Source organism: Nuphar pumila, chromosome 15 (assembly GCF_984573655.1).
Source record: "Nuphar pumila chromosome 15, dmNupPumi1.hap1.1, whole genome shotgun sequence".
In the NCBI taxonomy this organism is placed as follows: domain Eukaryota; kingdom Viridiplantae; phylum Streptophyta; class Magnoliopsida; order Nymphaeales; family Nymphaeaceae; genus Nuphar; species Nuphar pumila.
The window spans coordinates 1,200,272-1,272,360 of record NC_143263.1 but is presented as its reverse complement, the minus strand read 5'-3'; the positions used below and the strand labels follow the sequence as shown (position 1 = coordinate 1,272,360).

At 37.9% G+C, this 72,089-nt stretch overlaps 3 protein-coding genes across 3 annotated transcripts; 1 reads left to right on the top strand and 2 right to left on the bottom strand.

Moving 5' to 3' along the window:
• Window positions 1-6,579: 6,579 nt before the first annotated feature.
• Window positions 6,580-7,144, bottom strand: LOC149814060 (uncharacterized). Its single transcript, XM_089989869.1, has 2 exons — window positions 6,948-7,144; window positions 6,580-6,706 (listed from the first exon to the last, which is right to left on the bottom strand). The coding sequence occupies exons 1-2, from the start codon at window positions 7,142-7,144 to the stop codon at window positions 6,580-6,582; spliced, it is 324 nt and encodes a 107-aa protein (XP_089845995.1).
• A 12,899-nt stretch (window positions 7,145-20,043) lies between these two features.
• On the top strand, window positions 20,044-23,436 carry LOC149814059 (UDP-sulfoquinovose synthase, chloroplastic-like). The gene is made up of 3 exons (XM_089989135.1): window positions 20,044-20,058; window positions 21,404-22,457; window positions 22,836-23,436. Exons 2-3 carry the CDS (start codon window positions 21,429-21,431, stop codon window positions 23,247-23,249), a joined length of 1,443 nt encoding a protein of 480 aa, XP_089845261.1. The 5' UTR covers window positions 20,044-20,058; window positions 21,404-21,428; the 3' UTR covers window positions 23,250-23,436.
• Window positions 23,437-24,828: 1,392 nt separating this feature from the next.
• On the bottom strand, window positions 24,829-62,232 carry LOC149814058 (uncharacterized). Its single transcript, XM_089989134.1, has 7 exons — window positions 62,099-62,232; window positions 61,027-61,175; window positions 27,101-27,158; window positions 25,499-25,570; window positions 25,334-25,429; window positions 25,157-25,246; window positions 24,829-25,076 (listed from the first exon to the last, which is right to left on the bottom strand). The coding sequence occupies exons 2-7, from the start codon at window positions 61,173-61,175 to the stop codon at window positions 25,020-25,022; spliced, it is 522 nt and encodes a 173-aa protein (XP_089845260.1). The 5' UTR covers window positions 62,099-62,232; the 3' UTR covers window positions 24,829-25,019.
• Window positions 62,233-72,089: the final 9,857 nt, after the last annotated feature.

Genomic DNA, 72,089 nt, shown 5'->3' with positions numbered 1-72,089 from the left:
AAGCTAAAAATAAGTTAGCGCAAATATATAGGTTTTTTTGGATTTATCCGACAATATCGGGAGATTATCGAATCTTATCCAGATATAAACCCAATTCATACCTTCCTGATATAAACATGAGAAATAAATGATGTTAATGCATGAAAATCCAAAAATAAAAGTTTGAAATTCAAAATTGAGGTAAAAATGGTCAAAATGCCCTTGATAACAAGACTATGACCTTGAAATCAAGTTTTTCAGAAAGAGATTTTATAAAAATGAGAATTTTGAAATTCAAATGAATGCAAATAAGATTGAAATCAAATATAAGATGATATGATATGATTATATGATACTAGAACTTTAAAATTGCAAAAATATCTCTAAAATATCAAATTTTGTCTAAATCTCGCTCAAATTTTGCCTTTCTTTTGACAGTTTGACTAACACATTGTTTCTGCCGAAAACAACCTTTTGTCTTTTTAAATATTGCAGAAAAATTATTTTATGCTGGATACATTTTGAATCTAGGTGCCGATCCAAATTTATAGGTTCTAATTTATATGGATTGGTATGACTTAGTTTAGATTTACTTTTTATATAATCAAGTTTAATTAGAATATGATTCATTGGATCAGTTGTTTGGGCTAATATTGGATTTGATTAGTATTGAATTAAATGTTTGGATCTAGAGATAATTAGATCCAATAAAACAATATTGGATGGATATAGATATAGTTTAAATTTATTGTGTATAGATCCAGTTGAATTAGTTTTGGATTCAGACAAGTATATATGGGATATGGATCTAGATTTGATTCAAGGTTTATGATTGAATCCGAATGAGTGTTATGTCTGGATACATTATATGAATCTAGTCTAATCCAGTTTTGTGATTGAATCCGAATAAGTATTATATTTGGATATGAGATATAGATCCAATTTGATCCAGTTTTGTGATTGGATCGGAATGAGTGTTATACTCGGATATGGGATATAGATCCATTTTGATCTATTTTTATGATTGAATCCGAATGAGTGTTATACTCGGATATGGGCCCGAGTCCATGTACTAATCGGACCTAATTGCATCTGAGGTGTTTGGTATCCCAACCAAGTTGAGGTGTGACCTTGTGACACTAGGGGTGGCAAAATCTGACCCGACCCGCCAACCCGCTTCTTAGCCGGGTTAGGGTTTGGCTTAAACGGCTTTGTGTTGTAAACGGGCCGACCCGCCTAACCCGTTTATTAAACGGGTCGTGTTTGTGTTAGGGGTATGCCAACCCGCCAACCCGTTTAATAAACGGGTTAGGCGGGTGGGTCAACCCATTTACACGAACCCGCCGACCCGTTTATATACATATTAACTTATCTAACCCTAACTTCGACCCACCAACCCGTTTGACCCATTTAATAAACAGGTTAGGCGTGCGGGTCAACCCGTTTACACGAACCCGTCAACCCGCCGACCCATATATATATATATATATATATATATATATATATATATATATATATATATATATATATATATATATATATATATATATATATATATATAAACTTATCTAACCCTAACTCCGACCCCCAACCTGTTTAATAAACGGGTCACTGTGTCGTGTAATCGTGTCGTGTCGACCCGACCCGTTTATTAAACGGGTTAACCGTGTCATGTCGGGTTACCCGTTTAATAAATGGGTCATGTTCGTGTTTGCCACATCCGACCCGTTTAATAAACAGGTCGTGTTCGTGTTGAGGTATTCTGACCCGCCAACCCCCCCCCCCGACCCGATTGCCACCCCTATGTGACACTATATCACAAGTTCACAACGCAACCCTTCCTCTGTCGCCCCCCACCCCAAAGAGAACAATGTTACAAATCTCGAATCGATCAGAAGATTGGAAAATGCATGAGCTGGAACGATCGGATAAAAAACAATCAAACGGCACGGTTTTTCTTTGTTTTGCATAACTGAAAAAGAAAATACTAAAATGCTTGAAGTTTTGGATAACACCAAATAACATAAAATCCAATCCGTACTTTACCTGTGGAAATGATCCACCATATAGAGCCCTAGACAATTATGTACGAAAAATCATAGCCCAAATCTAAGACCCACATTTTGTCCTAAATGACTTTTACCATACGTGATGATCACAACTGTCCGATTTTCAAGAACAACGGTTCATATCACAGACTCAGGGATGATACGTGTCCACCTTGGAGTCATCACACGCATCAAGAGGGTCCCGCGTTACTTTCAAGCATCAATTGCCAGTGTTTGTTTATTGCAGATGAAAGGATAAATCAGTAATCTGGGTGAAAATTTTGCTCATTTTTCAGTGATCGCTAGTGAATTTTATATGAACATTAGATTGCACCTCACAAGAGTGACAAATACATCCAAAGCAAGCATACCGGTAAAAAAGGAAACCCACAAGTTGTAATAAGATTGAAATGGCAGATGATTGATTTTCAGCAAGGCTTATGGCTTGCTATAAGCAAATCTACTTAATAAACTCCCTTTATATGTAATCTTAAAAAAGGTTGTAACAAAAATCAAGCAATGAAATTCTTATTCCCTGCTGGCTAATACTGTTGATTCTGTAAACAATATGATGTCAGGACTGGGGGGCTCCTTGATGTGATGGATTTATGTAATCACTTTCCCAGTTAAGCAATCCAGAGCAACTGTAAATACATGAAAACATCATATCATCAATAGAAAGTCACTGATACTAAAATTATATAAAATATATCATGATAGCTTGATAATGGACACCATATTTTCCTAATTCTCGTTCATTCTATACAACATTTAGGGAGCAGGTTCATTTCTTTGATCTAGGTTATGTTTGGTTAGGAGCTGTAGAGATAGAGCCATCATTATCTTAAGAGCAAATTCTGTATTTGAGAGAGAGAGAGAGAGTTTTGAATACGCCAATAAGGTCTGATGATAATCTAACCACTCCAACATAAATCTCAAACAAATTAGCCAGCTAAAAATTCTCAATGTCGCAGCTATTTTCCTTGGGCAATACAATCAGTCCAAAACAAAGATCAAAATCCTTTTTCCCCTTTTTGAGAAACATGTAACATTGCTATTCATGAAAGGTCTTATGATAATCTAACCACTCAAGATAAATTTCAAACAAATTAGCCAGCTAAAAATTCTCAATGTCGCAGCTATTTTCCTTGGGCGTATTATACAAGCGGTGCAAAACAAAGATCAAAATCCTTTTTTCAACTTTTAAAGAAATAAATAACATTACTACTTGTGAAAGGTCTTATGATCATCTAACCGTTCCAAGATAAATCTCAAACAAATTAGGCAGCTAAAAATTCCCAAAGTCGCAGATATTTTCCTTGAGCAATACAACCTGTCCAAAACAAAGATCAAAATTCTTAAATTCACCTTTTGAAGAAATAAACGTTACTGTTTGTGAAAAGATTCATAGACAAATCCTACACATCTCACTAGATTCTATGACGCCTCGATCAAAAGAAAGAGTTTCACAATACTCTAGTCAAAACTTTTTGCCTCCCAATCATTTAAATAGGCATCAATTTTTCTTCCATGAAATAGTGAAGGACGCCAATCTCTTCCAGATACTTTTTCATCAATTTAATAATCCCATACATTTTAGGAATTAAAAAAAATAATATTTTCTTAAAGGTAAGTTACAACTTATGTGTATGTGTGCACGTATATGCGTATTTATATATACTGTAATGTGTTTCTTATATGCTTTGTGGATCAAGCTACAGATGTCATCTACATAGCTTGTTTAGTAAGAAACACGCTTTGAATCATGCATTGCAATGCCAAATAAGGCCTTTCAAGAGTTCAATAGCTACAACAAATTTTTGTGATAAAAAATTTAGGGATTTTATGCTTAATGACAATACAAAGTGTGTTGGCTGCTAAGCAACAATGTTGTAGGCATCTATGGGGTTAAATTGAACCACAATTACCAGAATAAGAAGGTGCAAAAGGCAATACATGAAGCATGTTTTAAGAAATGCTTGGATGCATGAAATGTGGTGTTTAGGAAGCCTAAGAAGGTAAGAAACAACAATAAAAATGAGTAGAATCAAAACATTGTGTGCTTTACTTAAGATGAATTAAGTAATTTTATAAAAAATATTCATTATGTACATAGATTTTATAATAAATAAATAAATTTGGGAAAAGAAAGTACAATGCTTTTCACATGAGAGACATTTGTAATATCAAGTTAGTTCTTTTTCATCTCGGGAGAAACACATTTTCCATTTCTCGGAAGCGAGATTCAGATGCACGCAGTTTCACACTTTGCAAGTCAGCAGCTAGGAAAACAAGTATTCAGGGTTTTAAGTAGCTTCTCATAATTATGGATCGAATAGAATTCACATATGACTTCCCACCAGAGAGTATGGTAGACACATTTTAAACATTTCTATAACATTCAACTAATTGAAATTACCAAAACACCCTTCAGAAGGCGGCAGTTTGAAACTTTTGTCATTACTTTTAGGGTTGAAAAAAGACATTGTAATTTTACAAATAAAATTATTATCTAAAAAGACATAGCCCACCCTAGAAAGCAACAACTTAAATTTGAAAAAAAAAATCACCTTAGTGTTTTAGTAATTTCATTTAGTTTACCTTCGCTAAGCAATTAAAATAAATTTAGGTTCAATATGCTCAAAGACGAAATAAGTAATAGCAACCGCAAAAGGTCAGCAAAGATATCTAGAAAGACATTTGAAAATGCCTATTAAATATGGATACACTCACTCATTTTCAAGCAGCGATGGGACCTTTTGGATTCTTTTTCTTTTTGCATGATAATGAATTTGGACCCTACAACAACGGAATATAAACATAAATTCATAGAGGATAACTTGATGGAGCACCATCAAAGACGAAATAAGATATTATTAGTTTAGCTGATATTTGTTGGTAAAAAATATAAAATAACCAATTCAACATGACAGGATAAAATTATCCTACTATCACTACAAAACAACCCGAAAGGCATGCCAAGAAACAATAGTATGTAATGCTTTATTTTAGGGCATGAACAGGTCCATGAGTTTAAGTTCCTCATTAACATGACAAGAAGTCCAAGATGTAATATGCCACATACACACATTCAGGATAGATTGGAGAAGTCATTGTTGTGATGAAATATGTATCGCTGATCCATGCTACTAACCTTTGCTCTTTTTCGTTTGAACTTAGCCTTATCTTTCGTATTAAACGACCAGTTTTTACGCATGTTATGCACAACTCTTCCTTCTACGCCATGTCCTCCTGAACTTTCAGCACCATCTGCTGCACCTTCGTTGGCAAGTCTCTTCTTTTCCCTTTTCTTTATCATCTCAAATTCCAATTCCTTCATGTGTAGACGCTCCTCTTCAGCTATTTTCACAAACTGGAGATGACATGCCGATGGTTGATCAAGGAACAAAGTATTATATTACTGGGACGCCTGGTATCTGCAAGATGAAAAAGCATGCATATTTAGCAAGCAAATCACCATGATTAAATGGTTTATTATAACATTACAAATGCAACTGGCATAAGAAAACCAGATATGTAAACTTGTCAGAATGCTCATAGTTCAATTGATGCAACAAATATGTCAACGCAGAAGAAGTACAAGATCCAAACAGCAGTAGGCAATATTCATTTCAATACTCCTCACAAAGGAGCAAAAAGCTGAAAAACAACAAAATTTGTTACCAGGCTGAGAAACATGAAACCAAATGACAGGTTTTGTAATATATGGAAAGCTGAAAGCTATAGAAAGCTTAATAGAGAAACCACTTCAGAGCATCATCCTCTCCTACCAACTACTTGATTTGATGATTAAGCATTTTAGGGAACATGAATCATATAATAGCATATAAGATGCAGATATGGTTATGCTCTTTCTGTGAGATTTATACACATTTCATAGAAGTTGGAGAACATATATGTTACATTGCATATCACCAGCCAATATTATTTTGCTCCTTATGTGCAATTTATTCACTTTTCACACACGTCTTCATAATCAAAAGCCTTAAAGATACACAAGATTGTAGAATCAACAAAAGATAAATGAATATCTCAAGAGAAGCTAGTGTTTCTCATCTGTTGATATTCTTTCTCTTGCGTTTATGAGGGATAACCTAGCCAATGGGGTTGAATCATGAGAATTATTGTGATACCAAACTACCAAAATTCTCAAGAAAGGTCACTGTTCTGCGATGTCTCAGGTGTTGTGATTCAAATTGTTAAGCCATTCCCTATTTCATTGCTTACGGGCTACATTCACACACTCACTAATAAAAAGATAGATGTGCAAAGGCAATGGAACAATCTCAGGCATGTATTATCAAGTGGCTCATTTCCAAATGCACACTCCCCACTTATTGCTAAAGATACTACTTTACAAAGGCCGACATAACAATATGCATCTATAGAACTCATTTGTTCAACCAGATACTAAAGAACCGCCATGGATATCTACAGATAGAGAACACTAAGTTGAGAGTACCCAACTGCAAAAGCCTAAAAAAATGGAAGGGGAATGCGATAAAGAGTAAGAGAGAAAGCAAACGCAAAATCAATCCTCTTGAAACTTCTTGCGAAGGTCGGCGTCTTGGCTAGCAACGAAGAAGTGGCCGGGGTTGTTGCCCTTGACGATCGCCTCGATGCAGTCGGAAGCAGAATTCCGCTTCTCGTGCTTGCATCTACAATCAGCATCAAACTTCTTAAACACAACAAGAGAAAGAGAAAGATGAAGAAGAAGATAACGGTGACGATGATGAGAGACTTGGTGATGGTGAGGCTGAGCGCGGTTTTCAGCAATTTGGAGAAGGGTTCCCCAAGCCCCTTAAGCTCTGAAAGCATGCACTTGAAGAGAAAGAAGAGGGGTTAAGATGGGAAGAAAGAAGAGGAGCAGCAGGAGGAGGAGAAGCAACAAATAGCAACCTGGTGACGAAGACCAAGGTTTGAGAGGAGAGGAGGGAGGGGGAGGAGAGGATGTCGATGGGAGGGCCGAGCTTGTGGAGGAGGAGGTGGTGGACGAAGGTGCCATCGCAGAGCACCTTCAAGGGCTCCCTGAAGCCGTAGCATGCCGAGTAGAACCACACCACCTTCCAGTTCCGCTTGTGCTTCTTCAATCGCATCTTGCCTCCTCTTTTTCTATCTTCTTCTCCAATTTTATATCGTCCTCTGCAACAAGCAGGAGCCTCCCTTCCCTGCCAAGTGAAGAGCCGAAGAAAAAAAGGCAATGAGTATGATTAAATATAGACAGTAAAGCATGATATTAAGCATGACATAACAAATAAGTAACATGAATTTAACTTATTGCATATCACAATTCTAACTCACAAAAACATAACTAGAATTAATATCTAATCAGATAAGTAAACACTGGTTTAAATACTTAATCACATGTTCAATTTTCTAATCACAAGTAAACAAGTTCAAGTATAAAGCTCCCAATGTTTTGTTCGATCACAATTCTAAGTCTCTAACTAGCATATGTGAACAATAGCAAGCTCAAATCAAACTCACAGATATACAAAATTTATTTCATGTTAATCCAAATAACCATATGCTAAAAGTAACTATTAACATGTTAAAGTGAAAACCTGATAATCTTTTATTCAACTGATGTACTCAAGATATTTTTATTTAATGTTTTTCTTGAATTATCTCGCAGGTACACGCAGACCAAGGCAACCGTAATAGAAGAGAACATTCGGGGGTTTATTATGCATTGGTGTTTTTTTTAACCCGAACGTTCTAACTGAAACTGTAATCCTAAGGGAGGTCAGTAACTGAGAGAACCTCCCAAAGGCCCAAATTAATAGGATGCATCCCTAACTTCTGCAGAAGAACGTAGAGTTACCGCTTAGGATAAATTGAGTAGTCCGAGTCCCCTAACTCTGAGAACTGAGGACCAACAAGTCATTGCCGCTCGAAGCAAAAAACACATGTTTTCGGAGTTATGTACCACCTACCCTCTCCAAGGTAAGCCTGAATCTGAGTGGGTTGCTTTTCTTATTAATTTATTGTAACACCCAAAAATTTTAACCCAAATTTGTGAGGATTTTTTTTATAACAGCGGAAACAGATAATACCATGAGGTTAAGCATTCCGGTATATTACAGTAGAGAGTATATTAAATCATTTATTTCATTCCAATATCGATGAAAATTAACATCAAAGTTTTAAATGACATGAGCAAATAAATTACAATGAACCCAAACGATCCCGAAAACAGTAAATTCAAAACCTTGATCGAAGCCTCAGCCCACAGCCGCTCATAAACTCTATTCTTCACCTGAAAAATAATAAATGATTGGAATTAGACTACAACTATTTAAGTAGAAAATACTGTAAAATTTTTTGCAGGTACATCAGGTGACAAGTATTTGATGTGGGTGTCATGTGTGATTTTCAGCATATTCAAAAGCAAGTAAACCAAACTATGCAACAACAGTAGCAGGCATATACATAAGCAAGTAAAGCAGACTATGCAACAGCAGTAACAAGCATATCATTTAACTAACAACTACATATTTCAGGATTTCATATCTCACATGTTATAATTCTAAAGCATGCAGCAAGTAAATAAATACATTCAAAAATAATTATTAAATTATGCACTACAAGTCTAACAATTTTACTCAGTATGGTACCTAAAAAGTTCTAATTAATGTTTGTCTTTATTTATCCCGTGGGTACACACGGGCCAAGGCAACCGTAACAGAAGAGAACATTCAGGGGTATATTATTCAAATATATTTTATTAACCTGAATATTCTAATTGAAATTGAAAATCCTAAGATAGCGGCTAGTGACCGATAAAATCTCCCAAAGGCCAAACCAAAACAAGATGCATCCCTAACTTCTGCAGAAGAACAAAAAGCTACCACATATGACACATTGGTAGTCCGGGTCGCCCAACTCTGAAGACTGGGGACCACCGAGCCATTTTCGCTCGAAACAATAAACACATGTCTCCAGAGTTTTGTATCTTCAGAGTTTTGTACCACCTACCCTCTCAAAGGTAAGCCCAAATCTGAGTGGGTTGATATTTTCATTTATTTAAATTACCCAAAGTACAAGGGCATTTCTCCAAAATTTATTTTCTACTACCATAGTAGTAGATCCCCAACCTTTGTGATCTTATAAAGGTATAGAAACCCTTTTTTTCTATTTAATTGCACAAACTCAGTCAAAGTGCTCTGGTACCTTTAAACTAGTCAAGCACAGATGCCCTGGTACCTTTAAACCAGTGAGGCTCACAAAATTTAAATTTAATTTTCTCACCGGTGTTATTGACATTGAATGCAAGCATATCAACCCAAGTACTCGCATTAAGTACTCAACCCATATTGCCCATTAGGCAAGATTTCCCAAACACCCACTCAGAGTGCTCCAGTGCCTTTAAACCGTCAAACATTGATGCCCTCGGTACCTTTAAATCAGTCAGACTCACATTACCTCCATGTATTTATATATGATTCAATTTTTCACATTATTTCCTCTTATGATTTCAAGGGCTAGTATGACCCAACACGTAGTGTCGTGCACTATCAACTCTTACCAAGAACAAGTAGAGTATTGATCAGTTAAGTTAAAGAGCACATAGGGTCGGTTCAGGATTTCATGATTTGCAACCATATATACCCTTTTCTCCAACACATTAACATTTAATGTTTCAGAATATGCGGTAATGTAGTCAGAGAATGACACTCAACCAAGTTAAATAGGCATATAGATCATGGGTATCTACATATCAAAAGCATTTCTATAACACAAGCTAGCAACATATGCATATGTATGAACCCAACACAGAGTACCATATGGTATTACATCAAACTCTATCACAACATTTCCAACTAGCCAATTTATTTCCAGCTAGCCAATTTCAAGAAAAATATAACCCACAGTACTTCACGGTCACTATCAGACGATGAGCCAAGGGATCGATCTGAAAATTTACCATACAGTACAGAGTTAAACGAACTGGTGCAACCTAATGCAAAACCCATAGTCAAGGTTGTTAGAATCAGGTGAAACCCCCCACTTGTCTAGGGGTCAGCTACAATGAAATCAATTCATATTGTTTCAAATAAATCAGTACAGTGAAGCAAATCATAATGGTGCAATAAAATCAGTATTGTGAAAGCAAATCATATTGTTGCACTAAAATCAATGTTGTGAATACAGTTAACAACATCGAATCAAAATATAAGGTATTAGAATATGATAAGGTATGCTAATCAGAATATAACAAGGTATGCTAATCATGTTATCTATTCAGCATATGACAAGGTATATAGTTGACGCGAACTGATCAGAACCCTATAAGACAAACCTAAGAGTGAAGCGACTGATTTGTACAACAATCTAGAAGTAAGGCAAATATGCTATTTGCTAAAGGATTCCACCGCACTGTACAAGAGCTATTGGTTGAAAACCCCTACACAAGCTAAATCACAATGCCAAGCAATATCACACTACTAAAGCAACCAGGATGAAATCATAGAACATATATCACAGGGAAAATCAGTAAACAACCATTCAACCTGCTAGGTTATACAACACGGTAAGAAAAAAATGAAATCTCAGAAGCGCATATATAACGTGGTTTATTTTGGAAGCACGACCCCCACAGATCAGGGCATATACCCTTATAAAAAATCTGAAACATTTAAGGAGCATGATTTGGGGAAATCCCCAAATATACTTCATTTCCCATGCTACTGAACATCCTTCTGTTCGAACATTCGAAACCCAACACTCACACACACCCCTTTAGCAGAAATCGAAAGCCCTTTTTGCATAAATCAAAAACCATTTTGCATAAATCAAAAACACTTTTTGCATAAATTGGAAACCCTTTTGCATAAATTGAAAACCCTTTTGCATAAACTGAAAACCCCTTTTATTATTCGAAACCCCTTTAGCGTAAATCAACCCCCCGCCCTTTCAGTATTCAAAACCCCCTTTTTCATAAATCGGAAACCCACCCTTTTTTTTATTCGAATTAGGGCCTCACCGTAACCCACATCAATGCTCGAACCAAACATTCCCAATTTGCATAAAATTGAAAAAAAAAACTAGGAAGAGGGTTCAACCCTCTTCGGGTTTTTTATTTTTTCGAGTAGAGAAGAGGAAAATCACCACTAGTGGTGGCTCGATCGTTCTGACCCTCTCTCTCTGTGCGTCGGACCAACCAATTTCTCGGTGGTTGGTGTGAGTTTTATGAAAATGCTTTTTTAAAACAATATTTTTATTCAAAATCAAGTGAAAGCTAAACACTAAAAATATAAAAACCGGCTCGCACAAGTAGTGGAGTCCAGGTCGATCACAGGAAGCTGAATATACTCATATTCAAACACACAACTATGCTACTCTTTATTGCCAAAATAAAATAAAAAATTAAATAAATAAATCACTAAAGAGTATTGCCCTGCGCAGAGGGCTTAACGAATAAAAGAATAGAAAGGCCTTATTACAACCCAATGAATTGAATAAATGAAATAAAATCCTAATCTCAAAGAAAAGGAAAAAAAAATAGTCTTCAGTGTCGAGGTCTTCTTGTTCCCTTGTAGGTTGAACACTTTTGTATGGTTTGATTAAGGGCCCTCTAAAAACTCCCTGAGGGCACTTTTGAGGGCTTGAGGGGACCTCAGAGGGTACTTTTAGGGCACGAAAAAGGCTCTACCGCACGTTCCAACCCTTCTCTGCAAAATACAAAGACAAAACACGCAGCAGACACAAGAAATCTAAAAGAAAATCAAAGAAGAATATGACAAAAAATCACAAAAATATGAAATTAAGGCATGAATTAACTATGAAATATGAACTAAATTTCCACATAATCTAATGGTAATTAAGAAAAGGCATGCCTACACTTATGCAAGCTATATGACTATTCTACAGTAAACTACAACATAAGATTTATAACTAATGACATAACTCAAGCTTCCAATAAAAGAAATGAACAACTACGACAATCAGCACTACTAAAATCGCTAAATATCTAATAGACTAAATGCAATAGCTTGTGCTTAATCACACGGAAATAAATGCAGCAACCTGTATATGATGACTACCTAATCTAGATATTAATATGAGAAAACAAAGCAACACCACTAATATATAACATCAACAAGAACAATTCAAATAACAACGGGATTAAAACGTCTAACACTGCAAAACCCTATCACTCAATATTACAAAGGACTATGCTGAACCAAAAAGAAATATGCTGAAAAGAAGACAGATAAAAGACTATACGCAACACAACAGAAAAATCAATTCAGAATGATGCAAGGCACTATTCGACTCTATCACGCTGCTAAAAAGAATAAACAAAACATTGTTAAATCAGCTATAACAGAATTATTGCAAAATAACACCAACCATGAAATAACACAAATGAATGAACTTGTATATTAAAACAGCTATTGACTAAAGAACTACTGAATGAAACTTAGAAAATGTGATTTGTTGGACCTATCTACTAACACGACTTCACGATTTACACTATTACCAAGAAAAAGACTAAAAATGAAAATACTACACCTATGAATTAATCCAATAATAGAGAGATTTCTAATAAACTATTGTAATCACTGGATTAATAATAGACTACATGAATGACATTAGATTACTCAAAAAAAAAAGAGAAAACAATACTTCCCTTTTTCTAATCGGTTAAGACGTCATTTCATGGAATAGATCTAAACTATCAAAAACCAACACAGAGGCATACTTCAGATTGAATTAAATCTAAACTAAACACCCTACAGGAATCCGGAAATAACTCTATTCTATTCAATAAAAATAGGAACAAAAAAACAGGAAAATGCTACTTATCAAGAACCGGCACACAAATTTTTTCCCTTTTTTTTTGTTTTCTGATTTTTTAGTTTTGTTTTTGTTTTCAAATACTCCCAGAAACATGCAATGCAGTAATGATTAAATGCAACTCACTTAAAGAACTGATAAAGTTCAATGTTATGCTATTTCTTGAAACTAACGATAAAAATAAGTTTTTAAAGCGATTTTAACATGAATCATGCATAAATAAAATGCGAATTATATGCATGATCAGTGGTCTCAGTGCCGAAAAAAGAAAAAAAAAAGAAAAAAGGAGAAGAGGAAGAGGGTTTGGTTCCCTCTTTCCTTTCTCTCTCTTCTGAGGGGCTCGAACAGAACTGAAAATGCCTAAAGGGGCGTCGGCTGAAGCCATTGAAACAGAAAAAAAGCAAGGAAAACGAAAACTGAAAAAAGAAAGAAAAAAAAGATGAGGCCCAGAATCGCTCATCATTTTCGATCGAAGGTCGAATTTGCCGCTGGAGGTGATGTTGGGTCACTGTTGGCCGGATTTTCTCCAGCCTTCAAACCTTCTCTGGTGGAGGCCTCATTTTCTGAGGTCATGCAGCGACTGTCGGTCACCTAGTCTGGTGCCCGGTAGCCAGGTGTCGTCAGGTGCGGTGTGTTGCTGCCAGACCGACGTTGGATTTCTGCCTGCAGCGGCAGACAAACAAACAAAATGAAAGAAAAAATAGAAAAAGGGAAGAAGGGGAATAGGTCCTTCACCTTGTCGGAGCTGGGGCATCGTCGGACAGGCCAAAGGAGGTGGTCGTTCCTTGCCAGAAAACTCGACGCCTCTTTAATATCGCTCCGGCTGTAGGTTCCCCTCTTTCTCAGAACAAAAAGAAAAGGAAAACGAAAAGGGGAACCCATTCGTTTTAACGCATAAGCCCTTTTACATAAAAAAAAATCAATTTAAAACTGAAATTTCCTGCAAATTCAGAAAAAGGGTCAGTCTTGGAAAAAAATAGTGTACCGACTTTTTTGAAATTACAGAAAAGTGGTTCATTTCTTTTGTATTAAAATAAAAAAAATCATATATTTATATATATATATATATATAGTTTGCTGGATAATTACAAAAAGGCCACTAATCTTTTTTGAAATTCCAAAAAGAGGGTTGTATCTTTCTATTTAACTTAGTAAGTTTTTTTTTTGTTTCTGTTTTCATTTTTGCTTAAAAAGGCTTTTGCCTTTTTTAAAATTACAGAAAAGAGTTTTATCTTTTTTGATAAACTCATAAATTTTATAAAGTGTAATGCTTTATTGAGTTTTTACAGAACAGAGCCTCTGAATTTTTTTTATATTAAAGAAAGAGAGTCAGAACTTTCTGTTTAACTCAGAAAGTTGCAGAAAACGGTTTCTATGATTTTTGTTTACACAGAATCTCTCATATTACTTTTTAAAAGTGTAGAAAAGTGGTTTTGAATTTCTGAAAACCACATGTTACTTTTTTTTGTCAAATAGTGCTTAAATTTGACAATTTTTATAAATTTCTTGCATACTTAAAGACCATATTGCATGCTAAACTAGTTTAGAAGGATTAAAACTAGTTATATTTATAAATATTAGTTGGAATAAACTTTATTAATTCTAATATTTGTTTATAATTAAGAATATGGTAAATCGAATAGTCATGGTTGAATTATCCAAAATCGAAAAACTCAATGGAATGGATTTTGGAATATGGAAAAGGAAGATGAAATATCTATTAACACATGACAATACCCTATACATATTGAACAATATAAAATCTTCACTAGCTGATAAATCGAGTGAAGAGAAGAAAGCTCATAATAAGTTTATCAAAGATGATTAACTTGCTCGAGCAACTCTTCTAACATTTATGTAAGATAACCTCATCTGAGTGTTTGAAGACTTTGACACTGCAAATAGAATGATGAAAGAAGTCAGAAAGAAGTATGATATGACTTAAGAAACCCACATTTAACTTCTTCTGAAGCAATACAACTCATGCAGAATGAAAGAGTCAGACAATGTGGTCGATCATGTGAATCGAATGATGGTAATGGCTAAGGACTTAGCCATAGCTGAAAATGATATTCTCGAGCGCATGCAAATATCTACCATACTAAACAATCTTCCTCCAACTTGGAAGATGGTGTCAATTGCCATGAGATTAAATCAAAAAAGTCTTACTCTAACTGAGCTCCCTCTGCAATTAACCCTTGATCAAGAGCACACGTCAAAAGACAAGAAGGGAGAGGTTATAAATACCCAAGAATCCTTTTCGACAACCTCTCACAAGTTCAAGCCTAAAGGCACATTCTTCAAGAAATTTAAGAATAAATTCAACAAAATGTGTCTAGTGCAAACCAAAAACTCCAAGACTACAACCAGGGGAGCATGTTTCTCTTGTAAAAAAGTTGTGCATTGCAAGAATAATTATTTAAATAGAACAAGAAAGAGAATCCAGGAAATAAAGTAAATGAAAAACGAGAAATAGTATGCATTGTGTCTTAATCATTGATCGCAGATAGTGATCTTCCATGGTGGTAGATTGATTCAAGGGCGACATGACATGTGTCTATGACAAAGGAAGGACTTGTGAAGATAAAGGAGTTGAAGCCTGGATATCATAAGGTGTATATGAAAAATAACACCTATAGTGATGTGGTCAGGATAGAGATCTACATACTTCAAGTAGAAGGGACCAGTCTTCTACTAACAAATGTACTTTATGTACCTTGCATAAGAAGAAATCTTTTAACAATGAGAGATTTTGTTAAAAAGGGCTTCAAAATGCGCTTCTAAGGTGACAAGGTCACTATTGAAAAAGATGAAAAAATGAAGCTTAGGGGGTCGCTATGATGTTGACCATGGTCTCTTCTATCTAAATGTAACTCCTTTTACAAATAATACAATGAATATTTCTAGTTATATTGATTGTACATTTAATGTCGATGCATATTTATGACATTTAAGGTTATGGCAAATAAATGTCAATAAAATGAAAAGAATAATTTGCATGAGATTGTTGCCTTCTCTTAAAAATATAGAATTTAAAAAATGTGAACCATGCATATCAGGTAAAATGACTAGAAAACCTTATCTTAAGGGAAGTAGGTCATGTGACTTAATAGTTTTGGTACACAGATATTTGTGGACCTTTAACAGTAGAAATACATGAAAGAAAATAATATTTCATCACATTTATAGATGACTACTCAAGATATAGATATATATACCTAATCTCTAAGAAATCTGAAACTCTAGAAAAGTTTAAGGCATATAAACATGAAGTTGAAAGATTACTAGGAAGAAAAATCCAAGTTATTAGATCTGGTAGAGGAGGTGAATATAACTCTAATGAGTTTAAGACCTTCTGCATGATAATAATATAACTTTTTATACAACTATACCTTATACACCATAATAGAATGATGTAGCAGAACAAAGGAATAGAACCTTAATAGATATGACAAGGTCTAGATTGACACATGCAAATCTTTTTAAAAAAATTTAAGAAAAAACAATTTGCACTGCCATGTATATCCTAAATAAGGTTCCTTCTAAGGTTGTAGAGCTCACACCCCATGAATTATAGACTAGTAGGAAGTCAGACCTGAGTCATTTGCGAAAGTGGGGGTCATATGCTCATGTGTTGATTTGTAGTTAAATGAGAGACAAGTTAGATAACAAAACTATCAAATGCATCTTCATGGTATACCTAAAAGGATCGAAGGGATATCGTCTATATAATCCTTAAAAGGGATTTATAGAGAGTAGAGAGGTAGAATTCTTGAAAAGTCAAGAAAGCAATTTTGATCCTTAAGATGATTGTGTCTTTCTTGATATTATAAATGATCCTGGGGTACCAAATCAAGAGTTAGAGCATAACCATTCAGTTATGAATAATGAGCAAAATTCATAACCAGTAATTGAATAAAAAAGAATAAGAACTCCTTCATCCTATCTAAATGATTAGTATACATTTCTGAGTAAGGAATTATGTTATTCTATGAATTTGGATGAAACTCTTGACAACTTGAGTTTTGAAGATGCAATTGCTTTTAATGAGTCTGAACTATGGAAGGAAGCAATGAAAGATGAGTTGAACTCCATTGAAAAAAATAAAGTTTAAAAACCAGCCACTTTGCCTAATGGATATAGGGAAATTGGTAGTAAGTGGGTTCTCAAGAAAAAACTCAAAGTAGATAAATCTATTGATAGATTCAAAGCAAGATTAGTAGCAAAAGACTATTCTCAAAAAGAAGGGATTGATTATGAAAAAACTCATAACTGGCATCTATTCGTATTATTTTGGCATTGGTAGCTTATTTTGATTTTGACCTATATCAAATAAATGTAAAAATGACCTTCTTAAATGGTTAACTAAATGAAATTATTTTCATGCAGCAACTAGAAGGTTTTGAAATTGAAGGTCAAGAGGATAAAAAGTTAAATAAATCCTTATATAGACTTAAGTAGTGGTATTTGACTTTTCATAATGCTATAACCAAACTAGGTTATGAGGCAAATAGTCTAGACCACTGTGTATATGCCAAGAATAGTGAAAGTAAGTTTATTGTGTTATCCCTCTATGTTGATAATATATTAATTGCAAGAAATGACATAGATATAATAAATATAACTAAATCATGATTAAGTTCTTAATTTGAAATGAAGGATATGGGTGAAGCTTCATTTATCCTTAGAATTAAGATTTAGAGAGATACAAAATCAAGATTGCTATGTCTAAGTCAAGAAAAATATCTTGATCATATTCTAAAGAAATTTAGAATGGAAAATACCAAGGCAAAGGGTACTCCTGTAGTAAAAGGCCAAAAGCTAAGTAAGAATTATTATCCAAAAAAATGGACAAGAAAAGTTGTATGTTCCCTATGCTCAGACAATTAGAAGCTTGATGTATGCAATACATTGCACTAGACCTGATTTAAGTTTTGTTGTAAGTTTAGTGAGTAGATATCAAAGTAATCCTGGGCTCTCTCACTGGGAAGCAGTGAAGAGAATTTTTTGATATTTAAAGGAAACTAAGGAACTCAAGCTATGCTATCAGTCAGATACTTTAAAGCTTGTAGGCTACTTAGATGCTGACTTTGCTGGTGATAGAGATGAAACAAAGTCCACATCTGATTATGTATTTATGTTAAGAGGTGGGGCAATTTGTGTGATACTATATACTCAGGAAGCTGAGTATATTGTATTTAACATGACAGCCATGTTTGGTGTATAGATAAATCATTTCCTAAATGAGTTAAAATTAGATATTCTAAAAGATCCAGTTCAACTTTATTGTGACAATAAAGCTGTTATAAGATTAATACAAATAGAAGTTGATAGCTCTAAAAGTATGCATATTGAAGTTAAATATCAATATATTCATGATATGCTTATGAAAAATGAAATAACAGTGGACTATATTCTTTCAAGTGCCATGGTAACAAATCCGCTAACCAAGGCAGTCAGTGAAGTTGTTTTCACTAGACATGTGAGTCAAATGAGACTCAAATATGTCTAAGTGGTGAGTGAGTAAAAATAGTCTACAACTTAGACGGCACCCGCTTACGCCTCCAACTAAAAATTCTTCAAGATAAAATCTATTAAGAGCAAGATTAAGGGCATTATCTCACTCTAATTACTATCTTAAACTATCTAAAACTCATCTTAATGAGTTAGAATATGATTAGGAACTTTACATTTAATAATAACCTAAGAATTCTAATACTATAACAAAATTCAAGATGCAAAGAGAAAAGAAGAGGGTTGAAGATACCAATTGAGACAAAACACTAAAGAAACTTGAAATGAAAGAAGTTACAACAATATTGAGGTCAACCCGCCTTCTCTAACTAGTGTGACAAATATCATGAGATTTATTCAAAACTCATGGAAATATTTATCATGTTTTAAACACAATATTTATGTTTTTATTGGCTATTTATTATTAAAAATTTATGCATTTTTATGCTTAAATATTTTTATTTGTTTTTTATAAAAAATATTTTGCCAAAAATGCAAGTTTTTCAAAAACAATCTATTTCTCGCAAGTTTTTTGTCATTGATAAATTGACATTTTTAACCTTTGTCACTATGTCTCTAAGCCCTAAACTAAAACAAAATAGAAATGGCATTCAACTTTTACCACTACAACAATATTACAAAGATGACAAGAAGATCCTTATGAATAAGAAGATATACATGAGGGGGCAGCACTTGAAAAAGTAATACTCTATTTTACATAACTCAAAAGTGTCAACCCTATCATATACCCCATCTTGGGATCTGTAAAAAATAAACAGCTATAAAAATGCTAAATTTTTTAATTGAAATTATCATATTTATTGTCCAAACAATGCAATCCAATGGTTGATTCTCATCAAATTAACCATGTTGAATCCAATCTATGGGGGTCAGATTTGATGAAAAACAACTTAATCAATGAAATGCAACAGCCTTGAGGATGGAAAGTTTTTTCGGCAAAACTTCTTTTGTTTTTTTTTAGGGTAAGTTTGGTTTTGTGAGGAACATATGACTCCAATTTGATTTGGAGCCATTGAATCAGAATCACAAGGGACTTCTTCTGACTCTAATTCTTATGCAAATGAGAAAATAACTCTCATGTCACACGTGCGGCAGCACTATCCTGTGCAAGTTCCTGCACGTGTGCACCTAAGAGCATGTAGGAATCGCCTAGTTTGATACCCTTTTATATTCCCACTTCCCAGCTACAAAAAGAATATCCTGAGCATTATTTCGCTTTATATTGAGTAAAAAAAATTACGCACAGAAAATGGCATCACCTTTCAGGGGGGGTTCAGAAAAAGTAGAGCGACTTATAAGGTTATTTAGAAGTCGTAATACCCAATAAGGGGCCCATGTGATATTTCTCACGCTAAACATAAACATACAACCAAACCGGATAACCAAAAATTATAAAGAAAAAAAGTAGAAAAATCGCTCTTCGTTTTCACGCCATTGCCGACCTTCCTTCCTCTCACTTTCTAGAGAGAGAGAGGGAGTTCTTTGCATTTCCCACGTCTTCTTAATTCCGTCGGAGTTGTGACTTTTTCCCCCACCTTATCCAAACGGTGTAGAGAAAAGTAAGCACATCCCATTCTCGCTCATCTTGCCCTTCTGCAACTCCTTAGCTTCAATTTTTGTTCCGTTTTCACAGTTTCAACAGTTCCGGGTTTTACTTTTATTGGGTTTGCTGGTTCATGGTTTTTCCTTCTTTTCTTACCTTTTCTGTACGTGCTTTTAGTCTTTCCAGAATGGTGTTTTCGCGTTGATGGCTTATTTGTTTTGGACGTTTGGTTCTCTTCTTTTTCTCCATTTGGTTCATGCTTTTTTTATTTGATTTCTGTTGGTTTCGTGAGAATTTCGTGGTTCGGAAAAATTTTCTTTGCGGTTATCTCTCTGATGATTTCTGTATCCGCTTTCTCCTTTTCTAATGTACTTGGTTGGGCCTTTTCGAAATTCTGGTGAATAATGCAAGAACGTGGTGATGCTGTTAGTTTGGTAAAGATGGTATTTGTTGATCCATTCATTTCGAGCCTTTTCCTTTCCTCTGTATGATTTTCTTTAATCTCCATAGGAACGTGGATTCCCCGCTTCTTCTGGTACTGGAAACCCAATGAGAAGCTAACCGTGTTTTTGTTTTCTAGCAAAACAGAGTGTTACTCATGATAGTGGTTCAGTTAATTTTCAGTCTATTATTTCACATGTCCACTGCTATGTATGTCATATATATATATATATTTATACGATATTTAATGGAGTTACCAATTCGTATATATTCGAGCGGAAAATTGTGAGTATCCATGTTTTATTCGCCATTATGTGGCATACATGTCATGTATATCATAAGTTTTTTGAGGATAGAATGCTAAATTGATCTTAACTTCGTACATTGTGTGCACCATTTTTCTCTTGCTACAGTAAATCAAACATTTTTCCTGTTCCTTTATTTGATCCAATTTGTTTTCTTGTCGGTTCTTATGTTTGATGAAATTCAAGTCTTGACTAACATTTAAATCTTGTATTACCAAACCACTGGCTCTGTTTGGGATCTGGCGTTTGAAGCAGGGACGGGATTTCCGATTTCCCCGCCTCGGCGCTGCTGCTTGTTTTCCTGTAGTTGGGAGTTGAGGGGAGATCAGAGCGGAATTGGGCTGCTCCGCTCGTTGTTTTTGGCGGAGTTCAAAAACATCCTTCCGAGGATGTTGTTGTGAACTCCGCTCCCATCTCCCTCTCAACTCCGGCTCCCAAACGCAGCCTTAATGATTTACCTTTCGGTTATAGTGGCATACTGGCACTAAATTTTAGTGGATAACTCTATCATGTAATTGGGTAACACTAGCATGGCCTTTATATCTGAGTAATTTTCTGAAACACTGAAGATCTCCACCATCAAAGGTTTCTTTCTTATTTATCTCTTTGTTGTTTTTTACTGTAATTATGCTTCTTGTTGTGCTGCTATGACATTATTTTTGTTTTTGCTTCTGTCATCAATTTTTTAAGCTTTCTGAATCAAGTAGGGAAAAATGTTTGCTTTTCAGGTATTGCGGCTCTATCTTGCTTAGAATGGCTCACTTACTGCCTACCTCTTGTACCATAAAGACTCCACTTAGCAACAAATCTTTTAGGAATTTGCATTATGCTTCCCTCTCATTCCCAGGTTCTCAATGCCTATCAAAGAACTTCATAAGACAGAGTAGAAGAAATCCAGTAATCCTCTGGAAGTCTACCGTATCTGCAACTTTGACTCCTGTAAAAGAATCCGAACCCCAAAATAAACCTCCCCAATTCTCTGAGAACACTTCTAGACGGCCCAAGCATGCCATGGTCATTGGGGGTGATGGTTATTGTGGTTGGGCTACTGCCCTCCACCTCTCCAACAAAGGTTATGAAGTTGCTATTGTCGACAATCTTGTGCGTCGCCTTTTTGACCACCAACTTGGTATCTCATCCCTCACACCCATTTCCTCCATCCAGGACCGCCTACATCGCTGGAAGCAGTTAACTGGGAAAACCATCTCTCTTTTTGTGGGCGACATATGTGACTTTGAATTTCTGTCTGAAGCCTTGAAGGCCTTCGAGCCAGATGCTGTGGTCCACTTTGGTGAGCAACGTTCAGCACCCTATTCTATGATTGACCGAGGGCGGGCAGTTTACACACAACATAACAATGTAATAGGGACACTTAATGTGCTCTTTGCGATCAAGGAATATGCACCTGAATGTCATTTGGTGAAGTTGGGAACAATGGGGGAGTATGGTACACCCAATATTGACATAGAGGAAGGATACATCACAATCACTCACAATGGGAGAACCGATACTTTGCCATTTCCGAAGCAGGCAAGCTCATTTTACCATCTCAGTAAGGTGCATGACTCAAATAATATAGCCTTTACGTGCAAGGCTTGGGGATTGAGAGCAACAGATCTCAATCAAGGTGTCGTATATGGCGTTAGGACAGAGGAGACTGCAATGCATGAAGAGTTGGTTAACAGGTTTGATTATGATGCAGTGTTTGGGACAGCCTTAAACAGGTTCTGTGTGCAGGCTGCAGTTGGGCATCCTCTTACTGTGTATGGCAAAGGCGGTCAGGTAAGACTTGGGGCCGTGGACTATTTGAAATGATGTCTTTGATACACTGAGAATGTCGAATGGGTTGTTCACCCATGCTTATAGATTGTGTAGCTCTCAGTGGCCAACTCTACCTGTAATGCCTCATGTTGGTCATGAATCCAATATTTCCTATGAGTCAGTCATCTTGATGGTTATTCATGTGGTCTGACAACCTTGATTGAGTCCCATGAGTTGGTGCCATGGATGACCATTGACGTTGATCCTAGCTAGATCAAACCCTGGTCCTGGTTGAAGTCCAGATCAAGTTGGCCATTTTTATAGTTCATTTTTACTGTGATCCTTGTTCATATATCTGTTTATCCATTGACTGTTACTGATGGTTTTCGTGTGTTATAGACCAGGGGATACCTTGACATCAGGGACACGGTACAGTGTGTTGAACTTGCTGTTGCTAACCCAGCAAAACCCGGCGAATTCCGTGTCTTCAACCAATTCACCGAGCAGTTCTCTGTCAATGAACTAGCAAGGGTTGTCACGAAAGCTGGGGGGAAGCTCGGCCTAAAGGTGCAAACCATCTCTGTCCCAAATCCGCGAGTTGAGGCTGAGGAACACTACTACAATGCCAAACACACAAAACTGATCGAATTGGGGCTTCAACCTCACCTTCTCTCCGATTCCCTTCTTGACTCTTTGCTCAATTTTGCCATGAAGTTCAGTGACAGAGTAGACAGAAAGCAGATCATGCCTACTGTCTCGTGGAAGAAGATTGGTGTAAAACCCAGAACTGTGGTCGCTGAAGCATCTCAGTGACCTAGTAAATTGATGCTCCACTGACACGGTGAAATAAGAGTCGTCAATAGTGAAAAGTTGACATATATAACTCTTTGTGTATGTATGATATTGGTCTGATTTTATGGTAATGAGAGCTGTTTTTGTTGATCAGCACAAATGGTGATTTGCATCTTTCCTCTTGGAGAAATGAAATTTATGATTTTCACCCTTTGTAGTCATTTACTTCTGCCTTGTACAGTTGCGCCAATAACATCGAGAAACTTTTTTGGATACTCTAAAAAAAACAGGTTTAGCATAGTTTGTTTTCTCCCGAGGCAGTTTCACTTTACTATCAGCTCAGTCAAGACTATAATTTCTTGGTTGTGCACGGCCTACCTGAGGATTAGACAAAAATAAAATAAAAAAAGTTTTTAACGGTTGGTTTATCCGAGCTAGTTTGATACCTTCTTAGTTCTTTTTTTTTTGTGGCTTCCAAAATAGCTTTTTTAGTTTTGATCTCATAGATCGTTGCCCGAGTATTTGGTTGGTATCACCTGAATTCTTCTTACTGTGAACATGATTCAAATACCCACAAGCGAACTACCTACCATACTTAGCTAAATTGATGGACCGAGTCCAGCTACTTGATATGTTTGTTATCTACCGGGAGCTGGGTAGTTCCATTAAAAATTTCTTCTAAACATTGATTGGTGAAATAGACCCAAGATCTCAAATTATCTTGACAGCTAGATTATATGATATTCATTTTGACAACTCTTTTTTGTCATATACTTTATGATAGTAAATTCACTTCCGTGTCCTATATCTAAATTATTTTTCATGGTTAGATTGATCGCTCTTGCCTTGTCAATCATATTCATGAGAACTCCCGACAAACTAGACCGAGTATGAGTCGACCCACTTGAGCCATTCTCCAATCTTCATATCTGATACAACAAAGAGAAGGGCTTCATTTTATTTAAACATGAAGACTGGTCCTAAGCAATAACCCAATCAAGGACGGAATATGACCTCCTCCCTTCTAATTTTTAGATTTCACCCCTCATGTCTATTTGATCTGGCCATTTCTCCTAGCAACCATCCCCTAGGGAAACCTTAAGATTTTTTTTTTTTTTAGTTTTCTCCCAGTTTCTAACTAATCATGGGCATTGTCCGAACAATGTGTTCCATATGATTGAAATAGGTGCGATTAGATCTTGTCAGAAATCCTTTAATTTTATCTTGATAGCCAAAAGTGCCCAGCTTACAATGGTAACAGCTCTGTTCACCGTGTTGTTGCGTCCATCTCTGCAAAAATCCAGCTAGACCCGAAATTGATAAACTTTTCATTAGTCCTAATCGCCCCCAGATACATAGAGAGAGAGAGAGAGAGAGATATCCGGATGAGTCTGCCAGCATTTGGGACACATCTTTTGGAGTGCATGTCTAATATTATACGATCATTCAACATTTCAGTCAGTCCAGGACAAAGGATGTTAAACTTATACAGCACACAGGCCTAATGGCAGCCGCTAGCTTGTACTATTTGGGTCTTAATTACCGTTTAGGCCCAATGTCTTGAAATGCCTATTGTCAAAGTGAAAAAGGACTTTGAAAGTGGGACAATCATGTGAACATTCAAATATCTTAAAAATGGTACTCCACAAAAACTGTGGATATGTAATTGACATACTGCACACCACACAAAACAGTGGACATGTACTTGATATATTGTACCTGCCAATCATCCCAATAATGAGATATAGATGCGTTCACCACAGGCCTAGATGCCATACAAAAACATGTTCATCAGGTTTCTTCCTGTTCTCTTAGCTTGAGATTCCCGTTGGCAAAGTCCAGGAAACCCTGTCAAACAAAGCAACCGTGCTCAGGTGAATGATCACACGGAGAGAGAGAGAGAGAGAGAGAGAGAGAGAGAGAGAGACCTGGAGGATGGCAACGGCAGCAAATTTGTCAACAATTGTTTTATATTGCATGGGGTGCAAGTTGAGGGGCCTCACCAATGCTTCTACACACTACAAGAGAAGAACTCTAAAGTCAGCAATGTGCACCATAGTGGTGGCCCTTTTCCCTTTTTCATTAACTGCAAAGTCCATGCCCACCTTTGAAGTAAACCTTTCATCCCAATATGTGTAACTCAAACCCTCAACTTGTCCAGTTCTGCGGAGAGAATCCACAAACAGCTTTACTTGCGCTGCCTGCTCATAACCCGAACATGTTGAACTTAGAAGAAACAGCTACACCTGTAAACCAGAGAAGAAATTTACCTGCGGATTGTCACCACCCATGAAGTCATAAGGGCAACCTACAACTAACCCCGCCAAAGAAAAATCTGTGACCTGCACAGACATGCTAATAGAATGGATTAAATGTTTGAAATTTCTCTTGGCTATTTAGCCAATCATTGAAAATCTGATCAACCTTGTCAAGAAGCATATCCACTCGATATCACCATCTACCTTAAGGGATTCAATGCAAAAACAGATTCTTTTACAATATTGATGACAAATAGGCAATTGTTCAGAACAATGTTGTTAGATTTGTATCGGCCAACAAAATTTTTGGGCCAACAATTCAGGTGAACCAGCTGATTCCAATTCACCTCTGAGTCGAACTGAATTGACCACCTTTTAATCAGCAGTTGACATGTATCACAAAAATATTAAAATAGTATTAAAAATATTAAAAACTATTTTAAGCAGTTTTATGATTGATTAAAAAAATGAATCAGATCATTTCTCTGGCCAGATCACAAAGGGTCAACACAGACATGCACATAAAATTCATGCAGGTGTATATACCAAAGATGGAAGTCAATAAGGTTACACTTCATGAAACAAAAAGAGAAACATACAAGAAGAGGCACTGGAAAAGATGAAATCAATCTTGTACCAAATGGTCAGACTGGGGATAGCTCCCTGAGATCCCTAAAACCTTTAAGTTACTATGAAGTAACTTTTCCATCCTAACATCAAATTTAAGCATAATGACTTGACGATAAGGCATTGCAAGACAATATGTAGTCATGTCTTCGTGGTTTTGCAAAAGAAAAACATATAAATATGTTTTTATTTCATAATAAAAATGAACTCTTTGACAAGATTCCATAGCATTCTTCATGTTTAGCTGGATGAAGCTACAAGTGAAAAAGAAAGACGGAGTATACTGGATGATTAGAGTTGATATATCACTTTAATCAATGAATCTTGGTTCAAAAAAGATATTGCATATCAAGCAAAAAAAATAAATAAATAAATATGTAATTTGAGGTTGTGCACTTCTGATTAAGACGGGCTCATAGTGTTGTATTTTAAGTTCAATTCAGAAAGAAAGTCTTAAGTCAGAATTAATAAGATGAGTTTTAGAGTTTAGATGTGGCAAGCATCAGCGCAAGGTGTTGGATAGAAAGATCACTTAAGCATGTGGATATGCATGCCTAGGAAGAAAATCTACCAATTACAGGTTGGAATATATATAACAGAAACACATAAGAAAATCAGATATGGATTAGATGAACAGAAAGGAGAATGTCCTAATGGCATGGCATGTTGGCATGCACTTCTGATTTGTATGCAACTCAACTAAGTGAAACATGCAGATAATATGGATTACATATAAAAACACCCTGGTCACGATGAAACATGGTCATGAAGGTATCGACAAAATGAGAAATTCAGAGGAAAGTTCTTAAACTACGTTTCATATTTACAGCACTATCCGGAGTCCAGACATTGAATTCATTATAAGATTATGAGATGAACTTTTATATCCTAATTGTCTCAAGATATAAAATACGCAGATAACTTTGGCTAACATTAGCAGTCATGCTTTTAGCGGGTAGAAAGAACATCTAAGAAAGAACAACTTACCAAAGTTTCAAAATCTTTGGCCATCAATTGGATGTTTGACTTCTTTCGCACTAATACACTGTAAAGTTGATAATGAACTATGTATATAAACTGATATATAGTGGATTTTGAGAAAATACTCATGAAATCAGCACAGATTCAAGAATAAGAGAATCAGTAGATATAGAAAAAGAAGGGTTAAACCAACTTATAACAATCAAAGGTCATCGTTCCAACATTTACATTTCATGGTGTTTATAAGATAGCAGGCAAAGCAGGCCTCATAACGTCACTTTATCTTATCCAAAGGGACTCCTTTTCTATTCCCATCAGAGACTATCTCCCAGCTTGCCTATCCAAAAGAGGAAAAAGAAAAGAAGAAGAATTGGTGCTTCATATTCAAATTACGATTGAACAGTTTGTATATATTTGCACTTTCCACATGGCATCAACTACTCAGATAATGTTCCCAAAACATGCAAAACATATGCCGGATTCCTGCATAATTCAACATTGGAAGGATTTCACTCAATAGAGCAGTCAAGAAAGATGAAGAAAGAAGTGATAAGGTCTCCAGTTTTCTGTAAGTTCTTTCTTCCAATAACTGGTCTACGTGAATTCATTAAGTATATTCTTTAGTACTAGTTTTGCATTTTAAAAATATATCAGTAGATTCATTCACTATCATTGAGCATTTGGTTATTTATTCCGAGTATTCAATTAACTAATCCAATTTCGAAGGGATGAGTGGAATAATTATTTTTCGTCTGTTGCATACAGGGGCAGAGCCAAGAATGTAAACTAGGTTGGGCACAATTGCACAAATGTGCAGCAATGTTCGTAGCAAATAAATAAATAAATAGCATGTGTGTGCGTGTGTGTATAACTGAATGCAAATCTGGTAAAGAGAGAAGCATCAGATTAATAATCTGATACAGATTCAATCTGAGGCACATCCGAATCCAAATATATGCAGAAAATTTATCTGGTTAGCTATCTTACGCTAACCGGATCCAGATCAAGTACTATCCTTTTTTTCATATGAATCTGAAATTTGAATGTGAATTTGAATCTGATTAGGTAAGATTCAATAAAGGCTACATGAACTGAATCTTGAAAAGAAGTAATGTTTTATCTTTTGGGTCTAAACCCAGGATCCAGATCCAATCTGGGTTTACTGTTCACGCTATTTCATTAATGGCTAGTCTGTAATTTAGTCATGTTGTAAAAGGGTATTTTAGTACCCTAATTATTGTATTCAGCAAATATAATGAAACAGCCTGGTGCGCCTATTCCTGTGTGAGGAATTAGGCTTTCTAGAGCAGTTGATTCTCTCCCTCTCCCATTCTTTCTCTCTCTTGGTGTGATTGAATATTGGACTCTATGATTTCTAACATGGTATCAGAGCCAAAGATCCAGTCTTGGAGATCGTGACTTCTTCATGGACATTCAACTCGAAATTTTTGTCACTCCTTAAAGTATTTTTATTTTCTTTCTTTTCCTCACTATTTTTTTTCGATCTTTACTTCTTCCTTTTATTCTTATACTGTTTGCCAAGATCAAATCTCCATTTTCATTCTTCTTTTGATTCTAAATCAGACCTTGATAAGGCTATCTCCAAATCTCGGGCCTGTGCACGTTTTCCCTCTTTTCGTTGTTTCCTCTAGGTTTTGGTCATGTTATTTGCTTAAAAGTGTGATTTCATCTAACCCTAATTTTCTTTCTTGACAAAATCTTTCTTCAGCACATTTCTCCTTTTTCTTCTTCTATTTTCCTGATCCAGACGTGATTCTAAAAAAAAAAAGGGGGGGGGACGTTAGATCTTTGTTTATCTCATCATAATTCATAAATCGCAATATCTCTTTTGAAGTGACGTGCTTAATATTTGTTGAATATCGTTCAGATCAGATTTTACAACAAAGTCAGCTTTACTGCCTCTGATTTACAAATCAAAATATAAGAAAAAAAGGCAACAGATTTTGTTCTTGTTCTGAATCTGTTTTGATCTGAATTTGTTCTGAATTCAATAGATTTGTCTACAACTAAGATTTCTGTTTCTTTCTTTGTTTTCATCCATTCTTGATTTTTTGATTCCTTATTCTCCTTGGAATATAGATTCATTCCTGGCCTTTCCTCAAGTTTTCTTAGTCAACTTGTGTCCGAAAAGTTGAACTCTAACTTCTTAACCTGGAAGAGACAAATCATTCCGTTCATAAGAAGTCAGGATCTTTCTGGACGTCTGGATGGCTCTATTCCAGTTCCTCCAGAATTCACAAGAAAACAAGAATGTTAAGAGAGAATCTTTTGTTACGTATGTTAGAAATCCAGAATATGTAACCTGGATGAAGCGGGACCAGGCATTGGTTGCCTACATTACTTATACGTTATCACAAGAGGTGCTCGTGGCTATTCCATATGATTGTTCGGCTATGCAGTTATGGAACAGACTAGTTCAGACATATTCACAGGTTTCTCAGGACAGGATAATGTTTTTAAAGAAGGAATTTCAAATGTTGAAAAAGGATTCCATGACCATCATGGAATACCTGAATAAAATGAAAAATATTACAGATCAACTAGCCATCGTGGGTTGTGCAGTCAGTGATAAAGATATGGTGCAGCAAACCCTGAGTGGGTTGGGGCCCAATTATCACATGATTGTTACTTCCTTGTTGTGTCTACCAGAGTTACCTACATTTGAAGATCTGTGTGCCAAGCTTTTTCAATATGAGATGACATTGAAAGATTTCTCTGAAAAAACTCATGTTCATGCTGGAGCATAAGATGTACTAGCCACAGGAGTTGCTTATGGGCGAGGATGTGGAAGTTGTGATTTTCGAGGAAAAGGAGGTCAAGGAAGGAATGGACAAGGAAATCGTGGTATATTACCTACTCCTAACATACCTCCTAATTTACAGAGGCAAAGAACCATTCTCGCATGTTTTCTATGCAACAAAAGGAGACATATCAAGGCTAACTGCTGGTTTAATCCTCAAAAGAGAGGAAAATCACTATCGACAGAGGCAAGGAAAGGGACAGATAATCCAAAGACTAATGGAGAAGTAAAGGAGTTGTTATCTGCCTTAGCTGAATTGAACCTAAAACAGAATGATCAGGGTACTTGGTATGTTGATTCCGGGGCAGCAACTCATGTTACTGGTGATGTTGGTAAGCTCCTAACTCTTGTTCCTTATGTTGGTAGAAATAATATTGTCATTGGGGATGGATCTCATCACTCTATTTCTCATATTGGAAACTTTGTTATTCCTATGTCAAAATCTTCTGTCAGCCTCTCGAATGTCATTCATGCTCCAAATATCAAGAAAAACATTGTTTGTGTTTCTAAGCTTGTTGATGATATTAATGCTTCAGTTGAGTTTACACCTTTTTTTTTGTGTCAAGGACCTTCGCACAAGAGAAACGTTCGCTGAAGGAAAACAACAGGGCAATATGTACGTCTTCCAAGAGGATCCTTCTACTCGTGTTCGCCCCGTTGATCCCACCTTGAAGCTCAACTCATCGTCCTCATCAGTGCCCTCTAAGAGTGTCTTTAGTGTTTCTTAATGTATTGAGCCAAATTTTTGGCATGGTCGTCTAGGTCATTAAAGCAGTCGTTTCATTGAAAAGTTTGTCTCAAATAGTTTCATTCTCAAGTCAAGTTTAAGATTAAGTGTCAATGACAAAAAATGTTTTAGTTGTCTTTTGTGTAAGAGTCATGTTCTGCCTTTTCATTTTATTAATAAAAGAGCTTTAAAACCTTTTGAAATTATTTGTTCTAATGTCTGGGGTCCAATTCCAGTTTCCTCTATGTCTAAGATTAGATATTATCTTATATTTATTGACAGTTATTCTCGTTATATATAGATCTTCTTTATGAAATGCAAATATGATACTTTCAAGTTGTTTAAGAACTTTCATTCTCTTGTTAAGAATTATTTTTCTGAAAATATCCTATGTTTCCAATGTGACGGAGGGGTGAGTTCTCTTCAAACGACTTTATTAATTTTCTCCGAACTAATGGAATAAGTAGGCAAGTGTCTTGCCCTCATACACCTCGACAGAATGGGATTGCTGAACGAAAGCATCGCCATATTGTCGAGAGTGCAATAAGCATGATGCATGATAGTAATCTTTCGGTTACTTTCTGGGCAGAAGTCTTCCATTCAGCAGTTCATGTGATAAACCGATTGCCCATTGCTATTTTGGAAGACGAATCACCATATTTTTCTTTATATGGAGTCCATCCAAACTATCATGATTTGCATGAATTTGGTTGTGTATGTTATGTTCATGTTGACAGTTCAATGCGGCATAAGTTTCAGGACAAGGCTTTGAAGTACAGATTTGTGGGATATGCAGATGATTATAAAGGATACAGGTATTACGATCCTGTGAGTAAGTGCATCAAAATATCCAGAAATGTTGTTTTTGATGAACTAAACTTCAATCATCATGCTAACACTTCTTTTGGAGTTGAGGTTTATCAGCCCTGGTTAAATTCTGAACTCTTTTCAAGTACTGATAATGTTTTTTCTTTAGAATGTATTCAAAGGAATGAGGAAACTATGTTTGATGCTAAATAGACTAATCAAGGGAGTATGATATCTGAACCACCCTTGGCACCTGAAAGGTACAAAGGCACCGTTTATTCTCGGCAAGAAAAGGTACTTCCTACTTCTAACCAGGAAATGAATTCTCCTTTTGTTCCTACTCTAACCCTTGATGTCAAAAGATCTACCCCCTCTCGACATCCAATTGAAAGGTGGGTCAGTTATGAGAATTTCTCGATGGACTTCCAACTCTTTTTAACTTCTTTGGGTAAGGAAGATGAACCCAAAACCTTCTATCAAGATGCAAACTCCAAAAGAAGGATCGAAGCCATGAATGAGGAAATGGAAGCACTTCATGAATGTGGTACTTAGGATATTGTTTTCAAACTACATGATAGAAATGTAGTTGGATCTAAGTGGGTGTATAAAATAAAGTACAAACCAGATAACACTATTGAACGATACAAAGCGAGACTTGTTGCCAAGGGGTTCACACAGGAGCAAGGACAAGACTACGATGAAACCTTCAGTCCGGTCGTGAGGATGGGCACCATCAAAATTATATTATCATTAGCTATCAGTGAATGCTTAATCAACTTGATGTCAATAATGCATTCCTACATGAAAATATGAAGGAGGAAGTGCACATGGAGCAGCCCACTGGGTATGCAACAGGAGACTCTAAGGAATACGTGTGCAGGTTAAAAAGGGCTATATATGGTTTGAAACAGGTGTCACGCTCTTGGTTTGACAGTTTCTCCTTTGAAGTACAAGAATATGGTTTTGGTCGGTCTCTTCTCGACCACTCTCTGTTTATTTTTCAATGTCAATATGTAGTTACCCGGTTATTGATATATGTAGATGACATTATCATTACAAGTAACTCTAATGATCACATTAAGCAGGTCAAAGGATTCTTGAATCATAGATTTAAGATAAAGTGTTTATGCACCTCAAGTAGGTTTAGATGATTCTATTAAGCATCAATTTTGGAAAGATTTAGACGGAGTAGTACAAGGGATATCTCATAGAGATAAGATTTTCATCGGCGGTGACCTTAATGGACATGTAGGCATTAGTAGGGATGGATTTGAGAGTATCCATGGAGGCTATGTTATAGGAGAAAGAAACGAAAGTGGAGAAAGGATTTTAGATTTTGGTTTGTCCTATGATATGATCTTAGCCAACACTTGGTTTAGGAAGAGAGAGTCTCACCTAGGAACATTTAAAAGTGGGGTTAATACGAGCCAGATAGATTTTTCCTACTTAAAAAAAGAGAGTGGGGTTGTTACATCGATTGTAAGGTTATACCAGGAGAAAGTGTAGCTACACAACATAGAGTCTTAATTTTAGATCTTAGAATTAGAAAATGCCGCAAAAAGGATAGACATAAGATAGATCCTAGAATTAAGTGGTGGGCACTGAAAGAAGCTAAACAAGGAATGTTTATAGAGCAGGTAGTTAAAGAAGTTGATTGGTGTCTCGAGGAGGATTCAGAATCAATGTGGAATAAGATAGCGGGTTGCATGAGAAAGGTGACTAAGGAGGTATTGGGTGAGTCTAAAGGTGGTGCACTGCTAGGTAAGGATACATCATGGTGGAACGAGGATGTAAAATTAGCTATTAAGGTTAAAAGAGAGTGTTATAGAAATCTAAGTAAAAGTCATGATAATGAAAATTTGGAAAAGTATATGATAGCAAAGAAGGAAGCTAAGAAAGTAGTTCGAAACGCGAGAGATAAGGTATATAAGGAGGTTTATGACAAGTTGGATACCAAAGAGGGAGAGAAAGATATTTATAAGCTTGCAAAGATGAGAAATAGAAAATCGAGGGATTTGGGTATGATTAGATGCATCAAAGATGAAACTCAAAGGGTTTTAGTCAAAGATGAGGAGATTAAGGAGAGATGGAAAGATTATTTTGATAAGCTTTTTAATGGAAGTCATGAACAGGATCTTGAAGACTTCTCCATTCCTTCTCATGAGATGAATCGTGACTTCATGCGCAAGATTCAAAAGAAAGAAATTGCAGAGGCTTTAAAGAAAATGAAATCAAGAAAGTCAGTTGAACTAGATGGTATACCTACCGAGGCTTGGAAATGCTTGGGTGAGAATGGTTTAGAATGGTTGACAAATCTTTTTAACAAGATTTGGCAGACAAATAAGATGCCTAAGGAGTGGAGGAAGAGTACTTTGGTGCCTCTATATAAGAATAAGGATGACATACAAGATTCCACAAACTATCGTGGTATAAAACTCATGAGTCATACTATGAAACTTTAGGAGAGGGTGATTGAGCATAGGTTGAAAAAGGTTGTCATGATATCGAAGAATCAATTTGGTTTTATGCCTGGAAGATCAACTATGGAAGCTATACATCTTCTTAGACAAATTATTGAGAGATATAGAGAGAGGAACAAAGATTTGCATATGATTTTTATTGATTTAGAGAAGGCATACGATAGAGTACCTAAAGATGTTCTCTGGTAGACAATGATGAAGAAAGGTGTTTCTCTCAAGTACATTAGTATAATTAAAGATATGTACGAAGGAGTGGTAACCAATGTACGAAGGAGTGGTAACCAATGTCTGCACTTGTGGAAGGGTGACAAACAATTTTCCTATAACAGTTGGGTTACATCAAGGATCTACATTAAGCCCTTTCCTATTTGCTATAGTGATAAATGAGCACACGAAATCAATTCAAGAAAATGTGTCGTGGTGTATGTTGTTTGTTGATGATATTGTTTTGATTGATGAGTCTAGAGCTTGGGCTAATGCTAAGTTAGAATTATGGAGACAGACATTGGAAGCAAGAGGTTTTACGTTGAGTAAGAGTAAGACAGAATATATGGAATGTCGATTTAGTAAGCAATGCAGTAGTGATGAGAGTGTAGTGAAGCTTGGCGAGCAAGAAATATCGGTGGATGATTGTTTCAAATATTTGGGATCTATCATTCGAAATGATGGAGAAATTGATGGAGATGTAAACCATAGGATAAAGGTTGGGTGGATGAAATAGAAAAGTGCAACTGGAGTGTTGTGCGATCGTAGAATGCCATTGCGGTTGAAGGGAAAGTTTTATAGGACGACAATTAGGCCTGCTTTATTATATGGTACGAAATGCTGGGCTGCCAAGAGACATCATATTCAAAAAATGAGTGTAGTTGAGATGCGTATGCTTCGATGGATGTGTGGAAATACAATAAAAGATAAGATTCGAAACGAGGAGATACGTAAGAAGGTAGGCGTTGCATCCATTGAAAATAAGATGAGAGAAAATCAAGGTTGTTAAATGCGATGAGGCGAAACGAGGCGTTGAACATGTTATGAAGCGAGGCGTAAGCCTCGAGGCGTTGGAGCGTAAGCTTCATGATCAAAATAATAAAATAAGCTTCAAGACCACTGTCCTCTCACACATACCATCAAACACTTGGCGTGTGTGGCGTCAATAGCTATGCGTGCTCGATTGGCGATCTATAAGGTCATTTGGCAAGAAGATTAAGTTGGCAATATTTTTTTGTTAAGTCCAGCTTTTTCAAACTTATCAACTTCCAACAATAACATATTAATCAGAGTCTCATTTCTACGCATCACTTCATTCATGACTAATTGGCTGTCCTTTATGGGGTTTCTCATCATCCAGATTACTTATGGCTTTGATGCAGTCCTCTGATCAGAGTCCCAACAGAGAATCAGTTTGAATTATCTATTCCCTGTCTGATGGTTCAATGAAAACATTGAGATGATAAGAAACATTACACCAACATGCAGGGTGGCCTTCTATTGTAGGACACGAACTGTTAAGGTTGTATCTAGATAACTCATGCAAGCCTCAAGAAAGATGATTACAAGTACAAGCAGAGCATGTGAGGAGAAAAGAAAAACAATATACAAGGAGAAAAGTGTTCTATAACAGAAAGATGGCATTCACAATAATTGATACTTGCGGACACCCATCCAATACTACAACAGATCCATGATATTGCATGGTTCTGAAGCAAATTGTCAATGCAACAAGGTGTATAATTTCAAAATACAGTTAAAATCATTCAAACAACAAAGGTTATGGCAGAATTCTTAAAATATGGTTTGTTGCCAATAAAAAAGGTCACACCAATTTCACAATCACAGTACTACTACAAAGTGTAAAGAAAACAGCTGAAAAATTAACCTGAACTCAATGGATTGCTGGCTGTAAGAACAGATGCAATACATAAATCAGCTAGCTCGTGAATTTCCTCCATGTTATGCTATTTCATCTTATTTGTACATCAGCAAGTGTATATCCCAAAAATATTTGCTTTAATAGGAAAATATGGATGATGCACGGATAATTTGAATGTTACAAAAAGCACAAAGTGGTAAACGCCTCAGTACCATGAGCGTGCACTTCGCCTCTAACGCGTACGCTTCAGGTACTGAGGCGTACGCCTCTCACAATACTAGAGAAAATCGTTTACAGTGGTTTGGACATATTCGGCGAAGGCCTAATGATGCTCCAGTTAGAAGGATGGACAAATGAAAAAATATATTAGTCAAAAGAGGTTGAGGTAGGCCTAAGAAGACTTGGATGGAGATGATAGGAAAGGATATGAATGCTTTGAACCTCACCGAGGACATGGCATTGGATAGAAATGATTGGAGGCGAAGGATTCATGTGGAGGACCCAGAATGATTTTCTTTTTTGGTTCATATCGCCGACCCCAATTGTTTTGGGATGAAGGCGTAGTTGTTGTTGTTGTACCCTTTTCGAGTAAAAAGAAATAAGTAAATATATATATATACTAGATTACATAATTTAACACCCCCCCTCAAACTTAGGGCATGATGACCGAAAGTTTGCCAAGGATAAAGTTGAATCGTGCTGCACATAAAGCTTTGGTGAAGAAATCTACCAACTGATATTCTGAAGTAACATAAGATAGATCAATGATTCCTTTTAGATAAGCTTCACGAACATAATGGCAGTCCATTTCAATGTGCTTAGTCCGCTCGTGGAAAGTATGATTTTTGACAATATAAATTGCACTCTTGTTATCACAACATAGTTTAGTGGGCCCTTCAATAGTGATCCACATATCTTCAAGCAGTTGATGGATCCATACAATTTTCATGATAGTAGTTGTCATGGCACGATATTCAGCTTCAATCGAAGATAGAGAAACTTTTTATTGCTTTTTACATCTTCACGAGATCAGTGAATCACCTAAGAACACACAAAAACCAGTGGTGGAGTGACAGTTATTTGGGTTACCTCCCCAATCAGAGTCAGAATAAGCAATTAATTTTAAATCAGAAAAAGATGACAGAAAAACTCTCTTATTTAGAGTACCCTTTAGGTATCTTACAACCCGTAAGACGGCACTCATGTGAACAGAAGTTGGTGCATGCTGAAACTGACTTGCCGTATAAACTGCATGTGAGATATCTGGTCCGGTAATACTCAGGTACATCAACGATCCTACAAGTTGTCTGTAGGGAGTAAGATCGGAGATGAGAACATCATCATTAATCTTCATTTTATTTCCTATTATAGCAGAAGTTTCACAAACCTTATCATCTGTAATACCTGACCTGTCAATAATCTCATATGCAAGCTTAGTTTGAGACAAAAAATACCCTCTATGAGAGTATGCTACTTCAATACCCAAAAAATAAGTTAGAAATCTCAAGTCAGACATTTTAAACATATCATTTAAAATTGATTTTATGCTTTTAATCCCTTTAGAATCGCTTCCGGTTATAAGCATGTCATCCACATATAGAAGTAAAATAATAATCTCTGCATTGGATTTTCTAACAAACAGAGCAGTATCAGTAAAACAAGATGAAAAAACATTTTCTATCATTACAGAATTAAACATATCATATCAAGCCTTGGGGGCTTGTTTCAAACTATAAAGTGACTTTTCTATCATTAAACATTTTCTATCATTAAACAAAAGGCTATCGCTAGATCAAGTACTGAGACTGAGTATAGATCTATGGTTGTTGCATGGATCAGACATCTACTGATTGAAGTAGGAGAAAAGATCTCCCACACTATCTTGCTGTGTGACAACCAAAGTGCTATAAACATGTCATTCAATCCAGTACATCACAGTCATGCTAAGCACATTGAGATTGACCAACACTTTGTGAGACAGAAAGTTGAAGAAAAAGAGATTGAGTCGGAGTTCGTCAATATTGAAAGACAAGTTGCGGACCTATTTACGAAAGGGTTAACAAAGGATCATTTTTGGACGCTTAAAGGCAAGTTGTGCATGGTCCATAACCATGATCAACTTGAGGGAGGTGAAAAAGGTGAATAGTGTTTCGGGTCTGGATCTTGTACCAGACCCGAATTCACTCATGCATTAGCCCAGACCCGAGTTCATTCCTGTATAAGTGTATAAGCCTGTTTTTTTTATTTTTTGTATCCGGGTTCGGATATTACACCAGACCCACCCCGACCCACTGTGTACACTTAAGTGTATTAATACAAGCATTAGGTCACGATTTCTGTAATGAAGAAATCGTGACAGCCGCAGTCGACCTTTGGATTCCTCTCTCTCTCTCTCTCTCTCTCTCTCTCTCTCTCTTTGTTTTCTCTCTCTCAATGCAGGTACAGATGAAAATCTAACAGCATCCACCTCTGGAGTGTCGCCATGCTCAGTGACATGCCTTCCTTTTTCTAACCGCCAGGCAGGGTCCTCCACTCTGGGACACGACTCTCCCTCCTTCACGCCCGTGCACCCCAGTGTAGGGATACACACGAGCCAAGCCTGGGCTGTTCGAACTTGGCTTGATTCAAAATCACTTTGTCCAAGCTCGACCCGAGCTCGGAGCTGAGCTTATAAGGTGTTGTCTGAACTCGGCTCGATTCTAAGCTCGAAACGAGCTTAAACAAGATTTATTAAAAAAAATTTGCAGAGGAGAGATTTGATCCCCTGACTTCCTTCACGTTAACCAAGGGACTTACCATTAAATCAAAACATGTCTTTTGATTATTATTATTATTATTACTAAAAAAAGTCCATACATACTAAAAAATTTCAGCAAAAAAAGGCATAAAAGGCGGGATTCGAACCCAACACGTTCTTAATAAAGACTAGCGCTCTACCCATTACAGTAACAATGCAGTTCTGATTTTTTTGCAAAAATACTATATATATATATATGGGGTTTGCAATGAACCGAACCTGTCGAGCCTTATCGAGCTCATGTCATTCAAGCTCGTCCGAGATTCATACACTGATTCAAGCTCAACTCATTTACGAAGCAAACGAGCTCGAGCTAAGCTTTAACTGAGCTGAGCTCGTGCCAGCTCAATTCGATGTGCATCCCTACCCTAACGTGTCCACCCAGCCGGACACGCCACCCTGTTGAAACTGTTATTGTTGTCGCGTCCTCCATGTTGTTGCATCATACCTATTAGCTGCTTGTTCCACACATGGCCTTAACCAAGCAAGTGCAATCTCTTCCTGAGCCTTGAACCATGTTCCACAAGCCAAAACCGCAAGACCGACCCCTCTAGGAATCAGGTCCTGACATTTGGTATCAGAGCACCATTCTCGGGAACCCCGTCGTTCAGCCAACAACATTAGGCAATGCAACAACAATGGCTCACACCCTTCTTGAATCGGTTCAAGTTCCTATTATCACGTTGATTGAAATGCCGAGGAATATGAAATTCGTTCGAGCGATAGAGAAGCTTAATGAGTTCGTCGACAATCTTAAGAGAAACATTGATCATCTCGAGATCATGAAGGGTTTGACAAAATAGAACAAGTGCTACAGGAGATCCTGCATCCTGTGACTAATCTGATGGAATAGGGAGACGCCACTGGCGAGAACCCACCTAACATTTTTTTGTCAATCGGACCTGGCTGGCTTTCGCTCGCACGGACGATGAGAAGCAAAGAATCCAACCAGACCCTTTGTGTCAACCGCACCCGACCACTGACTAAGCCCCTGCTCTCCTTGGGTCGTTCATCCGCTCGATTCGGTTGCCTATTGCCACTACCGAAGTAGGGAAAATTGGCCTTCTTCGACTGCTCGTCGTAATCGCTCTCCCCTCTAGGTCCTTACTGCCTCTGCCACCAGACCCCTTTCTTCCCCTCTCCCTCTCGACCCCATCGCCCGACCCTATAGGGGACCCCTCTATGTTGTCAAATGACCCGCGTTGCAGTGAAACGAGCCAGAGAGAGCCTCTGGAGGTCTTCTCCTACCTGGTCATCTCTCCCTCTCATCTCTGAGCTCATCCCTTGGCCTCGACCTCCTCCACAGCGAGGTCATCTCCATGGCCATCGAGGGGTCATCACCAACGTCGGTCGTAGCGTCGATCGTGCCGATGAATGTGGCATCCTACTTGCACCTCTTGGCCAGTCTAGGGCTCCGTCCGCGGAGTCGGCCGCCCCGCCACTGGTATGAAACAGCTACAGATCTCTCACACGCCGATCACCTACCGCAACACATTGCATCCGAATGTCGAAATCCTTGATCAGCCAGCCTCACCCTTTCCCCAGCCTCCCCTGCCACAGTGTGAAACGAGGCCCGACATGCCTGCGTCTATGCGTGAGTTGGGTTGGGCATGCCCCTTGCATTGCAGTTGTGCATCCGTTGACTAGATCCAGCCAACCAGTGGCCCCCTTGCCTGCCAGAGGTGACGATGGCGAAGGCAATGAGATGGCATTGCGGCCTGCCTCCACCATCGTTCCCAACTTAAGAGGGAGGCCCCTTGATGCCTTAACTAGTCGACTGGTCATGGATCCGGAATTCAGTTTTGCCACCCTTGGCTCCAAACCAACTCCAACCATGGTCGGACCCCAGCCAGATTGGCCCATTTTCTGCCCCAAACCCATCAAATTTGACCCACAAATGATCCACCATTCAAGTAAAATGGATCCTTACCCAATCCAGTCGGATCATATCCAAAACCATTACCCTACCTATTTAGACTCAAAGTCAATCCATGGTCCAAAATTAACCCCATCCAGTCCATATCCAAACCAAGATCAAACCCAGACTTTTTATGTCCCAAGATCCAGTCTCATCAGGGCAAGTAGGAAAACCATGCGCCTAGTGCTTGACCCTGGAGGTAACAAGAATCGGTGGCAGCAACAATTTTCAAAGAGCTCTCGCCTTGAGGGCAAAGCAAGTTTGAGAGGGATGGTTTGTTACAAACCCTTTGTTAGAATGCTATGATCTCCAGGTTCACCTGTGCAAGAAAAGTGAAAACATGATAATGAAAAGAGGTTGCAGAAAAACAACACGTTAAAGTGTGCTCATTGTATTAGGGTATGAGTATTTAACTAATACATACTTTTAGGGTACAAAAATACCCTTTAATAACAGATAGAATTACAACACTATGTTTGGATCTGGATCCGATCCAGTACAAAGGTCTGGTCTAGTCACTTTTTTTCAGCCTCCCTCAAGTTGTGCATGGTCTTGAACCATGAACAACTTGTTTTTCAAAAACCAGAATTTGTCCTTTGTGAGCCCTTTGGTGAAAATATCCGCAACTTGCTCATCGGTTCGCACAAACATAGGCTCAATCTCCTTTTCTTCAACCTTTTTCCTGACGAAATGTTGATCTATCTCAATATGCTTGGCTCGACTGTGATAGATGGGATTAAAAGACATATTAATGGCACTTTGATTATCACACAGCAGAAGTGATCGAGCAATCGGTTCTCCCATCTCTGTTAGGAGATGTCTTATCCATGTAGCCTCAGCAGTGGCAGCAGCCATCGATCTATATTCAACCTCTATACTCGACCTAGCAACCGCATTTTGCTTTCTACTGCTCCAAGACACCATGTTTGACCCAATGAAACTACAATACCCAGATACTGACCGTCGTTCATCTGGGTCACCCGCCCAATCAGCATCAGCATAAATAATGATTTCATGGCCATTTTGATTTGATTCACTTTTCCAGTACACCAGGCCATCACCAACTGTACCTTTTAGATATCGTAGTACTCGCTTAACTGCCTCTATGTGCAGTGTATGAGGTTCATGCATAAACTGAGATACCTGATTAACCGAATACACGATATCAGGTCTAGTAAAAGTTAGATATTGCAGCATGTCAACTATGTTGTGATACTTAGTGGGATCCTCATATAAATCTCCTTCTTTAGAACTCAGTTTCTGATGGATGATACTGAGAGTTGCTAATGGCTTACAATCTTTCATGCCTGCCCTAGTAAGAATATCTATGGTGTATTTGTGTTGAGTAAGAGTAAGGGTATCACATGTCTTATCAACTTCCACCCCGAGAAAATATCGCAAATCTCCCAGATCCTTCATTTTGAATCTCTGATTTAATAACTTTTTTACTTCCTCAATATGACCTCTGCAGTTCCCTGTGATAATAATATCATCTACGTATATCAATAGAAGAGTGGTAACATTTCGTTCATTGTGAATAAATAATGAGTGATCTAGAAGAGATCGAGAGAAACCGTGCTTCTGTATTTCCAGTGAAAAACTCTCGAACCATGACTGAGAAGCTTGTTTTAATCCATAGAGTGCTCTTTTCAACTTGCATACATACTGAATGGCATCTTGTTCTGCGTAACCAGTGGGTTGCTCCATATAAACTTCCTCCTTTAGGTCCCCATGTAAAAAGGCATTTTTTACATCTAGTTGACTCAATGTCCATCTATGTTCAATGGCTAGACTCAAGACAATACGAATGGTCTCCATCTTAACAACAGGACTGAAAGTTTCATCAAAGTCCTGTAATTGTTCTTGTGTGAACCCTTTAGCTACAAGTCTAGCTTTATACCTTTCAATGCTCCCATCTGGTTTATATTTTATCTTGTACACCCACTTCGATCCAACCACATTTCTATTTAGTGGTCTAGGCACAACTTTCCATGTGCCACATTCATGTAAGGCTTCAATTTCTTCATTCATCGCTTTGATCCATCTTCTGGAACTCACAGCTTGATAGAATGTGAGAGGCTCATCTTCTTTATTTATGGACATTAGGAACAGTTGAAAATCCAAAGAAATTTTTTTATAGCTTACCCACCTGTCAAGCAGATGTCGGGTCCAGGTGGATCTCCTGACGTCCAACATCTGTGGAGCGGAAGTAGAAAGACCAACATCGGTGCTAGGGATGGATGAGGGGCCTTTCTCACGCCAAGTGTAGACAATATCCTTATACCTTACTGGCTCAAAGTTTTGTGTAGTAACCTTTTCTGGTTGAGAGTCATCTGCTGATTCCCCACATACCTCTTCCTGACTGAAACATGTAGGACAATCATCCCTAGTATAGGAGAAGAGTTCTGAATTTAACTATGGATAGTACACCTCAACACTAGGACTAGGAGTGGCAACATGAAGGTTTAAATTAGCAGGTGTATTGTCAAAATTCATCTCGTCAAACATGACATTTCTTGATATTTTGACACGTTTGCTTAATGGATCATAGCACCTATACCCCTTGTAGTCTTCAGCATATCCCAAGAACCTGCACTTTAAGGCTTTGTCCTGAAACTTATGTCTCAATAAACCATCAATATGAACATAGCAAACCGATCCAAACACACATAATTCATGATAGTCGGGATGAACGCCAAATAAAGAGAAGAATGGTGACTTATTTTCTAAAATAGTCATGGGCAGTCGATTTATCACATGGACTGTGGAGTGAAAAGCTTTTGTCCATAGGGTGATAGGGAGATTACTTCCATGCATCATGCTCATTGCACTTTCAACAATATGTCGATGCTTCCTCTCAGAAATCCCATTTTGTTGAGGTGTATGTGGGCAAGACACTCTTCTCTTTATCCCATTATGCTGAAGGAAACTAATAAAATCATTAGAAGAAAATTCACCTCCTCCATCACATTGGAAATTTAGAATGTTTATAGAGAAATGATTTCTGACAAAGGAGTAAAATTTTTGGAACAATCCAAAAACTTCTAATTTGTGTTTCATAAAAAATATCCAAGTATAGCGTGAATAGCTATTAATGAAAATAAGGTAATATTTATTGTCAGAAACAGAAGCAATTGGGGCAGAACCCCAAACATCAGAACATATGACCTCAAAGGGCATTGAAGCGCTCTTATTGATTGAATTGAAAGGCAAAACACGACTCTTACATAAGTGACAACTAAGACACTTTGTATCACTGGCTTCTGGACTCAGACTGGATTTAGGAATGAAATTATTCAAGACAAGTTTTTCAATAAAATGACGACCACAATGACCCAAACGACTATGTCAAAGAGTTGGCTTATTACATTCAGAAATGGCAAACACATAATCGGAAGAAACAAAAAATGGATGTTGATGACGCTTTAAGGATGAACAGGCAGAATGAACTGAGAATGAGGGATCTTCTTGGAAGACGTACATGTTGTCTCGTCTTTTTCCCTCAACGAATGTCTCCCTCGTGTGAAGATCCTTGACATAAACAGAAGAATGAGTAAATTCAACTGAGGCATTAACATCATCAACAAGTTTTGAGACAGAAACAATATTCTTCTGAATATTAGGAACATGAATAACATTTGAAAGATTAAGAGAAGATTTGGACATGGGTATAATGGCATTTCCAATATGTAAGATGGAGTGATGAGAATCATCTCATGTACTATGCTATTTTTTTCAACATAAGGAGTAAGATTCAAGAGCTTACTCGCATCACCCGAAACGTAGGTTGCGGCTCCCAAGTCAACGTACCAAATACCTTTGTCATTTTGTTTCATGTTCAAGCATGCCAAGGCTGCCAATAGCAACTCCTTTACTTCTCCATCCCTCTTAGCCTCTGTTTGTGGGGGTTTTCCCTTATTTTGAGGGTTAAACCAACAATTTGCTTTAATATGCCCTTTCTTATTGCATAGGAAGCAAGTAGGAATGGGCATTTGTCCCTATATATTGGGCGTTGGAAGTAAACCACGACCTCCAAAAGCATTCCTCCCTTGTCCTCCCCTTCCTCGAAAAGAATTTCCTCATCTACCTCTACCATAAGTTAGTCTGGTGGCCAGCACATCCTGAGTCCCTGAATGCGTATGGGTGTCCTCAGAAAACCCTTTCAGGGTCATTTCATACTGCAGAAGTTTTGCACGAAGATCTTCAAATTTTGGAAGCTCTGGGAGACATAGCAAGGACGTCACCAGAACATGATAGTCTGACCCCAATCCACTCAAGGTATGTTGCACTTTGTCTTTATCACTGACGAGACATCCTACAATAGCCAGTTGATATGTGATGTCTTTCATTTTATTCAAGTACTCCATAATAGACATCGAATCTTTCTTCAACATTTGAAATTCTCGCTTGAGAAAAATGATTCTCGCTTCAGAGATCTGTGAATATGTCTGAACTAGATTGTCCCATAGTTCCTTGGCTGAAAAATCATCGAGAATGGCTACAAGAACTTCTTGTGAGAGTGTTGAGGTGATGTATGCCACTAATGCTTGATCTCTTTTCACCCAATCAACATAATCTGGATTTTTGAGAAGAACAATAGATTGTGCCCCTTTATCGTCCTGCTTTTCCTGCGAAGTGAACTCTGGAGGGGGTGAGACTGATCCATCCAGATGACCAGAGAGATCTTGGCTCCTTATAAAAGGAACAATCTGCCTTTTCCAGGTCAAGAAATTTGAATTATTCAGCTTTTCAGAGACTAATTGGCTAAGAAAGTTAGAGGAGATGCCTGACTGTGGAAAAGTTGAGTCCATTGGAAGATATTGTGGGAAGAAAGAAAATCTTCAAGATAATTTTCTGAACCAAAATTTTAACTCACAAGGAACTCAGTTACTTGAATATTATGTCCTTTTTTTCTTTTTCTTTTTTGGACAGATATATTGTATTCGGGTATGATCAGAAAGGAAAACTGATCAACTAACTGAATATCAACATCAACGCAGTTCCAGATTAAGTAGAAAGATGAAACTAGAGTATGAATATTTCAAGACTGTAGAAGATGAACCGAACCTGAGAGAGAGAGAGACGGCTGTGCAAAGAAAACAGAAAAACTTAATCCTCATTAGGGCTTCTCTCTATATTAAATAGAGAGAGGCAAAACAAAGAAATTACAACTAAGACCTTATGAAAAAAGTATTTCAGAAAACCTCTAATAAGGAACAACTTAACCTAAAAACCACCTATTCTCAACACTCCCCCTCAAGCTGGAGCATAGATATCTATCATGCTCAGCTTGTCACAGCATCTGGAAAAATTAGGCCTAGCAAGAGGCTTTGTAAACATATCTGCAACTTGGTCTTCAGACTTTAGGTATTTTGTAGTGATATGACCAGCTTGAATCATATCTCTTACATAGTGACAATCAACCTCAATGTGCTTTGTTCTCTCATGAAAGACAGGATTGTTTGCTATATATGTTGCCGCTTTGTTATCACACATCATGGTCATTGGAGAGGAAACCTTCACCTGGAGATCATTAAGAACAGTGCGAACCCATATCAATTCAGCAGTTGTTTGGGCCATAGCCCGATATTCTGATTCTGCACTCGACCTGGAAACCACATTTTGTTTCTTACTTCTCCATGAAATCAAGTTGTCTCCCAGAAACACACAGAATCCTGTGGTAGACTTTCTATCTACTACAGATCCAGCATAGTCAGCATCAGAATAAGCTACTATCTCCAGAGTTCCACCTTTCTTGAACAATAACCCCTTTCCAGGAGAGGATTTTAGATATCTGAGAATCATTATGGCTGCATTCCAGTGTACCTCAGTTGGTTTGTCCATGAACTGGCTAACTTTGCTTACTGCTAAAGCAATATCTGGTCTGGTCACAGTTACATATAGTAACTTCCCTACTAGGGAGCGATAGCGTTTGCTATCAACAGGTTTTGACCCTTCTTCAACCAACTGAACTTTATGGTCCATGGGAATATTTGCTGGTTTAGCTTCCAACATGCCTGTTTCCTTTAATAAGTCAAGAACATACTTCCGTTGAGACAGAATCATCCCTTCACGGCTTCTAGCAACTTCTATGCCCAGAAAATACCTGAGTGAACCAAGGTCTTTTGTAACAAAGTGTTTGTGAAGATGAGCTTTTATGGCTTCAATAGCTTTCACATCATCTCCTGTAAGAATGATGTCATCCACATATACTACCATAACAACGATGCCAGAGCTAGTTTTTTTTATAAAAAGAGTATGATCTGCTGCTGATCTGTTAAAACCAAAGCTTGACATCACTTCAAACAACTTTTGAAACCATGCACGAGGACTTTGTTTCAAGCCATAAATCGCCTTTCTCAATTTGCACACCTTATGACACTCCCCCTCAACCTCAAAACCTGGAGGTTGTTGCATGTAAACGGTCTCGGAGAGATCCCCATAAAGAAATGCATTTTTCACATCTAATTGACACAAGTTCCAGCCATGCTGAACAGCTACTGAGAGAACAAGACGGATGGTACCCATCCGTGCAACAGGAGAAAACGTTTCAAAGAAGTCAATTCCATATGTCTGGGTATATCCTTTCGCGACTAATCTGGCCTTGTACCTTTCAATAGAACCATCAGATTTGTACTTTATTGTATATACCCATTTACAACCAACAATGTCAGCATCTGCTGAGGAATCAACTAGATCCCAGGTATGCTGAGATACCAAAGCCTTCATTTCTTCTTGCATAGCCATCTTCCAGCGATTATCAAGTGCTGCCTGCTGATAGTTCAGAGGAATGGTTTCAGCAGACAAGGCTGAAATAAAAGACTTCATCTTATGTCCAATTCTGGCATGAGAGACAAAATGAGCTATGGGATATAAGGTGCATTGTCTTGTCCCTTTTCGTAGAGCAATAGGCCTGTTATCATCATCCTGAAGAACACTATTGTCAGTAGAACTTACCTTAGGAGAAGAAGAAGATGAAGGCTCTTGCGGAAGTGGAGCTCTACGCACATATACCAATGGAGGATTATTAAATCTGGAAGAGGATGAAGTTTGGTTCGGTAAGGAGGGCACAGATTCCAAAGGAAAAGGAGGTATAGGTAATGGAAAAGACTCAGCTGGATCAACCTGCAGCGGAGAACCGAAACTAGAGTAATATGGAGAGGATTCCAGGAAAGATACGTCTGCACTGACATACTCTCGGCGAGAAATAGGATCATAACATCGATAGCCCTTCTGATTTTTCGGATAACCAATAAATATGCATTTTGTAGCTTGAGCTGCTAATTTATCACGATCAGGGCCAAGTTTATGAACAAAACAGACACATCCAAATATTTTTGGTGAGAAAAAAAAAAGTGGGGCATTAGGTTTTAGGATATGTAATGGAATTTGATCACCCACAGAAGACGAAGGCATGCGGTTGATCAGATAGCAAGCAGTGGTAATCGCATCACCCCAGTATGACGCAGGAACATTGGATTGAATCATAATGGTCCTTGCAACATCAAGGAGGTGCCGATGTTTTCGCTCAGCCACCCCATTTTGTTGAGATGTATAGGCACAGGAAGTTTGGGGTTGGATGCCATGATCTTGGTAAAATTGTAACAGATCTTTTGATTTAAACTCAAGAGCATTATCAGTGCGAACAATCTTGACACTAGATTCAAACTGAGTTTTTATTTCAAGAATTAGGGATTTGATAAGACTTGGAACATCAGATCGTTCTTTTATTAAAAATACCCATGATAACTTAGAGAAATCATCAACAATAACAAGATAATACCGACACTGAGTCCTAGTAGGAATCTTACTAGGACCCCATACATCTGCATGAAGAAGTTCAAAAACTTTATTACTCGACTGACTCTGACGCAAAGGGAACGAACTTCGATGATGCTTGCCCAACTGACATGCTTCACACTGAAATGATGTGGTGGAAGGAATCTGAGGAAAGACCGACCGAAGCTTTGACAATGAAGGATGACCAAGACGACGATGCCACTGAACAGGGCTGAATGAATGGTCCAATGCAGCATGAACAGAACCCATTGGATGATGTAGGTAGTAAATTCCATTTTCTTCATAGCCTCCACCAATCTTCTTCCCCGTCAGCAAATCCTGAAAATGACAACCCATTGGATCAAATATTACTCTACAATTTTGTTCTTTTATAAGGCAACTAACAGAAAGTAAACTTTGAGGAAAGTTTGGAGCATGAAGTGCATTTTTCAACTGTAATGAGGAGGATATAGAAATATTTCCCTGACCAACAACCGGGGAGGAGCTCCCATCGGCTAATGAGACTCCAAGTTGAGCCTTAATGACCTTTAGATCTGAAAAAACACGAGAATTTCCACACAAATGTCTGGATGCACCAGAGTCAATAACCCACTTACTATCATTCGGATGGAGATGATTCCCGGTTGAATAGGCAATACCAGCTACAGGAGAACTGGAACTCAAAGGTCGGAGAGCAATCAACTCATCATATTCCGCACGACTAAGAGTGATATTATTTTCATTTGCAGTGATATTATCTTGTGCATTAGTTGCCTCAATAGTAGTAACATGAGCTTTAGGATTATATGACTTTGATGCAGAAGAGAGTGGCCGACCATGCTTATCCCAACAACGATCTTCTAAATGACCAGATTTTCCACAGAATGTACATTGAAGCTTTCCTCTGCCTCCCATACCACGTCCACGTCCTCGTCCTCTGATATTCTGAATATTTCCACGGCCATAACTAGATGGGGCAACAAGAGCAGATGTCTGAGTCACAGGCTGAGATTGTGGCAGAGATATCGCAAGTCTACTCAGACGATTGTAAGCGTCAGCAAGAGTGGGAACATCTGAACCAGTCAACATTTGAACTTTTGCAACCGAAAAATCTGAAGAGAGACCTGTAAGAAAACGAGCAACCATGGTTTGTTCTTGATGATCCTTTTGCTTCGAGCAACACAAAGGCCGGTGAGCATTAAGTCTTTCAAACGCAGCTTTGACAGAGGCATAGTACTGGGCCAAGGTCTGATCTCCCTGTTGCAAGTTATATATTTCCTGTTCGACTTGTAGGACACGACTCACATTCGTTTCTTGTGAGTATGTATCACGAAGATTGTCCCACATTAGTTTGGCTGTATTATAGTAGATCAATCCATCTGCAATATGGGGTTCGACACTGTTCATGATCCATGACATAACTATGTCATTATCTTCATCCCAAGTAACATATTTTCCCAATTTCTCAATGGGTTCGCCTTCCAACAAAATATGTTTTCGACGATGTCCAGATACCGACATCATAAAAGTTCTGGACCACCTGGCATAGTTGGTTTCATTCAACCTAACAGAAGAGCCATACGAGAAGGGGTTGGCAAACGCCTTATACTCCCCAATATGTTCCATTTTGGAATCACCTTTCGACGTTTCAGCCATACAAAAAAAAAACACACTTGAACAACAAGTGTTCAAAAAAAAATTTCTTCAACTCAGCAGGAAACCACTCCTGCTGTTCCACAACATAAAGATCAATCCAGCATGAAATCACATTTGCTATTTTCCATGACAGAAGAGTAACTTCAACACTCGACACAACAGGGAGTTAAAAAAATTCAGTTGCTGTAGTTACCACAGAAATTCCGATCCTTGCTGCACCCAAACACATCACCACACATGATAAAATGCAGTCGCAAGACACACTGTTAACCAAAACTTGCTGTTCTCCAACATATACGACATGACATCCAGTAAATATCACACAAAATCAGCTTCTGCAAGAACTCAACACTTACGGCCACAAAAAAAATAAATTTTGTTGCTCCCAAACAGCAGGAACACACCTCGACGAGAATTCAGCACTCACGACAACAGAAAAAAATTTTGTTATTTCCACCCATCAGGAATATCCTTCGACACCTTATGAACCAACACACAACTCGTCATAGCAGCAGGAAGACTCGGCACCACCAGGTCGCAGCAAACTCCCAACAGCGTAGGTATTCACGAGGAGAGAAAACAAAAGAAAACAAGGAGATACGACACCCACAGCAGGCATCCACGACGAGCACGAGGAGATACGACCCCCACAGCAGGCATCCACACCCAGCAGATGATACGACACCCACAGCAGATGATACGACACCCACAGCAGGCATCCACGACCAGCAGAATGCCAAAAAAATATTTAAAGTGCTGACCTGATTAGATCATTACTCAGCGTGATCGAAGTTTGATCATGATCATGAAAGCCTCCATGAATCGACTGAGATCTGGTAGAGCACGATCACACCCACGTCACAGTCGATATCTCGATCACGCTCCCACTTCACAGTCGATCACGTTCCCACGATCGGCTGTGGCTCTGATACCATGTAGAAGATGAACCGAACCTGAGAGAGGGAGAGAGAGAGAGAGAGAGAGAGAGAGACGGCTATGCAAAGAAAACAGAAAAACTTAATCCTCATTAGGGCTTCTCTCTATATTAAATAGAGAGAGGCAAAACAAAGAAATTACAACTAAGACCTTATGAAAAAAGTATTTCAGAAAACCTCTAATAAGGAACAACTTAACCTAAAAACCACCTATTCTCAACAAAGACGAAGAATATTGCAGTCTGAGATAGCAGAAATATAAATTTCAGAGAGTATAATATTCAGATCGACCGTAAAGAAAACTAACTATCAACAGGAAAAAGGTTCTAGATTAAGAAAGAAAAAAGAAAAACATGAAAGACAGGAATACGAGTATTTCGAGATAACAATTATGCAAACTGAAAACTCCCAAACATTAATTTCAGCAAGCACAGGATTCTGGTCGACTGCCAGAAACGGATTGATGTCTCTTCACGTCGAGAGACTCACAAAAAGGACGTCAAGAGAACCAAAACGAGGACCCTTTGGTTTTCGAATACGTTAATTGATTCTGAATCTCTAGAGATTCAGATCTGAAGAAGAGAGTAAGTCGGTTCTGAAGAAGAGATAAGAAAAGGAAGACGTTGACGTTCTTACCAGATCTGCAAACAGAGAAGAAAAGGGGGAGAAGACGCTGAAATCTGGTTCTTATCAGATCTGCAAACAGAGAAGAAAAGGGGAAGAAGACGCAGAAATCTGGTTCTTACCAGATCTACAAACAGAGAATAAAAGAGGGAGAAGACGCTAAAATCGGGTTCTTACCAGATCTGCAAACAGAGAAGAAAGGTGGGAAAAGACGCCGAAATCGGGGTTGAGGAAAAATCAGACCATCTTCTCTCTGTAATCATTCCTTCTGAAAAAAAAACAATCTCAGGCCCAGTCTAACATTGCTCTGATACCATGTTAGAATGCTATGATCTCCAGGTTCACCTGTACAAGAAAAGTGAAAACACAATAATGAAAAGAGGCTGCAGAAAAACAACACGTTAAAGTGTGCTCATTGTATTAGGGTATGAGTATTTAACTAATATATACTTTTAGGGTACAAAAATACCCTTTAATAACAGATAGAATTACAACACTATGTTTGGATCTGGATCCGATCCAGTACAAAGGTCTGGTCTAGTCACTTCTTTTCACCCTTTCCCGTTCCAGATCCGACCAACCAAATCCACCCCAACCAAGACCCACCCAACTAGAGTCTCGTCCAGCTGAAACCACACAGAGGGGGTTTCCCTTTCTCCCAAAACTCCCAAAGAAACCTGCTCATCTTTGAATCCTACCTAGGTTGAGACATTGGTGGAACGCCCTCCTAGAGTCCTCTCTAGGGTAGGAACTTGTGTATTTTTACCGTTTTGCCCTCTTGTAAATCTATAAATAGGTATACCTAGCTTAAGTATTCTTTAATGAATATTATCGAGTGATTCATTTTTTCTTCGATTGTGTTTGTGTGAGTGATTTGCCTCTAAGGCAACAATGTATCGAGTGATTTAACGTGTGTCGCCCTTCTGGTCGTGCCCATCGCCACCCACCTCACATCTCGTATTAGCAAGGAGAGACGCCTCTCTCTCTCTCCCTGCTGGATTCCCTCTTTGGTTGTGTCCCAGCCCTGTGACATGCCCATCCTCTCTCCCCTTACTGTTCCCCTTGGTCGTGTCCCCTGCCCTGAGACACGTCCTTGCCTCACGCTCAAGCACCGCGCATCCACCTTTGTTGTGCCCCCTGCCCGGTGACACGCCTTCTTCCACTCGCCAGGCCATGCCCCCTCCCTAGAACACGACTCTCCCTCCTTCACGCTCACGCACCCCAGCGTGTCCACCCGGTTGGACACACCACCCTTGTTGTTGCATCATACCTACTAGCTGCATGTTCCACACCTGGACTTAGCCAAGCAAGTGCAATCTCTTCCTGAGCCTTGAACCACGTTCCACAAGCCAAAACCGCAAGACCGACCCCTCTAGAAATCAGGTCCTGGCATTTGGTATCTGAGCACCATTCTCGGGAACCCCGTTGTTCAGCCAACAACATTAGGCAACGCAACAACAATGGCTCACACCCTTCTTGAATCAGTTCAAGTTCCTATTATCACGTTGATTGAAATGCCGAGTATGAAATTCGTTCGAGCGATGGAGAAACTTAATGAGTTCGTCGACAATCTTAAGAGAAACATCGATCATCTCAAGATCATGATAAATAAAGGGTTTGACAAAATAGAACAAGTGTTGCAGGAGATCCTGCAACACATCTCCTGCAACACTGTGACTAATCTGATGGGATAGGGAGACGCCACTGGCGGGAACCCACCTAACGTTTTTTTGCCAATTGGACATGGTTGGCTTTCGCTCGCACGAACGACCAGAACAAGGAAGCCAACCAGACCCTCTGTGTCAACCGCACCCGACCACTGACTAAGCCCCTGATCTCCTTGGGTCGTTCATCTGCTCGATTCGGTCGCCTATTGCCACTACCGAAGTAGGGAAAACTGACCTTCTTTGACTGCTCGTCGTAACCGCTCTCCCCTCTAGGCCCTTACTGCCTCTGCCACCCGACCCCTTTCTTCTCCTCTCCCTCTCGGCCCCACCGCTCGACCCTATAGGGGACCCCTCTATGTTGTCAAATGACCCGAGTTGCAGTGAAACGAGCCAGAGAGAGCCTCTGGAGGTCTTCTCCTACTTGGTCATCTCTCCCTCTCGTCTCTGAGCTTATCCCTTGGCCTTGACCTCCTCCACAGCGAGGAGGTCATCTCCATGGCCATCGAGGGGTCATCACCAACGTCCGTCGTAGCGTCGGTCATGCCGATGAATGTGGCATCCTACTTGCACCTCTTGGCCAGTCTAGGGTCCCGTCCGCGGAGTCAACCGCCCCACCACAGGTATGAAACAGCTACAGATCTCTCACACGTTGATCACCTATCACAACACATTGCATTCGAATGTCGAAAATCCTTGACCAGCCAGCCTCGCCCTTTCCCCAGCCTCCCCTGCCACAGTGTGAGACGAGGCCCGACGTGCCTGCGTCTATGTCGCGAGTTGGGTTAGGCACGCCCCTTGCACTGCAGTTGTGCATCCGTCGACTGGATCCAACCAATCGGTGGCCCCCTTGCCTGCCAAAGGTGACGATGGCGAAGGCAATGAGATGGCATTGGGGCTTGCCTCCACCATCGTTCCCAACTTAAGAGGGAGGCCTCTTGATGCCTTAACTAGTCGACCGATCATGGATCCAAAATTCAGTTTTGCCACCCTTGGCTCCAAACCAACTCCAACCATGGTCGGACCCCAATCAGATTGGATCGTTTTCTGCCCCAAACCCATCAAATTTGACCCACAAATGATCCACCATTTAGGTAAAATGGATCCTTACCCAATCCAGTTGGATCATATCCAAAATAATACCCTACCTATCTAGACTCAAAGTCAATCCATGGTCCAAAATTAGCCCCATTCAGTCCATATCCAACCAAGATCAAACCCAGACTTTATATGTCCCAAGATCCAGTCTCATCAGGGCAGGTAGGAAAACCACGCACCTAGTGCTTGACCCTGGAGGTAACAAGAATCGGTGGCAGCAGCAGTTTTCAAAGAGCTCTCGCCTTGAGGGCAAAGCAAGTTTGAGAGGTATGGTTTGTTACAAACCCTTTCTCGTTCCAAATCTGATCAACCAAATCCACCCCAGCCAAGACCCACCCAACTAGAGTCTCGTACAGCTGAAACTACACAAAGTGAGTTTCCCTTTCTCCCAAAACTCCCAAAGAAACTCGCTCATCCTCGAATCCTACCTAGGTTGAGACATTGGTGGAACGCCCTCCTAGAGTCCTCTCTAGGGTAGGAACTTGTGTATTTTAACCATTTTGCCCTCTTGTAAATCTATAAATAGGTATACCTAGCTTAAGTATTCTTTAATGAATATTATTGAGTGATTCATCTTTTCTTCGATCGTGTTTATGTAAAAGTATCTTCAACAAGATACTAATACCAATATTACAATATTCTTGGAAACAAATGCATACACATACGCACAACAAAAACACTAGTGAAGAAATCCGTCAACTGATATTCTGACGTGACATATGGAAGGTCAATGACTCCCTTGCGGTACGCCTCACGAAAATAGTGACAATCCATCTCCATGTGTTTGGTCCGCTCATGAAAAGTGTGATTCTTAACAATATAAATTGCACTTTTGTTGTCACAGCATAGCTTGGTAGGTCCTTCGATTGTAATCCTCATATCTTCCAACAATTGATGAATCCATACAATTTTCATGGTAGTAGTTGTCATGGCACGATATTCGGCTTCAGATGATGATAGAGACACTTTTTGTTGCTTCTTGCATCTCAATGAAATCAGCGAATCTCTTAAGAACACACAAAAAACAGTGGTGGAGTGACGGTTATTTTGGTCACATCCCCAATCAGAGTCAGTATAAGCAATTAACTTTAAATCAGACGAAGAAGATAGAAAAACTCCATTGTTTAGAGTACCATTAATGTATCTTACGACTCGTAAGATAGCTCTCATGTGAACGGATGTTGATGCATGCTGAAACTGACTTGCAGTATGCATTGTATGAGAGATATCTGGTCTGGTAATACTCAAATACATCAATGATCCTACAAGTTGTCTGTAGAGAGTATAATATGAAAGAGTAACACCATCATCAATCTTTATTTTAGTTCCCACTATGGCAGGAGTTTCACAAACCTTTTCATCTGTAATACTTGACCTGTCAATGATCTCAGAAGCAAGCATAGTTTGAGATAAAAAATACCCTCTATGAGAGTATGCTACTTCAATTCCCAAAAAATAAGTTAGAAAACCCAAGTCAGACATTTCAAATTTATCTTTTAAAATTGATTTTATATTCTTAACCCCATTAGAATCACTTCCGGTGATGAGCATATCATCCACATACAACAGCAAAATCAGAATCTTTGCATTGGATTTTCTAACAAACAAAGCAGTGTCAGTAAAGCAAGAAGAAAAACCATTTTCCAACAGACTGAGTTAAACCTATCATACCAAGCCTTAGGGGCTTGTTTTAGGCCATAGAGCGTTTTCCTAAGACGAAGCACTTTTCCTTTGGAAGTCTCCATTCCAGGTGGAGCATCCATATAAACTTTCTCATTCAAATCACCATTCAGGAAGGCATTCTTAACATCCATTTGATAGATGTTTCAATTGTTAATTGATGCAACAGTGATGAGACATTGAACAGTAACCATTCGGGCCACAGGCGCAAAAGTTTTTTTATGATTAATTTCATACTCTTAACTATAACCCTTGGCAACCAATCGAGCCTTATATTTCTCAAGAGATCCATCGCTCTTAGTTTTAACTTTAAAAACTCATCTAGACCCTATTGTTTTTTTACCCTTAGGAAGAACATGAAATTCTCATATATTACCTTTTTTCAGAGCTCTGAGTTCACTTTTCATCGCAACTATCCATTTAGGACTTTTACTGGCTTCCGCAAAGTTTCTAAGTTCTACGTAGGAGTGAATGGCACTAAGACATGCTCTATATCTAGGTGAAAAAGAATCATATGATATGAACCTAGAGGGAGTTTTTCTGTATCTTTCGGTTATATGAAGATTTTCCTCACCTTGAGAAATAGTCTGACTATCATCATATCTTTCAAGAGCACTTCTAAAAGTGCTCATATCTCTATGAGTATAGGTGATGGGATCTCAAGATGGCCCTTCATCAATAGATTGGTGAGAGGAGTAAAGCGGAGAAATGATTTCCTCAATATCAATATCACTCGAGTCATTCTGATTTGACTCATCATCACTAGAATCATCATCTTTGGCTAATAGTTCAAACAGAAAAGAATAATCAACATTTTCATTATGTAATTCTAGACTTTCAAAACCACTAAGATTTTCCAAAAAACTCATATTTCTGAAAACATAAAGTTTGTCATTTTTAATGTCATAACATCGAAAACCCTTATGGGTTTGGAATAACCAAGAAAGGCACATGGAATGGCCTTTGGGGAAAGCTTATCATTTTTATTTGTAAGGACAAAGCACTTACATCCAAACACCCTTAACCTGTTGTAATCAGGTTCTTTTTCATACAACTTTTCAAAAAGAGAAATTTTACTCAAATTCTTTGATGGAAGTCTGTTTATGAGATATACCGAGGTAAGGGCGGCTTCAGCCCATAGTTTCTTTGGAATGTTTTGCGAAATGAGCAAGGTTCTAGTTGTTTCAATAATATGCCTATGCTTCCGTTCGGCTAACCCATTTTGTTGTGGGGTTTTCGGGCAAGATTTCTGATGGATAATATCATAACTTTCAAGGTAACTCTTGAATTCATTTGAAAGGTATTCACCACCAGAGTCAGACCTAAGAATTTTTAAACTTTCATTAAATTGATTTAAAATCATCATATGAAACGTTTTAAATGTTGAAAAAACTTCATGTTTATGTTTAAGAAAGTATATCCAACAAAACCTAGTGTAATCATCCACGAAAATAACATAATACGAGAATCCTCCTTTAAATATCACAGGAGCGGGTCCCCAAACATCAAAATGAACAATTTCAAAGGGCTTTGTTGAAAACATGAATCTTTGAGAAAAATGTAGACTTTTCATTTTCCCAAAAATACAATCATTACAAACAAAATCTCATTTACAAAGATGTTTAATAAAAGGCAAATAAGAGATTTTAACAATGTTGGGATGTCTCACTCTCTTATGTCATACATGAATATCTTTGTTTTGAACAACATTACAAAATTGATCTTTGGGAACTTGAAGAAAGTCAACGTAGTAGAGTTCGCCTCTCCTAGAGTCTTCCCCAATCAATCTCTCGAACTAGCGATCCTGAATCCAACATTTATCAGAAGTGAATTTTACATTGCAACCATAATCCGAGAGTTGAGAGACCGAAAGTAAATTTAAATTTAGTTTTGGTATAAGTCGAATTTTAAGGATAAAAAAATCTTGTTTTTCAAAATTTCATATTCCTTTAATTTCAAGAGGTGTTCCATCCGCCGTTGAGACAAAAGATGCAAGAGGATTTTTAAAAAATTCGGAAAGGGTGTAAACACTTGGAGTCATATGAAAAGATGCGCCAGAATCTAAAAGCCAAGATATCTTACCAGAAGGTGAAGAGGTAGACATAGCGGCTCCGGAAGTTTCTTCCTTTGAGAAGAGGTTGCAAAGCTTCTACAATTTGATGAAGATAAAGAGACCCATTTGACGATGATGGTTGTTCCTCTTGTTGAGATGTCATGGTCATAGCAAGAATTTTCTTCCATTTTGGGCATATAGGTTTAATGTGCCCCGGTTCTTTACAAAAATAACATGTAAGCTTGCTATAGTCCTTCACTCCTTGACCAATTGAGTTTTGATTCTTAAAGTGAGGAAGCTTATAAGTTTTCAAATTGCTCCCCGGTCTTGATACGGCATTAGCGCCTTCATTTTCTTCATTACTTGAAGTAGCAAGAACACTTGAATTGTTTTTGCTAAAGTTCATACGAGTTTCCTCCCCACTTAGCTTTGTAATGACATCTTCAAGAGAGAGGAAAACGAAAGAGGAAAGAAGAGGACCAAATTTGCTCGAACTCAGGTCTAAGGCCATTCAAAAAATTAAAAAAGTGGTCATCTTCCAATTGTTTGTATCTAAGTTCAACAGCTTATCCACTCCACTTAGGCTCAAGCATCGCGAGTTCATCTCATATGGACGACAATTCTGCAAAGTATTCCCTTATGGACATCTCATTTTGTTGAAGGGTCAAAGCCCTTTTTGGAGATAATACTTGTGTGACAAGTCTCTTGACGTGTACATTTTTTCTAGATAATGTCAAGCTTCTTATGCTTTCTTGAATTTAATAATGTTGGCATTTATCTTTGTTTCAACTGATGAAAAAATCCAAGAAAGAATCTTGAAATTTTTCATTTCCCATTCTTCATGTTTCTTGGAGTATTCCTCAAGAGCTTTATTCATCTCTTCTCCTTCGAGAATTTTGATTTCGCCTTTCTCTACCAAAGTAATCCTTTGTTCGGGTTCCAGTATAGAACCAAGAATGTATCCCCAAAGACCCTTACATTTTATTTGAGCTTCCATGTTCCTGGCCCAAACATGATAGTTTGAGTCATTCAATTTGAAGCCAAGAGAGAAATGAGAGTCTTTTTCGCCCATTAGAGAGGATAGAAGTTAAAAATTAATACGTACCTCAAGAAACTTTCACGCCTTCCTTAACAAAAGAGACTCTCAAAATATTACCCGAAGAAGGTTATCCACTTCAAATGCCAATAGCTTGAAGGCACATTTTTCGAGGTGCTCGAAAAACAAATAAATGCACGAACCTCCTTCTTCAACCAAGCTCTGATACCATGTAAAAGTATCTTCAACAAGATACTAATAGCAATATTACAATATTCTTGGAAACAAATGCGTACACATATGCACAACAAGAACACTTGAAACACTTGTGCACAAAAGGCACAACATAAACTCACAAATGGGCAAAAGCATACCCAAGAGTCATAAGATTGAATAGGAGCTTAAGCTATAATCCCAAAAGCTTAAAGAATACACAAGGGGAGAGACCCTTTAAATAGAGGAGGTGGAGTTTGGAAGGGGCCCAACGACTAGATGGTGGGCCCCTCCAAGGTGCTTTCCACTTTTTACAAAAAGCAACAAAAAAAAAAGAATAAAAGGAAATTACAAAAACATATTCTAAAAAGAATATGTTGTAAAAAGACTAAACTACCCCTATGGTTAAACAGTTAAAAATATATATTTTATATATATAATGAATAGATACATATACATATATATTAATATATGTATATGTATTACCTCATATATATAAAATATATATATATATATTAAATCGCATGATTAGATTACATAATTTAACAGTTTGTGTGAGTGATTTGCCTCTAAGGGAACAATGTATCGAGTGATTTAACGTGTGTCTCCCTTCTGGTTGTGCCCATCGCCACTCACCTCGCATCTCGTACTAGCAAGGAGAGATGCCGCTCTCTCTCCTTGTTGGATTCCCTCTTTGGTTGTGTCCCAGCCCTGTGACACGCTCATCTTCTCTCCCCTTACTGTTTTTCCCTTGTTCGTATCCCCTGCCCTGAGACGCGTCCTTGCCTCACGCTCAAGCACCACGCATCCACCTTTGTTTTGTCCCCTGCCCAGTGACACGCCTTCTTCCACCCGCCAGGCCATGCCCCCTCCCTAGAACACGACTCTCCCTCCTTCACGCTCACGCACCCCAGCGTGTCCACCCAGTTGGACACACCGCCGTTTGTTGTTGTTGTTGTTGTTGTTGTTACGGTCTCTTCGTGAGCCTTGATCTATGTTCCGCAAGCCAGAACCACAAGACCGACCCATTTGGGAATCGAGTCCTGACTGAACCCTAATCAATTGGGTGATCCCTCTTGGGCTGCCTATCGCCTCTCTTCCCTTCGATCTCCTTATTATATTCACATATTTGTTGGAAGATCTTAGTCGTATTGTTGGGCATGACTCCCAAGGCATTATAGTCAGGAACATAATGATGAAAGGGACAGTCAGATTAGAAACAGTATTAACTTTCAGTTGATTTGGTGAACATAAAGTGTGAAGGTATACTGAAGGCAGATGAACACTAGCATGAAAGAGGTTTCTTCAAGGATGTTGAGATGAAAAGTAATCTTGCAATAGGAGCCTTCAGAATAAGATCTGAAAACTAGCAAGATGAACTCATCAACCTTACATTTTTAAGATTAATTCTAAGGTTATTTTACAACTATCGCAAGAATAATCAGTTGCTCATCCATTAAAATATCACTGTCACACCAAAGTAATCCATGACAAAGTGTGTTTTCAACCTTAAGAAAGGAGTAACTATGGTAGACTAACATTATGTTAAATTGTCACATTTTTGTGTTATTGAGACCTTTAAAGCAGCTTTTGGAGTGTTTTAAATGCCATATCTGTATTTTTCTAGCTCATATGTAGAAATGCTCCTAACTATGAAAAGTTAACCTCCACCAGCACAAAACTGCATATTACTTTCCATTTCTTCATCAAAAAATAACCTACAATACAGCTTTGACATGACCATGGTAAAACAGTTAAATTTTTGGGCATTTCATACCTCAGAGGGGATGCAATCTTGTTGTTTGGATCTGAAATAGCCAGACCAACGTATCGACTGCCAACATCTAACCCAAGCAGTCGCCCTTTGCTCAGTTTATCATTCTTCAACAAATATTGGAACAAATCAATTGGTTTCACAAGCTTCATCTGTAACAGTAACATATCAACCAAACAAATAATGTAAGAATTTGATACGGAAAGAAGTGGTGAGGCCAACATCATGTTTAGCAGTGTTGTTCAAAAGTTACTGTCATGTGTCCTCTGACATCATGCCTTTTAATAAGCCCACCAAAAATTAAAAAGAAAATGAAACTTTGAACTTCAATCCTACCATTCATTGGCTCCTTTATGCTGTTCTAAAATATGAGCCGACAGAGAAAGAAAAGAGTTTTGCCATTTTTCATGTTCTTTTTTCCTTTTTCTTACTTTTGTAAGCAACCCCGATTCAAGGATTTACATTTTTACTAGAAGCCTATAAAGTTCTTAAAAAATTTTGAGACTCCACCCTATTTGCTCACATCAAACTCAACCAAAATGTGATCAGTCACCTAAATCAAATAATTTAGAAGCAAAAATAAATCTGACCACTCTGCAGGCATCCTAGCAATTGAAAAACCAGTAACAGGGATCACATTGTCATTCCCAAAAATAACTCAACCGCTTATCCACATTCAAACACGAAAGAGTATTGAATTTATTCTTATCCAGACATAGCTAGCGTGTCTCAAACAATTAAAACAAAAGAAAGAGAACTAAAATCAGCAACCAGCTTATCATTATGTCATTTATCATCACAATTGCCCTCAATCAGAAAATAAAACAGAAAAAGATATGAGATGAGATGTGATCAATACGCTTCTAGTTAAGTTGGTTATAGACACTGATGCACACCAAAAACGAAAAAAAAAAATGAACTGCAACATCAAGAACGACTCGGCTATATCATTCTCTCCAGCAAGTAACAAAGCCAAAATTCACAACAATGTCATAACAAGCTCAATCTTAAGAAAACAACAACACAAATCACGATCAAAATTAACCAACCAGGAACACATGAACAGATCGATTACCTCTTTAAATCCAAGAAAAAGTAAATCACAGATATAAGAGTCAAAGCCTGGAGAGCATGAGCGCCAGCTCCTCGTCAGGCACTCTCACTTCTGCGTACACCCGGAGAGCCTCAGCGATCCGCGCGGCCAATTGATGCTTACACTGGACCAAGCGAATCAACAAACACCAAAAGAAGAAGAAGAAATAAGAAAACCAACAAACACGACGATGAAGAAGAAGTTGGCAATGACAACAATGACAAAGGGGGAAGAGAGGTTGCGGGGCGTACGCAGAGTTGCTCGGCCCTGTTGACGACGTCGTAGAAGAAGGAATAGCAGGTGCAGTGGTGGGTGGGGAAGCAGATGTACTCCTCCTTCCTCCTCGATTCTCCCACTACCTGAGCCCCACACACACAATCCGATCGCCCCAACCATTATGGAAAGAAACAAGGAAGAAAGAAGAAAAACAAAGGAAACCCAATAATTGAAAAACAAAATATGAATAAAGAGAAGGAGAAAGAGGAACCCTAGAAGAAGAGAAGGGATGGGAAGGGAGACCAGGAAGAGGGCTCGACCGCTGGGTTCGCCGGCGATGCGCTTGACGCCGCCTAGGTCCACGATTCTGAGCGCCCGCTCCAAGTTCTTCCCGTACAGAAAATGCAATCTGGAGTTTTGTGTGTGTGTGTGTGAGAGAGAGAGAGAGAGGGAGAGAGAGATAATGGTTGAAGGAGAAGAGGTCGTTTTACTCACATGGAGAGTTGATCATCCGTCACTTCGTTCGTTGAGCGATTTGGAGAGAAACCATTGAACAAGAATAAGAAGACAGTAGAGAAAGAGAGAGAGAGAGAAGACAATAGAGAGAGAGGGAGGGAGAGAGAGAACCTGAGGAGGTGCGGGTGATGGAGTTGAAGACGGAATCAGCGACGGCGCTGCTCACCGCCATCCACAGGCAGACCCGACGGTGCCACGGGGTAAAAAAAAAGGAGGGAAAATCGCGAGAACGTAGGGATAGATGAACCGAACCGAAACGCGGGTCGAGCTCGGTCTGGGTGAGACCAAGCCTGGGTCCGAGCTTGAGATGCATACTTAGCCCACGGGCTGCACCGATTTAGCCCATTTTGGTCGGTCGGACATTTTAGAGTCTTAGACCATGGTCACAAACGCTGATAAACGAGCCTAAGGAGCAGAGCTTGGGCTGTTAGGAAACGGCTCGTTAATGGTACACCCTTGCTAGGGATCCCGATACAATGGCTTGTTTCTGGAAAAAGAAATGCTTTTAGCTGTTTTTTAAAGCTTGATAATATATAAAATACATGTATTATATATACATGTATAAACTATGAACCATATATAATATGCATATTATGTATATAATATATAATATGTAAAACGAACTTATGAGTCAAGCATAGCAGAGTTTGTCATGTTCATGTTCGGCGGCATTAGTTGGCTCGTTGAGTCGAACCAAGCTGAACAGTGAGTTTGTCTCCTTTCCCTTACCTACAAATATCGCCTCGACTTTAGAGGCACATTTGCAAGGCCAAGTGAAAGTTGGATTTTCTCAAGATTTTTTTTTTTATGATAAAGAAATCGTTGACAAAAAATCGGGTCAGTTAATCGGGTAAAACTTTGAATTGAGAACACGACCACTCAGTCTTACGTGCCCCAACTGTGATAAAGCAATGGTAGTTGTCATGCCTGCAAGATTTGATCGTATGCATGTAAACACTCCAAATTTTCCTCATTCCTCCTAGTACACCCTTTTTCAGCAAATGTCAGTCCCCTTAGGAGTCTAACCCTAGGCCAATCCAAGTTTAGGTGTCACTTCACACCATTTTGTTAGAAAAATTATCATTTTACCCTTAGGTAACCTTAGATCCCTGACAATTAATTAGATCCAGTCAAGCTCATCTTTGAGTTCAGAGCAGTTATAATAGCTATCACTTCTAGTTTTCCTGAGCTCATGATGAGCGAATTCTGTTCATTTCTAATTATTTGAGCTAAAATCATATCATTTCTCGAGAAATAAACTCATTTATAGCTCAAATTCTAGACAATTATTTCAAAGTTTGTCAATTCTAGCTAATTTTATTTTCCTGAGTCAAACTTGAGCTCACCAGAAGTTCAATTGGCTCGGATCCAGTTCAAGTCCATTCCTCATAGTGTCAGAGTCCACTTTAGCCCATTTCAGCTGAAATTGAGCTAACCCTTGCCAGTTGAGCTAGTGTTTGAGCTCCATAATTAGTTTATCTCAGTATTTCTGATCTTCATTTTAGCTCAAACCCGGTGTATTTTTGTCACTCACTTCATTTCAGTGATCATTTCTCACCATTTCTCTGAGAATTGTACAATTTCTCCATCATTCGGTTGGGGAGTTTGTTTGAGTCAGTGTCACTTTAGTTCTTTTGAGTTTATAAACCTTAGGATTCAGTGTAAACCAGTCAAAACCAATTCAAACCCCATTTTCAGTGTCACTATATGCCCTATAGAAGCAAAATCATTTTTCGATCATTCTGTCAAAAACATCATTTTTATCATCCTCTAAGCTGGTGCAACTGCTAATATGGGCTCGGATCAATACCTCATCTCCAATTTTTATCAACTTTCTTCATGTGCGGCCACCCCACAAGGGTGCAAACCTTAATTTCTCATTTTTTTGTCCAATTTTCACTTCATTTTCATATTTTACACATTTCAAAGATACAAAATATTAGTGAGTCTAGGTGTCATTTTGAAGTTTTTAAAAAATGTATTTTTAACCACTTTATTTTCAAGTTTTAAAATCATTTTTTGAAAAAGCTACATTTGAAGGTGTTTAGGTTAGTTTAGGTTTAGTTAGTGTTTTACTTAAATTAGGAGTTTGAAAAGTCAAAATTGATTTTAAAACTCAACCTTTGTTTTTGTATCTTAAAACTTTATTTTTAAATCTTATAATTAGGGTTTTAAATGCTTGGGAGAGAAAGGTTTAGAATGGTTGACAAATCTTTTTAACTTGATTTGGCGAACAAATAAGATGCCTAATGAGTGGAGGAAGAGTACTTTGGTGCCTTTATATAAGAATAAGGGTGATATACAAGATTGCACAAACTATCGTGGTATAAAACTCATGAGTCATACTATGAAACTTTGGGAGAGGGTGATTGAGTCTAGGTTGAGGAAGGTTGTCATGATATCGGAGAATCAATTTGGTTTTATGCCTGGAAGATCAACTATGGAAGCTATACATCTTCTTAGACAACTTATTGAAAGATATAGAGAGAGGAACAAAGATTTGCATATGGTTTTTATTGATTTAGAGAAAGCATACGATAGAGTACCTAGGGACGTTCTCTGGTGGACAATGATGAAGAAAGGTGTTTCTCTCAAGTACATTAGTATAATTAAAGATATGTATGAAGGAGTAGTAACCAATGTCCGCACTTGTGGAGTGGTGACAACCAATTTTCCGATAACGGTTGGGTTACATCAAGGATCTACTTTAAGCCCTTTCCTATTTGCGATAGTGATGGATGAGCTTACGAGATCAATTCAAGAAAATGTACCGTGGTGTATGTTGTTTGCTGATGATATTGTTTTGATTGATGAGTCTAGAGCTGGGGTTAATGCTAAGTTAGAATTATGGAGACAGACATTGGAAGCTAGAGGTTTTAAGTTGAGTAAGAGTAAGACTGAATATATGGAATGTCGGTTTAGTAAGCAACGAAGTAGTGATGGGAGTGTAGTGAAGCTTGGTGAGCAAGATATACCGGTGAATGATTATTTCAAATATTTGGGATCCATCATTCAAAAGTATGGAGAAATTGATGGAGATGTAAATCATAGGATAAAGGTTGGGTGGATGAAATGGAAAAGTGCTACTGGAGTGCTGTGCGATCGTAGAATGTCATTGCGGTTGAAGGGAAAGTTTTATAGGACGACTATTAGACCCGCTTTACTATATGGTACGGAATGTTGGGCTGCCAAGAGACATCATATTCAAAAAATGAGTGTAGCTGAGATGCGGATGCTTAGATGGATGTGTGGAAATACAATAAAAGATAAGATTCAGAACGAAGAGATACGTAAGAAGGTAGGTGTTGCACCCATTGAAAATAAGATGCGAGAGAATCGTTTACGGTGGTTTGGACATATTCGGCGAAGGCCTAATGATGCTCCAGTTAGAAGGTTGGAGAAATGGGAAAATATATTAGTTAAAAGAGGTCGGGGTAGGCCTAGGAAGACTTGGATGGAGATGATAGGAAAGGATATGAATGCTTTGAACCTCACCGAGGACATGGCGTTGGATAGAAATGATTGGAGGAAAAGGATTCATGTGGAAGACCCAAAATGAATTTCTTTTTTGGTTCATATCGCTGACCCCAATTGTTTTGGGATGAAGGCGTAGTTGTTGTTGTTGTTGTATAATTAGGGTTTTAAAAATCAAATGTGGGCCCACAATGGGTGGCGCCGCATTTGAGATTGTTTTTAAGTTTAATTAGGACTCAATTAGGTTAGTTAATTAGTATTTTAGGTAGGTTAAAACTCACTAAGGAAATCATCCCCCCATTTGATTTATCTCTTATTAATTAAAAGAGTTTCGACAAAATAGAACTCTCTAATTAAGAGTTTGAAAAAATTATAAAAGGAGGCTATAGAGGGGGTCGACCGGCCTATCCCTCTCTCATTGGTTCTCTCTCAGCCCTCAAGCTTCTCCCTCCTCCATTGTTGTAACCAAGGTAAGTTCTCTCTTCTTTTTCTTTTTATTGTTTTGCTTTTTTTTATGTAAGTCCACCATTTGTCGCTCCCTATGTGTGGGCTTTTTCTTCATTTTTTCATTCAAAGAACCCTGAAAATGATTCAAGATGATGATCTACTGATCATCTATGAGGTTTTACACATTTTTGATCCGTTGGAATTATTGACACATCGTTTATTATGCTAAATGACCAAAAAAAGGTCGAGATTCGACCTTTCTATAGGTTGAATCTCTCTCTTAATGGCTAAATTGAAGTCTCAACTATGCTTTCCTGATTTTTTTTTTATTTCATCATATCTATGTTTATGTTAGATGTTCAAGCATCAAATCATGATTTGTTGCATTATTTATATTTATTTATATTTTTAGCATGAATAATCAATTTTATTTTATTCTAAGGTTTTAGATTCATTATTTACAAATTTGGCCATCGATTAAGGTAATTATTTTACCAGTTTATATGTACTAATAAAATCTCAGATTTTTATGGTGAAATTGTGCATGTGCCTACAAATTTCAATAAAAAATTTTGAATTTTTAGACGTTTGTAACCCTGTGTTCAAAAATCAAAGTCAGAACCTATTTTTATAAGTCAGGAAAACGTTATGAAAATCCAGAAGCATTTTTTCAAGGTCATATCTCCCTCACCGAAGATCAGATCGACAATCCGTATAAACATGATGTCTACTTCAATCTGTGCAATTTTTATAAATTTCTATGGTGGATTTCTATGTCTATTTGACCCAATAACATTACCTATACTTCTTGAACCGACAAACACGATTCAGTCTCTATGTCAACTTGTTAGAATGATTTCTCCCTAACAGACGATTGTATTGATGATCCATAAAAAGCCACTGATTTGTTGTGATGTCTACTTTTTGTGGTATAATTTATATAAAATTTCATTGTTGATTTCTATTTTCTTGAAACTCGCAATCAGAACCTATATTTCTTGAATGAAAATCTTGATTCGAATAATGATTCAACTTGCTGGAACGATTTCTCCCTCACCAAAGATCATTTTTTCGATCCGTAAAAAGGTTTCTTTTTGTTATAATTTCTAGTTTACCTATATAAAATGTTGTAAATTTTGATACTGGTTTTCTATATTTCCTTGAGCTTGAAACCAGATTTGTCTATTTTACATTGTTATGTATAGATCGCAATCAGGTATGTATTGTCAGAAGCGTATCTTCCTAACCAGAGATCATATTTCAGATCTGGAAAATGGGTTATCTGCATTAATATGTCTAGTTTGTCTTTGTCAAATTTTATACATTTTTATGGTTGTTTGATATCTGATTCAGGCCTGACACTGTGATAGGTACGTGACTGCAGGTGAAATCACATATTTTTATCTTTTTATTTAAATTTTATATCAAAATAATTAATCCCCAAAATTATATTTTTTATTGAATTTTAATTTTAGGGCTTTCAAAAGTGTCTATGTTTATTTGTTATGAATTTTGGAATTCATTTGATGTGTTATTTAGTTATTTCATATAAACTGGATGCCTACGAAATCCTGATTTAACTGAAACACAGGCGAAAATTGATTTTTTTCAATATTTCATTTTTTTCATGAAAAGTTTTATATTTTTATGATTTGATCATGTTTATAATCACATCAGGGTGCCCTCCACCTGATTTGGCTTTGTTTTGAATCAGTTTGATCCCCGAATTAAGCGTTTTACAAAAATATTTTCTAAAAACCCTTGTTTTGCAATAAAGGTCAATTTTCAAGGGTATTTTAGCCATTTTTCTCAAAATTCTGAATTTTAAAGTTGTTATTTTTATTATTCATTCAATTTTTTATCATCTTTTATTGTGTTTATTTCAGTAAAGCATGAAAAAATGCTTATATCCAGATAAATCCCTCAATTTCTAATATAATTGGATAAATCCAGAAAAGCTGACATTTTTCTACTAACTTGTTTGCTAATTTTGCAGGAACATTCAAGATTATATTTTCTATTTTCTTTTTCTTTATTTTCTTCAATTATTAATGTAAATTAAATTATAATATTGGAATAATAATTTCTTTTTCTGCTTAGATTAGGGTTGTATTGCATATAGTTTATTTTCAATAATATTAATCATTTGATAAATGATGATTCATGCATATTCAAATTCATGGAGAGAGTTAGTGGGTTGTTAGAGAGCTCTTAATGGGAGTTAGTGGGGGTAGAGGTTACGTAAATGTGGAGAGATAACATTCAGTAACCACCTCCTATTTTCTATCATAAAAGGAATGGTAGGTTGTATGATGAGAGCAGCCAAAAACGTAGCCCATTGCCCATATACTCCTAATTTCCATTGGGTTCAGGTCCTGCTTACCATTGACTTGAAGGCCTGGGCTCATCGTGGACATCGATAGGCTGAGAAGAATGCCCCTGCAAGTTGGGGGTATCGATTTTCAAAATTAATGCTGCTAAAAATATAAGTTGGCAATCTAGTCTCATAGAGGAACATTACCAACTTGGCCTTTTCTATTTTTTTTTCTGGTGTGATAAATAAGTTCATGTGTCCTTTGGTTTCACTGCAGACAACAGTTCCTCATTGTTCAACAGAACACGTGACTGCTCCCTGGGAACGATAAGCCTGTTGGTGAGCTTCTTACTTCAATGGAAAGAAATTATGTGCTGATAATACATTCCATGTCGTTTCTATTCATCCATGCCGTCCCCTCCAAGGTAAGGCACAAGGTGCTGGCAGATGCTTTTACAAACATGGCTTAGGTGATAACCAGTTCTTTTCATTATCCTTGAAAGAGACTTTTGCAACAAGGCACCAGGAGTGGCTGCTTAAATGATCATTTCTTAGTTGTTAACTACCTTTGTCCCTTACTTTTTAGAAGAGGCAAAGGATTTCTATTTTCAATCAGATTACAGTAAAACGGTCCTTTATTAAAATTAATCTGCAGATCGATATGTACAATGGCCAGCATTGGCTTGATATGGCACGGAGTAGCAAAAGCAACACGTAGTCATTCTAGTTATTGACATGCAGATGAAAAAGAAGTCTAAAGAAAAGACAGTACTTGGAGTATGGTTTCCTCTCTCTGCTTATTGGAAATGAATTTTCAACTCCATCTCTCTAGGTGATCCTATCCCTACTTTTGCATATAAAAAGATAAAACGTTAATTCCTGATAGTATCACAAGCAAAACTCTTGAAGTCCTTTGTCTTAAAGACTAAGATGATTATTTGAAATGAAAAAAAAAAATTAGCAGGAACGATAATATAGTACTTTTGCTTGTAGCTATGTATTAGGTCTTACTACATTGCTAGTCCCATGAGATTGCTTGCAGTTTCTTCATAGAGATAAAATCTCTCTCTTTATGCAATTAATGGAATGAAGATTGATCCAGGAATCCAGTTCTTCTTTTGACAGGAAATTCTGAAATTCAGTTCAGCCAAAACAGTTCGATAAACAGAAGTACGCCAAGGCCTCAACATGTCGAGAGACGAGTTAAAGACCCAAATTAACTAAGCAAAATGATCATAAAATAAACAGATAGATGACCAACGAGCAAGAATTAGCGAACAAGTGAGAAGGGATGGTTACATACAATCTAGTCATCTTCATTCTACTATTGATCATTTCTGTGGGGCTACATTCGGTTATGTTCATTCCATGGGACAGGATTTATTGACCATGTCCAGTGTATTGTGGTAGGTCATTGAACACAAAAATGAAAAAGATCCACATTCAGATAAAAAAGAATGAACTTTTCTTTTTGCTTAAAAAAAAGGGTAATCGCATTATTTATAGCTCCGATTTGTAGTACTTCTGTTTCTGTATAACACCAGATATACATTTTCATGCGCGTACGTGAGCATTCCTTCCCTATTCAGAAACCAATTCTTCCCTTAAAATGAAGCAGAGAGCTTTGACAGTGTTGTTTCAAGTGGATCATGAGTTTAAAAAATTTCCTTATATCAGAAAAAATTGTATATCTGCTTGTACATCAGCTTGCATTCCGGCATGAGTGCATGCATTCATATTCATCCTTTGAGAGTGTGTGTGTGTGTGAGAGAGAGAGAGAGAGAGAGAGAGAGAGGACATGTACATGCATGAGTTGGCATGCATAAATTAGCCGACTGTATATGTGCTAGCATACATTATTGGCTACGGAGGGATGATCAAGTTGGTGCACATGAAGAAAGCACTTAAGGCTACCTAGGGATCTCACAGAGATGAGTTCCTTTTCATTCATCACTATGTCCGTATCAGTGTTATAAAAGAAGAGAAGAAAAAGAAACACCATATGCTACAAAAGTCCTGATTTCCCAATAATGAAGCATCCCTTCTTGCAAGCGCATCTTTCTACAAGAATAGGTTCATATAAAATATAACCCATGAGAGCCCTTCAAAGTTCCTTTCTAATCAAGATTATAGTGTGGCTCTTGCTTTGGGCACATTAAAATATCACAATTCATGTCCCCGTGAATATAAAGGGAAGGTCTAAGATTTAGATCAGGGGAACACTTTGTGCTGACCAAGATAGACAAAGAATCTTCCTCCATCACATGCCAGTCAAGGGGGTTGTGCCACATGTCATACCAAGGGACACCCAGTCCTTTGAAAAATGGACCAGGCACATGTTGTGGTTTCCTATGTCTCAAGTCAGGAAGGTGGCATTTGGGGCAAGAGGGAGACACTGGAAGTGAAAAGCAAGGAAAAGTAATGATGAGTACCTCTACCATCATAGACGAATGGCAAAGCTTAGTTGTATACGGTCTACAGATGAATGAGGACACATTCCCCGTACAACAGTGGAGTTTTCTACTATTTCTTCCTTGTTCCAATGTAGTTATGTGGGAAATCAAGCAAGAAAGCAACAAAAGGTGGAACTTGTGCTTCGTTGAGAATATACGATTCAACAAATGAATAAAATATTTTCTTTTCTTTTTTAAACTGTAGTCCCCTTTCCCAGTACCATGATGATTGTAATGCAAAAAGGGCAATGACACAAGCATGAGGGCGGATCAGGTGCCATCACATTGCACACTTTGAGCGTGCCGCTGTGCCTGACCGCCTGTTAGCTCCGGGGCTCAACAGAAGATGGAGGGCGGATCAAGTGCAGTGGCACACTAAAATGTGCAATGTGATTGCACCTGAACTGACATCTACAAACATGGGTTCACTCTTAAAAACCATTCCAGGGTGAAAGTATGGGAGATGATGCAATGCAAGAAACTGAACCTTAACATGTGGTGCATATTTCCCACTTCTCTCAGTTTCATTCCTAGCTTGTCAGTTTGGCATTCT

Bases quoted from the DNA above. Each gene is read 5' to 3' on its own strand.
- LOC149814060 (XM_089989869.1), bottom strand. From the start codon at position 7,144: ATGCGATTGAAGAAGCACAAGCGGAACTGGAAGGTGGTGTGGTTCTAC. The intron at 6,707-6,947 runs GTTGCTATTTGT...TGCTGATTGTAG, and splicing joins ACCTTGGTCTTCGTCACCAG to ATGCAAGCACGAGAAGCGGA.
- LOC149814059 (XM_089989135.1), top strand. From the start codon at position 21,429: ATGGCTCACTTACTGCCTACCTCTTGTACCATAAAGACTCCACTTAGC. The intron at 22,458-22,835 runs GTAAGACTTGGG...CGTGTGTTATAG, and splicing joins TGTATGGCAAAGGCGGTCAG to ACCAGGGGATACCTTGACAT.
- LOC149814058 (XM_089989134.1), bottom strand. From the start codon at position 61,175: ATGAAGCTTGTGAAACCAATTGATTTGTTCCAATATTTGTTGAAGAAT. The intron at 25,430-25,498 runs GTAAATTTCTTC...GGTTATGAGCAG, and splicing joins TGGGTGGTGACAATCCGCAG to GCAGCGCAAGTAAAGCTGTT. The intron at 25,077-25,156 runs GTCTCTCTCTCT...TTTGTTTGACAG, and splicing joins CTGCCGTTGCCATCCTCCAG to GGTTTCCTGGACTTTGCCAA.